Source organism: Pinus tabuliformis, chromosome 5_1, assembly GCF_031772625.1.
Source record: "Pinus tabuliformis cultivar Carrire ecotype Pingquan chromosome 5_1, CPIR1, whole genome shotgun sequence".
NCBI classification, from domain to species: domain Eukaryota; kingdom Viridiplantae; phylum Streptophyta; class Pinopsida; order Pinales; family Pinaceae; genus Pinus; species Pinus tabuliformis.
The window spans coordinates 662,151,419-662,223,507 of record NC_142305.1 but is presented as its reverse complement, the minus strand read 5'-3'; the positions used below and the strand labels follow the sequence as shown (position 1 = coordinate 662,223,507).

Genomic DNA, 72,089 nt, shown 5'->3' with positions numbered 1-72,089 from the left:
CCATAAGTGGAATTAATCACATCAGCATAATTATCGGTTTATGTTTAATGATTGTCATATAAGGCTCACACGTATAGAATATAATAAATATAGATTAAATTCGCCATGCTATTCGGCTTATAAAACTACTACCAAATGGAAATTTTTATTAGAAATAAAGTCATAGGTGATAAGAGGTAGATTGCATATGGAAATATAAGATGATACTCCAATACCACAAGCAGAGCCACTACTGCTAGCAAGCATTCATAGCCTCGACAAGGTTGCTTTTTAAGCCTCCCAAATGAGCGAGAGTCCTTATTACAATTAATTTTTCTCTCTTTTGTCACAAAGAGACTGCTATTCTAGCATGGTGACAAGATAACCATACTGCCACTCACCAGGGTGTAACAAAAATGATCAAGCTGGCTCGTCATGAGACCCCCTATTCTTCTAACAAATTAATTATCGAGAAGGTCATTACCTTGGTTTGGTAGCCAAATTGGAATGTCACCTATTACATCCTTATAATCATGATAGGCTGGCTCGTGATGAGACACCCTATCCTCTTTGGACAATGTTTTAAGCATTTTTCTATTTTATTTTATTTTGGAACCTGTTAGATACCTATACCAATAGGTTTCATATTTCATGATTGGCAAAGAAAGTTCCAAATATGCTCTGCTTTGGTGACGCAAACATCCCATATTTCCAAGAGAAAACAATGTGTGTACATAAGCTTGATGTTGACTCAATTTTGATGGATGGTCCAACAGCCTAAGCTGGATCATGCCATGTTTCAATTTCCTGTTGTAGAATAGAGAAAGAAGTCTGTCCAAATTGTTCAATCTTGGCAGACCACTAGTTAGGTAGAGAATTAAGGTTCCCAACTGCTTAATCTGGGGCCTTGGAAGCAATAAGGGTAGTTCTAGATAGAAAATCAAAAGAAAAAGCAAAAGGAAAAGAAAAGGCCCATGAGGGTCTGCAAGTCTAAGTGCACCCTCCATGAAGAAACAAAAAATGCTAGGCAAGTAGATGGGTAGGTAGGGAAGGTTGCAGAAATGTCATTCCTTTCAACTGAATTTTGCTGGTCTAACATAAAGGAAGCATCAATGGATAAGAGAAGCTCCTCTTCCCTATCATTTGCAGCAACACAATGGAGCATGTATAAATTCCTAATCTTCCCCCTCACATTCATTGCTAACATCCCATTACAAGTTATGTTCATGAAAGAAAGTCAAGGTCTTATGGTGGTTCTTGTTTCTTTAAAAGCCACATTTCTTTTCTAAAATTCTTTTCATTTTGATCTACTTCCTAAACTAAGTTGATTCCATATAAAACTTAGAGTTTCCACTTCTCAATCCACCTCTTCCACTCATGATTAACCCCTAACTTCTTACTATATAACTCCCTATACCCCCTATTCGCCTTATTACTATGTAAATTATGCAAAAAACCTCAAAATACCTATGTATCCCCTTCCCCGAGCATTATAGCTCTAAGTTTGGTTTTAAATGGTTTAAGCACTAAACCTTTGAGCGCGACCCACAGAGCGCCAAAAATTGATCCAGGGATTAATCCAAGATCAGCTTGGATTAATAACCTTAATCCGGGCTTTGTTAATAAACCCGCGCATAACCCATTTTTCCCATAACACAGTCAAACACCCACTTTTCCAATGTTTTGCCGGGCGCGAATTTCACAAATAATAATATTTTATTGGTCCTGCCTGACCGTATCATCTGGCCACCTCTGCCTCCCGCCAGCCATCGGATCTGGGCTTTCCCATCCGATGGCCCTTATCAATTTCGGAGCGGCCCAGGCATACTACAGTTAGCTTCCGAAATTTGTCAGAGGGTGACGTCAGGCCTCTGCCACGCGTTGCCCCCACATTGTATCGGGCCGACCTCTGACAATCCCGCTTCCGTATAAAGAGCGGTGCGATATTATACCGCTTACCATTTCCGGTTTTCCGCTGACCGCTCATGCCAGTGTCATGCCACCTCACCACCGCGTCAGCGCCCCCGCCAGCCATCGCTCTGACGTGTCCTCCAGCTCTACAGTCCCCGTGGACCACACACAGGCCGCCACATCAACCGATGACGTCATGCTGACGTCACCCGACCTTGACCCCACCTGATGATGTCATGCTGACGCCATCCAAAAAAAAAAGCGCCAATATCCCAAAAAGTCCATATTTTTGCCGAAAATCGCGGTTTTTCTCACTTTTTGAAAAACAAAGACTGTTCCGCTCTGCATGCATACTACGACCGTTAGACGCCAACCTGCAGAAACCAATACAAAGACCGTGGGCGCATCCATTACACCTGCATTTGTGACCATAGCTGGCAATTCATAAGGTATTTTTCCAAATCGCTCCCTCCGCGCCTGGTTTTGTCCATAATTCTCTAAAGATAGCTTAAAAGAGTGAAGAACACTGTAACTACCAGCAAACCTCCAGTAACCTGTGTCTATTTTCAATTGTTGGGTCGGAATTCCTTTGCAGAACCCGCATTTAGCCAAATTTTCCCAAATTCACCAACAGTTCACACATTCGTGGACTTAAAACCTGAGCTGCACTAATTCACTGCGAAAACAGTGCTACTGGTCCCTGCATTCGCTCAATTAACTCTCATTGGAGAATTTGAACTATTCTTACCACTGTTTACTCCATTTGTCCTTGGCAATTTGCCTCACTGCTGCCAAAAAATACCCCTCTATATTGTTCTGCCCACTGCAACCAGTTCTAATACAAATCATAGTACTACTTAACCATGGATGCACCAGTAGCACCTGTGGCCCTGAATATTGCTCCATTGAATGCCCCTCAGAGAGAGTTGGAGTGGAAAGCATTAGCAGATCTAGATTATCAAATATCAGAGGAAATGGTAATGCATAGCAAGTACCACATTCACTTGCTAAATGAATTGAAGATTAAGCATGAGAGTGGAATGGATGTATTGGGCATTTGGGACTCTTTCCTCCCTATCTTCAAGCTCCCTCAGGTCAACCAATTTCCTGACCTAATCCACCGATGTGCTGACTGCTATAACCCCACTCAGAGGGCTATGCTTGACCCTTCAGGCTCAGTTGTTTTTTATATCACCCCTGAAGCCATCAGAGAGATGCTACACTTCAATACTGATAAGAAATTAGTTCCTTTATCACTGGTAGATCTGATAAAGCAAGGAGCTAAGTTGAAAGATGCTCAGGTCACCAAGATGAAGCAATTGTACATTGACTCTGACACCGTGCAATACCCTCCCATTTCTCATGTATACCTCAACCAATTGGGCAGAGATCTTGTAGACATGATTAGTCCCATACTGGGCTATAATTCAATAGAATTTGTTGATGAAACTGTGCTGGTGATGATGCTCATGTTTTCCCCTGGCAAGTCCCCAATCTGTTATGACTATGCCACTTACATATCCGATAAAATACATGAGCAATTGATGAACTTGGCAAGGGAAAGGGTGTTCAGATACACCTCCTATATCTACCACTTAATCTTATATTATCAGAATGAGAAATTTCCTTTCGTTGTGAAAAGAGTCGATGCACAAGGCAATCCAAGGTCAGTGGTTTATTGGTCCTCTGCCTTCCACTGCAGATCTTGTTCTCCATATACTTATTGTGAGTTTATAGACCTCTTCATCCACCCAGCCATGTCTCTGCTTCTGAGCTCACCTCCTCCAAGACTAACTTATGAGATGCAGAGGATTCTTCAGTTGTCTAAGGTATACAGCATTGGGAATTGGTATTATTACTAAAACCACACAGTTATCAGAATATATGGGTGTGAGTTGCCCCCATACAGATTACCCAAATATGTGCCTATGAGATTGTTTGCCCTCGAGTACTTCAGGCAATTTGGGAATGCTGATGTACTCCATTTTTCAGGTAAGGGCAAGAAAGCACAGCTCAAAGTCAGAAATCAATTAGGCCACTTCATTTACAATAAAAGGGAGGAAGGTTGGCAAGAGGCAGATAGAATGCTAGAAGCCCTTGGCTTATAGACCAGCTTCCTTTGGAAACCATATGACCCCAATCATTTCATAAGTTTAAGAAGGGTCAGATATAGGCTGGCCAGTTATGACCACATAAGGTTGCCTCACATAGAAAAATATGCAAATCAACTAAAGTGGAGGGAAGGCACCTTAGAGGAGGCTGCCACACAAGAAGAACTAGGTCAAAGAGCAATAAAAAATCTCCAAAAGTTGGCTGACTTAGAGCTTTGTTCACAGGTATTTTCTCTTCCAGGCACTCAAGTGGGAGCAGTTGCCTCATCTTCTACAGCACATCAGCAAACAGCCAAAGCTACTGATCGGGCTTCCAGCAAAGGCAAAGAGAAAGAGATGGAGCCAGAACAGCCACCTCATGAAGAAGTACAGCAGCAAGACCAAATAGCTGAACCCCCAATATACACCGAGCAACAGGCTCAAGAGAATGTGCCTCCTAGGCAAGAAAAGACAGTGGAGGCCTCAGTGCTACAAACTCCACAAAAGGAAGAAAAGGGAAAAAAGAGGGACAAAGAGCAGGAGACTCCCCTCACCACCTCCACAACTCACGGGGAGAAAAGGCACAGAATGAATCCCCTCTCTGAGGAAGAAATGCCTATTGGGCAATCTTTGGGCATGGGCCCACCAAGCATGGAGGCATCTGCAAGTTCCTTTCAGCAAGAACAAGAGAGGACAGTTGGAGGAGAAGTCAGATCCTCAAGCCAGCAAAGGGGAGCTGAAATAGGCATCAAACAACAGTTTATTGATATTAAAAAGAGGAATGAGCCAATAAGGATACAGCTGTACAACCACTTATTGAAGATGGCTCCTACAAACCAGCAGAGATTAATGTCTGCATATGATGTACATGAGGGAAAAATGGTAATGAGTCATTTCATGCCAACCATGTTGCAGCCACAGTCTGCAGCTGATTACATAAGGACCAACCTTGAGGTCCTTGCAAAGGATATCCACCCTATGGATCAAATAGAATTGCACAAGCAAACGGGTGAGATGGTATATGCTACCCTTGCAGACAAAACATTGGTGAATTATAGGCTGGAAAATAGCCTAAACAACATAGCTGCCCAACTTGAGTTGGAGAAAGCATCCTCCTAGGCAAAGGACAACAGAATCAAAGCATTGGAGGATATCATTATAGAGCTTGGGCATGATGCCAAGGACACCAAAGCTATACAAGCGTTGTTGAAATTAAGAGATGCAGATGTGGCACCGTCAAGAAAAATGGTTAAGATCCCTGCAACTCTTCATCCTCAAACAGGAGAAGTGGCCCAGCTAAGGCATGACCAAGATGCAGCAGCTATGCTGGTATCATTATACAAACAACTGATCCAGACACAAGAGAAATTGGGAGAATCAGAGGCTGCACTGCAGGCAGCCCTGCAACAGAAGGAAGGAGGTCAAACATCTCAGCCCCCTCCACAAATAATCAACCTTGAGGAACCTCCTCAAACTATTCCTCCTCCTACAGAACAGACATCTCAGACAGCGGCATCTACATCAGCACCAGCACAAACAACAGAGCAGGCTCCAAGCCTTGATATGAAGAAGCTGAAAAATGAAATTCAGGCCTTAGAAGCCCAAATGGCAGAATTAAATGAAGCCAGGGACAATTTGGCTAAGCTCAATGAAAAATATTTCAAGTCAAAACAAAGCATAGCTGAAAAGGGAAGAGAAGTGAAGGCTCTCAAAGAGAAGATAAAGGAGCTAGAGAAAGAGCTCACCCTTGACAAAGTGGTGGCTCAGCTCAAGACAATTTTATGGGCCAATATTGGCCAATCAATTACAGACCAGTGGCAGTACATTGAGACTATTCATAAGGAAACAGAACTCATAGCCAAAGCACACAAGGAAGTCCAAACATCAAGGGCATCTCTAGTCAATATGCCTGAGATAGCCAACAGAATGATCAATGTGCTCAATAACCGCACAGGTCCTCAGCTGGCAGCAATGGGAATCTCCAATAGAACTGAAACCATCCAGCTGATAAAGATGGTCCTCACATTGAAAAGCCTGGTACAAACATTAGACAGAAGAAGCCAGGACATGCAAACAGAAGTCAACAGGTTCATGGACAAGTTTGCATCACTACAAAGCAGAGGTCTTCCTGGCTTACTGAACAGCGGTGGGAAACTACTTTCACATGAGAACTATGCTAAAAGGGTCAATACATTTGCTACCAATCAGATCACTGAAAGACCAAGCACCTCAGAAGAAACAAGGCCAGCATCTGGGCAAAGTCTCTATAACAGAGTAGAGAATTTATTTTTCATTATGAATGAGATTAGACATATATTTGAAGTGCCTCCAAACTTCTACAAATACACAGAGGCAGATGAAACCTTAGATGCAATCTTAAGGCATCAATTGCCTACACAGGAGTGGTGGACCAGAATGATACAGATGTTGCTGTAAACAGGAAGGTTTTTTTTTCATCAAAAGACATAAGTCACCACCTTCAGAAAAAGTGACGCACACAGTATGATTAGAGAAGAGTGGACTGAGCCAACTCAGCAGAAAGATTCGGCCACTAAAGCAACACTGACAGCTGCAAATGACAGGGCCGAGAAAGCTACAGCATGACAAAGCATAAAGACACATCATTCAGCATTTATGCAGAACGCTCAAACCGACTCAGTGGCCTCCAAAGGTCTAAAGGATTTCTGACAGAATTAAAGAGCATTCATTTTGTATTTACAGCAGTAATAACTTCTTTATCTGCTATATTGTAAAGTTGGTGAGCGTATTCAATTATCATATGACTTAGCGGTTCAGATATTTTTGTAGAACCGATTGTATATATTCCCCCTCGCATAAGCTTGCAGGGGTTGTTGTTACTTATTCAAAAAAGAGAACTCGACTGGATTTTGGGAGAAATAATACAAAGAAGCTTTGGGATCTCAGAGATTGTCTTTTCTGATGTATGCTGTGTTGGAACCGTTGAATGCTGTGGAATTCTAGTGCTATAGCTTGATACAATAACTTTCTCTATCTCTGTCTGTGTTGTATTTTGTGTATTTCATTTCTCATATATGTGGTTTAATCTCAACAAGAAAGAAGAAGAATAACTCAGGATTTGTCCATGGAGACACCCTGAATTCAATCTTTCATTGTTATAAATGTTTTCTTCAGGTTTATCTGTTAAATTGGAATTCTTAAATGCTCCAAATTACTATAAATCTTTAACAGTTTCTGTGCAATAATTCTTAGATGCAACTGAATAGAATCTACTCTTTTCAACTTGCAGTCAGACTGTGTATAAGTTTCCATTTCACTTTGTTTCATTTATAAACCAAAAATTGTGTCATGAATAGTTGTCTAGCTCTGCAGTAAATCTTTCTCCATCGCAGACATCAGGACCTACTCAATTTCTGACTCCATATGCCCAATGGACTAAAAAATCCCTCAAACATTTCATGCCCTTCTCAAAACAACAGTTCACAACCAAAACCTTAAAAACAAAAGCTGAATTCACAACTAGCCTAAAATCTTCACAAACAGAGCTAAAACTTAAAGAGAGAGCCCTCTCTGATTATAGGTAGGCTAGGACCTATAATCCAAAGTTTGATTAGTGGTTACCCTGGCCGTATTCCCTTGGGAGTCAAAGGGAACAACCTGGGTGTTAACATAAATGGCGACTCCACTGGGGACCTAGATGAACTTTGCAACCTCCTATCTGATTCTTAATGTTGTAGATAAAGCCTGAGTGACAGCCAGATAGCCTCAGAAACTGCCTCTGCTTTGCATTTGTAGGAGTATATAAAAGTTGCCTCAGTCAATCTTTATTCAGTATTAATTCTCATATAGTTGTGCTATAGCTGACCAGTCCTTGTCAAAAGATCACTACCTCCTTAGAAATTCTCAAAAAGAAAGTTATAGAAGTTGGCTCCTAAAAGGAAAACTAGGCACACCAGGTCAAATCCTGACCCAAATCCTCCTCCTGTTTTCGAGAACCCCAATTTGATCCATAAAACTCATAAGAGCCAAAAGGAACCAGAGCAATCTCCTGAATCTAGCCCTGAGGCAGTTCAGCACACCTTTATTCCCACCCCTTCTAAGCCAACTTTTCACCTCCATACAACTCATTCCTCCCCTTCTTCATCATCCACTTCACAAAACACATTGTCAACACCTAATACACAGACTGCCATTGTTGTCCCTGTTGTTCCTGTTGTTCCAGTTGTCCCACCAAACATGGCAAATCGTTATGCTCCCCTCCAGCTGCCTAACAATCCTTGGGCCATGCCTCAGGATTACCAAGGCAAAATCACTTATTTTGATGGAACCAGCACATACACTGCCTTACAACATACCAAGAAAATGCAAGATTACTTCGAAAACTATGAGATAGATGATGATGATGTGAGAATGAAAATATTTGTACAAAGTCTGACAGGTGAAGTAAGAACTTGGTTCAGGGCACTGGCTGCAAACTCTATAGATAATTCTACTGCCCTTTACCAGTCCTTTCTAAACCGATGGGAAAAGAAAAAAGACCCTCTACATATTTTATCTGAATATGACACCATAAAGAGAGGTCCACAAGAAACTGTCTCGGACTATTGCACTAGATTCAATTCTATCTACAGTGCTGTTCCTCAAAACCTTAGACCTCCACCTGATTTAGCATTAATAAAGTTCCCTGATGAGTTTGATGCTGATATGGCATATCAATTGAGAGAAAGAGCCCCTGCAACTCTGGCAGACATGCAAGACATAGCAGTGAGTGTAGAGGCAAACTTGATTGCCAAGAGGAATAGGGCTAGAACTGAAAGAAGAACTACCTTTAAAGAAGAACCCTCAGCATTTGAGCAGAAGTTAGATGCTATCATCAAAGGTATGGATAGACTTGGGGACAGAGTGGAAACCATAGAAAGAAAGGCATCATGGGAAGGGAAAACAAGTAATATAAGGAACCAAAACTTTAGAAAAAATCAAAATCCCAATGCTGGAAGAACTGATCCTGACCAACATGTCAGACCCCCTTTCCAAGAGAATTATGCTGAAGCTTCCACATCCAGTGAGCCCAATGAGGATCCTCACATCAACCTAATGGGTTTGGATAGTGGGAATCAAGTCTTTTTAACACAAGAAGATCATAAGGATGATGACATCAAGCAGTTCCAAACCAAATCGGGTGAGTCATTTGATTTCAAACAAGGCTATGATACAGCGGTTTTTTAAGTTCATAAGCAATACAGATTGAGGAGTAGGACAATAAATGTGACACAGCCTGACAAAACAAAGGACACCCCACAGCCTAAGAAAGCTATTGTCATAGAACCAAGTGACAAAACTGGTCCAATTACAAATGAGGTAACAGTTGAGGAAATAACTGAAGCATCTCCCTCAAATCAACAACCAGTGGATACAACACCCATCCAACATAAACCCAGCAATATTTCTCAAAAGATGAGTAAAAAGGACAAACCCCAAGATCAAAATGAGAATCAAGGAGAAAGCTCTAAGGAATCCATAGAAAGGGAAAATGTTGTCAACCAGAACACCAAAACCCAATCTGAAAAACCTTTTGACTTGGAAGCTGAAATTGGAAAACTGAAAATAGCCATTCCTCTCTCAGAGTTGGCCAAACATGACATCTATAAACAACAAATTAAGAGATCCCTTCAGCTTACTCATAACAAAGATGATGTTAATGTGTTGGATGATACTCCAGAACTACTTTTCGGTCCAGAGGTTGATGGAAAGACAGCAGTTACGGGAATCTTACCTTTTTATGTCAGCCTGCATGTTCATGATAGGATATTACACAATGCAATGTTTGACTCAGGTGCTTCCCACAACCTGATGCCCAAATCAGTCATGGAAAGGTTAAATCTAGATATTACAAGACCATATAAGGACCTATTTTCATTTGACTCAAGCCAAGTCAAGTGTTTAGGCCTGATAAAGGATCTTTGTGTCTCACTTGTTCAATACCCCAATAAGACAATCTTGATGGATGTTGTAGTTGCTGATATTCCACCTAAATATGGAATGTTGTTATCAAGATCGTGGGGGGCTAAACTTAAAGGTTCTCTTCAATTAGACATGTCCTATGCCACCATATCTGTCTTTGGGCAACCAAAAAGACTATACAGAGAAACACTGATGAAATACATGGTAAGCAGTGAAGAAAAACCTCAAAACTTCCCCATATATGCTGTCCATTCTGACATTGACTCCTATATTCTCTTCAATGATAATACAGGTTCTACAAATGATGATGAAACTAAGACATTCAAACAAGAGCAGGATATAAATGAACAATTTGCTACTTAGGAAATAATGGTTGAAAGGTCAACAAATGAAAGTGTTCAAGAAGAAAAACCAAGTGTAAGCCAAGATCTCAAGTTGTTGATGCCTAGCCCCATGGTGGTTGACAATTCCTCCCTTAACCAAGAAATCCTATGGTTCATTGAATTTGATGGGTCAGTCAACAAATTAGGGGCAGGAGCAGGAGTTTGGATACATAACAAACAAAACAATCATGCAGAAGGTCGAGCCTATAGACTAAATTTCAGATGCACCAACAATATGGCAGAATATGAAGCTCTTTTGCTAGACCTCAAACTAGTAAAATCCTTACAAGCCACAAAACTTTCAGTCATGGGGGATTCAGACCTAATTATCCAACAAGTGAAGGGAAATTTTGTTACTAATGACAAAAGACTGAGATCTTATAGGTCTGCTGCTGTTGAATTACTAAGTTCCTTCACTGAATTTCAAATTACCAAAATTTCTAGAACCCATAATCTCCATGCTCACAGTTTGGCCACATTTGCAAGCACATGCAAACTACCTTTTCAACCCAAGCACTGCTTTACAGCTGAGATTAAACACAGACCTCTGTCCCAAACAATATCAAGGATTGGCAAGTATTTGAGGATGACACACAAATAAACAACTTCTTGACTTTACAGCAAGAATTTTCAGGACTAAACATTGATACAAAGGTTGTAAGTGAGTCACAAACTATATGTGAACAGAACCAAACAGCAATATCACCCAAAACAGCTAACCAAATGCTACATTCAACCATTTTTAACAAAGACAACATACAAGAAATTCAACAAATCAGTTGTGAAGAAGTGGTTGATGCTGAAGCTGAAGTGATACAATTGAAAGACAATTTTCTTCCAACAGGCCTAACTCCATTGGAGGATATTTTTGACTCAAATGATGTCCCCAGAAAACCAAAAATGTAGCCCCTTAATGCTGCCATTGAAGAATGCAACATTGGAACTGTTGAAAAGCCCAAGATAATAAAATTGTCTGCATCCTTACCTCCTGATCAGAAGCCTAAATACATTGACCTCTTCAAAGAGTTTCAAGATGTCTTTGCATGGAGTTATGAGGATTTAAAATCCTATGACACCTCTGTTATCCAACACACCATCCCTCTCAAACCTAATCAAAAGCCATTCAAGCAAAAATTGAGAAGGATAAATCCTATGCTTCTCCCTTCAATTGAGAAAGAGGTACAAAAAATGTTTAAAGCGGGTATCATAGCACCCATCAGGTTTTCAGACTGGATTTCAAATTTGGTGCCCACAAGAAAGAAAACTGGTGAGATAAGACTTTGTGTTGATCTAAGGAACTTAAACCAAGTATCCCTCAAGGACAATTATCCCTTACCCAAGATGGATCACATTCTCCAAAGAGTGGTAGGGGCTTCAAGGATTTCACTACTTGATGCATTCTCAGGTTTCAACCAGATTTTAGTTCACCCTGATGATCAGGACAAAACAGCATTCATGACCCCATGGGGAACCTTCAAATATGTCAAAATTCCTTTTGGATTGAAAAACGCAGGAGCTACCTTTCAAAGAGCAATGGATATTGCGTTTGCCAAAGAAATTCATGATTTCCTTGTCATCTATTTAGATGACCTCACACCTTTCTCAAAATCTGACCAAGAACATTTGAAACATCTAAGGCAAATATTCATAACTTGTAGGAAATACGGAATTTCCTTAAATCCTAAGAAATCTCTGTTTGGTTTGGAAGAAGGTAAGCTTTTAGGTCACATCATTTCAAAGGATGGGATTAGAATTGACCCAGACAGGATACAAGCTATCTTACAAATGCCCCACCCAAGAAACATCAAAGAATTACAAGCTTTCTTGGGAAAAATTAACTTCTTAAGGAGGTTTATCCCAAACCTAGCAGAGTTGATCAGATTACTAATTAACATGCTTAAGAAGGATTCAAAAGTGAAGTGGACAGGAGAAGAAAATCAAGCTTTTGAAGGCATAAAGTTGGCCCTTACCCAAACACCAGTCTTAACAAATCCTCAATTTGACAGAGAATTTATCATTTTCTCCTTTGCCTCCCAGCATACCATTGCTGCTGTCTTATTACAGAAAGATGACCAAGGAAATGAAAAACCCATTGCTTTCTTTAGTAGAGCTCTTAGAGATGCACCCCTGAAATATCAGATCATGGAGAAGCAAGCTTATGCTTTGGTCAAGGCCATTAAAGACTTTAGGATTTACATCCTATACTCCCATGTTATAGCTTATGTGCCAAGTCCCATTGTGAAAGACATACTCACCCAAGAAAACCTAGAGGGCAGAAGAGGCAAATGGATTGCCAACATCTTGGAATTTGATATTGAAATAAAACCTACAAAACTGATAAAAGGGCAAGGTTTGGCCAAACTAATGACAGAAGCAAACTTTCAAGCCTTAGACATTAACCAACTGGACAATGAACCGGAGCTGGCGACTCCAAAGATCAATGCAGCCTTTGAACAATCCTCTTGGTATTCTGATATATGTTATGTGTTACAAAACCTGTGTGCTCCCCCAGGATTGTCCAGAACTAAATGTAGGTTCTTAAAAATGAAAGCTTCAAGATTTTGTGTCATGGATGGCAATTTGCTTTGGAAAAACCATGAGGGTATATTGTTAAACTTCTTAATTGAGAATGAGACTAACAATGTCATGAAAGAATTCCATGCAGGTGACTGTGGTGGACACCTCTATTGGAAGTCCACTATGGACAAAATACTGAGGGCTGGTTATTATTGGCCCACTGTTTTCTCTGATGTCAAAAAATTTACCACTTCATGTCATAAATGCCAAGTGTTTGAGGGAAAGAGAAAGTTACTGCCACTTCCTTTGAGGCCTATTGCAACAGAAAGACCTTTTCAACAATGGGGCTTGGATTTCATTGGGGAAATTCATCCCTCATCCTCAGGCCAACATAGATGGATCCTCACAGCCACAGACTACTTCACCAAATGGATTGAGGCCATCCCATGTAGACAGGCAAATGATTCAACAATCATTCAGTTTTTGGAGAATAACATATTGTCTAGATTTGGTTGTCCTGATAAGATCATAACAGACAATGCTGCTGCCTTTAGATCCAAGAAGATGGTCAATTTTTGTCACAAATTCCACATTACTTTGGGCCATTCTACTGCATACTACCCTCAAGGAAATGGCCTAGCTGAATCATCAAATAAAATCCTTGTAAACATCATAAAGAAGGTATTGGAAGAAAATAAGAAGAATTGGCATAAAAAGCTGGTCAATGCCTTATGGGCAGATAGACTAACAACTAAGAGATCCATTGGGGTCAGGTCATATGAGTTAGTCTATGGATTAGAAGCCAAATTTCCTTCATCACTAGGGATCCCTGTCATGAAACTTCTTCAAGAAAGCCAGGCTGAACCAAATGATGTGCAAAGAAGGATCAATCAAATAATATGTTTGCAGCAAACTAGAGACCAAGTTTATAGCAGAGTTCAAGTTTTACAAGAAAAGTTAAAGAAAGCTTTTGATAGAAGAACTAAGGCTGAAGATTTCAACGTGGGTGACAAAGTCCTTAAGTGGGATTCAAGAAGGGAAGATAAAGGAAAACATGGAAAATTTGATTCCCTTTGGAGAGGACCATTTGTTATCCAAGCAGTGCAAGGAAACAATACTTACTTTCTTAAAAGTCTTGATGAAACTGATTTGGATGAAGGTCTTGTGAATGGCAGGATGTTGAAGCACTATTTTGACTACTCTCCATGTATATAGCATGGCTGTTGCCCTGTACATAATTTGTTGTATATAATGTTTTCTTTCAGCATGTGAATAGCTCAGTTTGAAAGGTCTTGCAGAATCAGGAAAAGGCTTTAGTTCAGCAAGGTCCACAAGTATGACAGATTCCAATTTTGAGATTTCAAGGAAGAAAAACTCCAAGTTTTGGTAAAGAGAAGTCAAAGGGCCAAGGCATTCTGACCTGCTGTTCTTGGTCTTTCAAGAAGAAAAACCATCCCCATGTGGAGCCACTGTTAGATACCTATACCAATAGGTTTCATATTTCATGATTGGCAAAGAAAGTTCCAAATATGCTCTGCTTTGGTGATGCAAAGATCCCATATTTCCAAGAGAAAACAATGTGTGTACATAAGCTTGATGTTGACTCAATTTTGATGGATGGTCCAACAGCCTAAGCTGGATCATGCCATGTTTCAATTTCTTGATGTAGAATAGAGAAAGAAGTCTGTCCAAACTGTTCAATCTTGGCAGACCACTAGTTAGGTAGAGAATTAAGGTTCCCAACTGCTTAATCTGGGGCCTTGGAAGAAATAAGGGTAGTTCTAGATAGAAAATAAAAAGAAAAAGCCAAAGGAAAAGAAAAGGCCCATGAGGGTCTGCAAGTCTAAGTGCACCCTCCATGAAGAAACAAAAAATGCTAGGCAAGTAGATGGGTAGGTAGGGAAGGTTGCAGAAATGTCATTGCTTTCAACTGAATTTTGTTGGTCTAACATAAAGGAAGCATCAATGGATAAGAGAAGCTCCTCTTCCCTATCATTTGCAGCAACACAATGGAGCATGTCTAACTTCCTAATCTTCCCCCTCACATTCATTGCTAACATCCCATTACAAGTTATGTTCATGAAAGAAAGTCAAGGTCTTATGGTGGTTCTTGTTTCTTTAAAAGCCACATTTCTTGTCTAAAATTCTTTTCATTTTGATCTACTTCCTAAACTAAGTTGATTCCATATAAAACTTAGAGTTTCCACTTCTCAATCCACCTCTTCCACTCATGATTAACCCCTAACTTCTTACTATATAACTCCCTATACCCCCTATTCCCCTTATTACTATTCAAATTATGCAAAAAACCCCAAAATACCTATGTATCCCCTTCCCCGAGAATTATAGCTCTAAGTTTGGTTTTAAATGGTTTAAGCACTAAAACTTTGAGCGCGACCCACAGAGCGCCAAAAATTAATCCAGGGATTAATCCAAGATCAGCTTGGATTAATAACCTTAATCCGGGCTTTGTTAATAAACCCGCGCATAACCCACTTTTTCAATGTTTTGCCGGGCGCGAATTTCACAAATAATAATATTTTATTGGTCCCGCCTGACCGTATCGTCCGGCCACCTCTGCCTCCCGCCAGCCGTCGGATCTGGGCTTTCCCATCTGACGGCCCTTATCAATTTCGGAGCGGCCCCGACGTACTACAGTTAGCTTCCGAAATTTGTCAGAGGGTGACGTCAGGCCTCTGCCACGCGTCGCCCCCAAATTGTATCGGGCCGCCCTCTTACAATCCCGCTTCCATATAAAGAGCGGTGTGATATTATACCGCTTACCGTTTCCGGTTTTCCGCTGACCGGTCATGCCAGCGTCACGCCACCTCACCACCGCGTCAGCGCCCCCGCCCGCCATCGCTCTGACATGTCCTCCACCTCTGCAGTCCCCGTGGACCACTCACAGGCCGCCACGTCAGTCGATGACATCATGCTGACGTCACCTGACCGTGACCCCACCTGATGACGTCATGCTGATGTCATCCAAAAAATAAAGCGCCAATATCCCAAAAAGTCCATATTTTTGCAGAAAATCGCAGTTTTTCTCACTTTTTGTAAAACAAAGACTGTTCCGCTCTACATGCATACTACGACCGTTAGCCGCCAACCTGCAGAAACCAATACAAAGACCGTGGGTGCATCCATTACACCTGCATTTGTGACCATAGCCGGCAATTCATAAGGTATTTTTCCAAATCGCTCCCTCCGCGCCTGGTTTTGTCCATAATTCTCTAAAGATAGCTTAAAAGAGTGAAGAACACTGTAACTACCAGCAAACCTCCAGTAACCTGTGTCTATTTTCAATTGTTGGGTCGGAATTCCTTTGCAGAACCCGCATTTAGCCAAATTTTCCCAAATTCACCAACAGTTCGCGCATTCGTGGACTTAAAACCTGAGCCGCACTAATTCACCGCGAAAACAGTGCTACTGGTCCCTGCATTCACTCAGTTAACTCTCATTGGAGAATTTGAACTATTCTTACCACTGTTTACTCCATTTGTCCTTCGCAATTTTCCTCACTGCTGCCAAAAAATACCCCTCTATATTGTTCTGCCCACTACAACCAGTTCTAATACAAATCATAGTACTACTTAACCATGGATGCACCAGTAGCACCTATGGCCCTGAATATTTCTCCATTGAATGCCCCACAGAGAGAGTTGGAGTGGAAAGCATTAGCAGATCTAGATTATCAAATATCAGAGGAAATGCTAATGCATAGCAAGTACCACATTCACTTGCTAAATGAATTGAAGATTAAGCATGAGAGTGGAATGGATGTATTGGGCATTTGGGACTCTTTCCTCCCTATCCTCAAGCTCCCTCAGGTCAACCAGTTTCCTGACCTAATCCACCGATGTGCTGACTGCTATGACCCCACTCAGAGGGTTGTGCTTGACCCTTCAGGCTCAGTTGTTTTTCATATCACCCCTGAAGCCATCAGAGAGATGCTACACTTCAATACTGATAAGAAATTAGTTCCTTTATCACTGGTAGATCTGATAAAGCAAGGAGCTAAGCTGACAGATGCTCAGGTCACCAAGATGAATCAATTGTACATTGACTCTGACACCGTGCAATACCCTCCCATTTCTCATGTATACCTCAACCAATTGGGCAGAGATCTTGTAGACATGATTAGTCCCATACTGGGCTATAATTCAATAGAATTTGTTGATGAAACTGTGCTGGTGATGATGCTCATGTTTTCCCCTGGCAAGTCCCCAATCTGTTATGACTATGCCACTTACATATCCGATAAAATACATGAGCAATTGATGAACTTGGCAAGGGAAAGGGTGTTCAGATACACCTCCTATATCTACCACTTAATCTTATATTATCAGCATGAGAAATTTCCTTTCGTTGTGAAAGGAGTCGATGCACAAGGCAATCCAAGGTCAGTGGTTTATTGGTCCTCTGCCTTCCACTGCAGATCTTGTTCTCCATATACTTATTGTGAGTTTATAGACCTCTTCATCCACCCAGCCATGTCTCTGCTTCTGAGCTCACCTCCTCCAAGACTAACTGATGAGATGCAGAGGATTCTTCAGTTGTCTAAGGTATACAACATTGGGGATTGATATTATTACCAAAACCACACAGTTATCAGAATATATGGGTGTGAGTTGCCCCCATACAGATTACCCAAATATGTGCCTATGAGATTGTTTGCCCTCGAGTACTTCAGGCAATTTGGGAATGCTGATGTACTCCATTTTTCAGGTAAGGGCAAGAAAGCACAGCTCAAAGTCAGAAATCAATTAGGCCACTTCATTTACAATAAAAGGGAGGAAGGTTGGCAAGAGGCAGATAGAATGCTAGAAGCCCTTGGCTTACAGACCAGCTTCCTTTGGAAACCATATGACCCCAATCATTTCATAAGTTTAAGAAGGGTCAGATATAGGCTGGCCAGTTATGACCACATAAGGTTGCCTCACATAGAAAAATATGCAAATCAACTAAAGTGGAGGGAAGGCACCTTAGAGGAGGCTGCCACACAAGAAGAACTAGGTCAAAGAGCAATAAAAAATCTCCAAAAGTTGGCTGACTTAGAGCTTTGTTCACAGGTATTTTCTCTTCCAGGCACTCAAGTGGGAGCAGCTGCCTCATCTTCTACAACACATCAGCAAACAGCCAAAGCTACTGATCAGGCTTCCAGCAAAGGCAAAGAGAAAGAGATGGATCCAGAACAACCACCTCATGGAGAAGTACAGCAGCAAGAACAAACAGCTGAACCCCCAATATCCACCGAGCAACAGGCTCAAGAGAATGTGCCTCCTAGGCAAGAAAAGACAGTGGAGGCTGTTGTTGGGAAAAGTATCCAATACGGAATGACCCTATCCCACTCTAAGCGTGATAGTACCTCAGCAACAACCGAAGCAAAGCTATCTAAGATTTCTTCGTTATGAAAGTAAAATAGGGGAGAAAGAGATCCACTAACCGATGTCTTTCGCTAATGGTTGATCCAATCTTCTCTCCTTGCTGCTTGCTCCCAGCTCCTTGCTCTTTCACTGGCCTAGCTACACCAAGATCCTGCAAAATGGCAAGAGAGGGAAACTACAAGAAGCATACATTCATAATTGATTCAAGGATTAGAATAAATCAAATACACAAGTATAACAATACATCATTGAGACACATGCATATAGAAGAACCTCAAATGCTTTATTAATGGAAGAAGTAAAGTTCAGGAAGTGATACAACCATAAGAGGCCCAATCCAGCATCACCTTCCCAGCAGAAAGAAATCTCCTCTTCACCTCCTTCAAAGCAAATCACCCAATAGTTCTAAACTCAAACCAATAGCACTTCCTTACATTCACAAGATTCCAGCCTCCCTAGACCTCATGAGAGAGCTCTATATATAGGATTTTTGGAGAAAGGATGAGTCAGCTTGAGGCTGGCATGAAGCTGACTAGTGTCCTCTCTCACTTCAGTTATTCTTTAGTTCTTGAGTCCACTTGGAGATCTAGACCCTCTTACTCATCACCAGTCGAATTCCTTGATCCAAGTGTCATTTTGGAAGCTTCCTGGGCATTGACACCTTGAGGAATGACTGTGCCACATGTCCAAACTCGCCCAGCGCAGGTAGCGTTCTTTGCAGTTGACATTCAGTGCAGGTAGACAGTGGAGCAGTTGACATTCAGCGCAGATGCTCAGTGGAGCAGTTGACATGATCCAGAATTTCCTTGTTTTTGAGTGTTTTCAGGTGGAGAACTTTTATTCAGTGCTGTGGTTTGCTGACCTTGTTCCTCTAGGGGTAGGAACAAAATGTTTAGGGACTTTGGATCCCTTAGATTATGGACATTTCATGCTTCATGCTGTAAGGCACAAAAAATGTCTATAACAGAGGCCTCAGTGCTACAAACTCCACAAAAGGAAGAAAAGGGAAAAAAGAGGGACAGAGAGCAGGAGACTCCCCTCACCACCTCCACAACTCACGGGGAGAAAAGGCACAGAATGAATCCCCTCTCTAAGGAAGAAATGCCTATTGGGCAATCTTTGGGCATGGGCCCGCCAAGCATGGAGGCATCTGCAAGTTCCTTTCAGCAGGAACAAGAGAGGACAGTTGGAGGAGAAGTCAGCTCCTCAAGCCAGCAAAGGGGAGCTGAAATAGGCATCAAACAACAGTTTATTGATATTAAAAAGAGGAATGAGCCAATAAGGATACAACTGTACAACCACTTATTGAAGATGGCTCCTACAAACCAGCAGAGATTAATGTCCGCATATGATGTACATGAGGGCAAAATGGTAATGAGTCATTTCATGCCAACCATGTTGCAGCCACAGTCTGCAGCTGATTACATAAGGACCAACCTTGAGGTCCTTGCAAAGGACATCCACCCTATGGATCAAATAGAATTGCACAAGAAAACGGGTGAGATGGTATATGCTACCCTTGCAGACAAAACATTGGTGAATTATAGGCTGGAAAATAGCGTAAACAACACAGCTGCCCAACTTGAGTTGGAGAAAGCATCCTCCCAGGCAAAGGACAATAGAATCAAAGCATTGGAGGATATCATTATAGAGCTTGGGCATGATCCCAAGGACACCAAAGCTATACAAGCGGTGTTGAAATTAAGAGATGCAGATATGGCACCGTTAAGAAAAATGGTTAAGATCCCAGCAACTCTTCATCCTCAAATAGGAGAAGTGGCCCAGCTAAGGCATGACCAAGATGCAGCAGCTATGCTGGTATCATTATACAAACAGCTGATCCAGACACAAGAGAAATTGGGAGAATCAGAGGCTGCACTGCAGGCATCCCTGCAACAGAAGGAAGGAGGTCAAACATCTTAGCCCCCTCCACAAATAATCAACCTTGAGGAACCTCCTCAAACTATTCCTCCTCCTACAGAACAGACAGCTCAGACAGCGCCATCGACATCAGCACCAGCACAAACAATAGAGCAGGCTCCAAGCCTTGATATGCAGAAGCTGAAAAATGAAATTCAGGCCTTAGAAGCCCAAATGGCAGAATTAAATGAAGCCAGGGACAATTTGGCTAAGCTCAATGAAAAATATGACAAGTCAAAACAAATCATAGTTGAAAAGGGAAGAGAAGTGAAGGATCTTAAAGAGAAGATAAAGGAGCTGGAGAGAGAGCTCACCCTTAAAAAAGTGGTGGCTCAGCTCAAGACAGTTTTATGGGCCAACATTGGCCAATCAATTACAGACCAGTGGCAGTACATTAAGACTATTCATGAACAAACAGAACTCATAGCCAAAGCACACAAGGAAGTCCAAAGATCAAGGGCATCTCTAGGCAATATGCCTGAGATAGCCAACATAATGATCAATGTGCTCAATAACCGCACAGGTACTCAGCTGGCAGCAATGGGAATCTCCAATAGAACTGAAACCATCCAGCTGATAAAGAGGGTCCTCACATTGAAAAGCTTGGTACAAACATTAGACAGAAGAAGCCAGGACATGCAAACAGAAGTCAACAGGTTCATGGACAAGTTTGCAGCACTACAAAGGAGAGGTCTTCCTGGCTTACTGAACAGCGCAGGGAAACTACTTTCACATGAGAACTATGCGAAAAGGGTCAATACATTTGCTACCAATCAGATCACTAAAAGACAAAGCACCTCAGAAGAAACAGGGCCAGCATCTGGGCAAAGTCTTTATAACAGAGTAGAGAATTTATTTTTCATTATGAATGAGATTAGACATTTATTTGAAGTGCCTCCAAACTTCTACAAATACACAGAGGCAGATGAAACCTTAGATGCAATCTTAAGGCATCAATTGCCTACACAGGAGTGGTGGACCAGAATGATACAGATGTTGCTGTAAACAGGAAGATTTTTTTTCATCAAAAGACATAAGTCATCACCTTCAGAAAAAGTGACGCACACAGTATGATTAGAGAAGAGTGGACTGAGCCAACTCAGCAGAAAGATTCGGCCACTAAAGCAACACTGACAGCTACAAATAATAGGGCCGAGAAAGCTACAGCATGACAAAGCATAAAGACACATCATTCAACATTTATGCAGAACGCTCAAACCGACTCAGTGGCCTCCAAAAGTCAAAAGGATTTCTGACAGAATTAAAGAGCATTCATTTTGTATTTACAGCAGTAATAACTTCTTTATCTGCTATGTTGTAAAGTTGGTGAGCGTATTTAATTATCAGATGACTCAGCGGTTCAGATATTTTTGTAGAACCAATTGTATATATTCCCCCTCGCATAAGCTTGTAGGGGTTGTTGTTACTTATTCAAAAAATAGAACTCGGCTGGATTTTGGGAGAAATAATACAAAGAAGGTTTGGAATCTGAGAGATTGTCTTTTCTGATGTATGCTGTGTTGGAACCATTGAATGCTGTGGAATTCTAGTGCTATAGCTTGATACAATAAGTTTCTCTATCTCTGTCTGTGTTGTATTTTGTGTATTTCATTTCTCATATATGTGGTTTAATCTCAACAAGAAAGAAGAAGAATAACTCAGGATTTGTCCATGGAGACACCCTGAATTCAATCTTTCATTGTTATAAATGTTTTCTTCAGGTTTATCTGTTAAATTAGAATTCTTAAATGCTCCAAATTACTATAAATCTTTAACAGTTTCTGTGCAGTAATTCTTAGATGCTACTGAATAGAATCTGCTCTTTTCAACTTGCAGTCAGACTGTGTATAAGTTTCCATTTCACTCTGTTTCATTTATAAACCAAAAATTGTGTCATGAATAGCTGTCTAGCTCTGCAGTAAATCTTTCTCCATCACAGACATCAGGACCTACTCAATTTCTGACTCCATATGCCCAATGGACTAAAAAATCCCTCAAACATTTCATGCCCTTCTCAAAACAACAGTTCACAACCAAAACCTTAAAAACAAAAGCTGAATTCACAATTAGCCTGAAATCTTCACAAATAGAGCTAAAACTTAAAGAGAGAGCCCTCTCTGATTATAGGTAGGCTAGGACCTATAATCCAAAGTTTGGTTAGTGGTTACCCCGGCCGTATTCCCTTGGGAGTCAAAGGGAACAACCTGGGTGTTAACAGAACCTTTCTTGTAGAAAAAGGGAGATGCATTTGCTCCTTAAGAGTTAGGGATGGTGTAAGAAGTAAGAATATGCCAATGGAAGTGTTATAATCTTATCCCCTTAACATGATATTGATGAGTTTTATCCATTCAGAAGTATAAACATAAGCCAACATGTATTAAGAATAATGAATCATTTCATGATGTGTCTAAAAGAAAAGATGTTCTGACAGCCATTGTAATGATACACCATACTAGCTTATGGATAAAGGTAACCAACAAAAGGATTTTAGAAGTCATAATGATATTGTTAGTACAATTTTTCTTTAGAAGAGGCACAAATCAAAGCAAATCATGCTTATTTGCAATACAAAAGAAGAAGAAAATGGCATAATGATCAAGAGAAAAATGAGAAGAATTCACAATTTAGCTCTTAAAAGGTGCGGTTCAATCGATTGAAAGACAATCATTCAATCGTTTTATTGGCAAAATAAAAATAGAAAATAAAAAGTGTTGTTCAATTGATTGAACAGAAATCGTTCAATAATTTTCACAGCGAAATCAATCAAAGAAAAAAAAAATTGTTCAATCAATTGAATGGTAGTCATTTAGTTGTTTGAACGACGAAATGAAAATAAAAATAAAATGTGTTATTCAATCAATTTAATGGCATGCATTCAATGGTTTGAATAACAAAAATAAACAAGAAAAATTGCATTGTTCAATCAATTGAAAGACAATCATTCAATAGTTTGAATAGTGAAAAAAATAAGAAAATTATGTTGTTCACTCAATTGAACGACAATCATTCAATAGTTTGAACAATGAAAACAAATAAGAAGATTCACTATTCACTCAATTCAACGAAAATCGTTCAATAGTTTGTACAACAAAAACAAATAAGAAAAATTGCATTGTTCAATCAATTGAACAACAATCATTCAATAGTTTCAACAACAAAAACAAATAAGCAAAAAATTGCATTATTCAATCAATTGAATGGAAATCATTCAATAGTTTGAACAGTGAATACAAAATAAGAAAAAATTGTGGCTGGATAAGCCAGATCAACTGGATCAACGACTGCTATCTTACTATGGACCAACAGAATCCTATATACGACCACTTCATCGCCAGAATCAACTGGATCAACGGCGTTCCGGTTGTGGCTTTTGGTTGCCTACGCCTTTGCTTTGTAGCCTTCACATCTGCTTCAACCTATGCCTGTGTATCCACTATCGAGTGTGCTAACGCACCCTGGTGTTTTTTTGTATTTGAGTAGGGAGAGTGTAGTTAACTAAGCTCAGTTGGTTTCTAGTAGTCCGGGGTGAACGAAAACCTTTCAATAGTTTGAATAGAAAAAACAAATGAAAGAAAGATGTGTTGTTCAATCAATTGAATGACAAACGTTCACTTGTTTGAATAGCGAATAACAAAAAGGAACATGTGATGTTCAATCAATTGAACATAAAACATTCAATTGTTTTGAACAATGTAAAACAACAAAGGAAAATGTGTTGTTCAATCAATAGAACAACAAATGTTCACTTGTTTGAATACAGAATTACAAAAAGAAAAATGTGTTGTTCAATCAATTGAACAGAAAATGTTCAATTGTTTGAACAACGAAAAACAATAAAGAAAAATGTGTTGTTCAATCAATTGAATGACAAACATTCAATTGTTTGTACAGCGAAAAACAAAAAACAAAAATGTGTTGTTCAATCAATTGAACGAAAAACGTTCTATTGTCTGAACAACAAAAAAAAATAAGAAAAAAATGAATCTTAAAAAAAATATATATATTTACCTGCTGATGCCTACAATGATATGTACATTATTTACAAATTTTCAAGCAATTTCAAATTTTTAAAGAAACATCTGTTGGGTTATCATTCCCTGCAGCTAGAATTTGCATGGAAGGTTCCTCGCATACCTGGTCATAGAAAGACTCCTTGGTAAGCGGTTGGTGATAGAGGCACACTCGATGCCCGTTTACCATAAAGGAATAGTTGGATCTGTCTATGGTTGTCAATGTAAGAGTACCATTGTTATGTATTTCTTGAATCTCATAAGGGCCGAGCCATCTTCTTTAAAACTTCCCCAAGAAGTCCTGGAATCTGGAATCCTACAAAAGTGCCCAATCCCATTTTTGAAATGTTTTCTTCTTGATAAGGTTGTGTTATGAAACCAACTCAAGAAAAGATAGAAAAGATAGATCAACGCCTTAGAATTCAGCCTCTTCGAGGGGGCAACCTCCTTTACATTACATAAATGAACAATTCTTGGATGATACAAATGACAAAACCTCCTTTCTATATATAGGAGTCTAAGGAGTCACAATATAATCCAGCCGACCTAAAATAATAATATAAAGCCACACAAATAACAATAGGGGATTCTATGGGGCACAGAAATAACAATATGGGGGTAATAGGGGCACAACAATATAAATAAGGGGTATAACTACAATAGTAATGGGGTAATCACTAGTATTATAGGGACCCAACATGCCCCTCTCCTTCAAAAAAGTGTTGTCCTCAACGCTTGAGTAGTTCTGGATACTTCTGCATAAAATTCTCATCCTCCCATGTGGAATCTTCAGCGGATAAGTTCTTCCACTTGATAAGATACTCTGAAATTGATCGATTTCGTAGCTGTCGAGTTCTTGTTTCTGTGACTGCTTCCGGTTCCAATATAATTTTTCCTTCCTCATCAAGTTCTGGCAATATTGTTTGAATTGGGAGCTTGTCACCTATAACCTTCTTTAAACATGAAACATGGAAAACTGGGTGCAATCGAGAAGCTGCAGGAAGCTCCAATTTGTATGCCATAGTACCAATCTTTTGCAACACCTTGTACGGACCATAATACTTTGGTGATAATTTATTATCCTTCTTAGCTTGCTTTAGGGACATTTGCTTATATGGTTGTAGCCGTAGGAATACCCAATCACCTACATCAAAACTTCTTTCACTGCGATGTTGATCTGCCTGTTGTTTCATTCTATTTTGTGCCAACACGAGGTTATCCTTTAAGAGTTGGAGGACTTGTTGTTGATGTTCGATGTGATGTTCCACTGCCTGAACCTTAGAATTTTCTCTTAAATATGATGTGATGGATGGTGGTTGATACCCATAAAGTGCCATAAATGGGGTCATTTTTGTTGCTGTATGGAAGGAAGTGTTATACCACCATTCAGCCAGAGGCAACCATTTGACCCATTGTGTCTGTTTATCAGATACAAAGCAACGAAGATATCCTTCCAAACATTTGTTTACTATCTCAGTTTGCCCATCAGATTGAGGATGATAAGATGAGCTATGAGCTAACTGAGTACCAAGACAAGAAAATAATTCTGTCCAAAAATTTCCAGTGAAAATGGGATCTCTGTCACTTACAATAATCTTTGGGTTTCCATGTAGCTTTTGAACTGTTTCCATAAATGCAGTAGAAACTGTACTGGCTTTAAATGGATGTGATAATGCACAAAAGTGTGCATACTTGGTAAGTCTGTCAACTACCACCATGATGACACTCTTTCCCTCAGACTTGGGTAAACCTGTGATAAAATCCATTGAAACCTCCTCCCAACGTTGGCTTGGAATGGATAAAGGTTGTAATAGACCCGGTGTCTTAATTGTTTCAACTTTATTTTGCTGGCAAACCAAACATTCCGCCACAAACTTTTGAATATCTGATTTAAGGCCATCCCAAAAAAATTCCTTCTTAACCCTGTGGTAAGTTTTTAAAAATCCTGAGTGCCCTCCTAAGGGAGAAGTGTGCAATTCCATAAGAATCTTTTGTTTTAGCTGGGAATTCTTACAGAGGTATAAGCGATCTTTGTACCATAACGAATCATTTTTCCAGCTAAATGTATCAGAAGTACTGGAATCTTGTTGTAGCTTTCGAATAAGTGCCCACACTTCTTCGTCATTCTTCCATTCCTCCCTTGCTTCGTTTATCCAATCTGGTTGGATAATAGAAATGGCACACAACAATGCTTCCACATCCTCATCCTTTCTTGAGAGTGCATCTGCCACCACATTTTGCTTCCCTTTTTTGTAGATGATTTCAAAGTCATAACCCAACATCTTTGTGACCCACTTTTGTTGCTCTTCAGAGGATAATCTTTGTTCTAAAAAGTATTTAAGGCTATCATGATCCGTTTTTACCTTGAAGTGTCTTCCCATTAGGTAGGGTCGCCATTTCTTAAGTGCATGGAGTATTGCCAACATTTCCTTCTCATAAATAGCTTTGCTTAAAAACTTTCCCTTGATTGGACGACTTTCAAAAGCAATGGGTCTTTCATCTTGCATTAGAACAGCACCAATTCCATTTCCTGAAGCATCACATTCCACAATAAAGGTTTTTGTGAAGTCCGGTGTAGCTAAGACCGGTGCTTGGCACATTGCCTCTTTAAGATGTTCAAAGGCCTTTGTTGCTTCCGGAGTCCATGAAAATGAATCTTTCTTCAATAATGTTGTTAGAGGTGCTGCTATTCTCCCATAATTCTTAACAAACTTGCGATAATACCCTGTCAACCCAAGAAATCCTCGCAGATGCTTTATGGATGTGGGGATTTTCCATTCCTTAATGGCTTTAATTTTGCTAGGGTCTACCTTAACTCCTTCATGAGATACAATATGACCCAAATATTCCACCTCCTGGACTCCAAAGAAACATTTGGATCTTTTTGCATATAATTGTTTCTCCTCCAATAGTTGTAGCACCCTGTCAACATGTTCAACATGATCCTTCCAAGACTTGCTGTAGATTAGTATATCATCAAAAAATACTAACACAAATTTTCTAAGGAATGGTTTGAAAATTGAATTCATCAAACCTTGAAATGTTGAAGGTGCATTGGTAAGGCCAAAAGGCATGACCAAAAATTCATAATGACCCTCATGAGTTCTAAATGCCGTTTTTGGAATGTCTTCAATCTTCATTCTGATTTGATGATATCCCGAACGAAGATCCAACTTGGTGAAGTAAATTGATCCATGCAATTCATCCAGTAATTCATCAATAACAGGAATGGGGAACTTATCTTTAATAGTGAGCTTGTTGAGCTCCCTATAATCTGGACACATGCGCCATGATCCATCCTTCTTGTGCACCAATACTACTGGAGCTGAGAAAGAACTTTGACTCGGTTGAATTATACCAGCCTCTAGCATTTCTGCAACCATACGTTCAATTTCACTTTTTTGGACATAGGGATATCTGTACGGCCTGATGTTTGGAGGAACACTTCCTGGAATCAGATGAATAGCATGATCATGATCACGCATAGGTGGGAGACCCTTGGGAGTCTCAAATACCTTGGAATGATTGTCCAAGACTTTTTGGAGATCTGGAGAAATAGATGATTCCAATGTGGAAACATCTAGCGAACATAATTGTGCAATTACACCTCTTTGCTCCTTTTTTAGAAGCTTTGTCATACCATTAGAGCTGATTATCTTTCCTGGTTTCCCTGCAATACCCCTTAATTCAACTTCCTTTCCTTCCGAAGAAAATTTGATGAAAAGTTCTTGAAAATTAAAAGCTATTGTACCCAAGGATTGTAGCCATTGGACTCCTAGTACAACATCAGCACCTCCCATTGGAATGGAAAGCATTGGGCTAGTCAATACATATTCTCCCATGGATAGCTTGATATTATGGCACTTTCCAGAGCAATTTATTGTTCCTCCATTTGCAATCATCACTTGACACTCTGGTGCTGGATATAGGAAGCAATTCAATTCTTTTGCTACCCTACAATGAATAAAATTGTGGGTGCTTCCTGAATCAATCAACACTATTACCTTTTTCTTCTTGATTTGTCCTTCTATCTTGATGGTTTGAGGAGTGGTAATTCCCGCCAATGCATTACAAGATATGGTCGGATTTATTTGTTCTTCATCTAGGCTTTGTTCCTGGAATATATCCTCTTCTTTTGACCTTTCTTGCTCCTTTTCTTCTTCCTCTTCACAATCTATGTAGAATAATTTCTTCTCAGCACACTTATGACCTTTTGTGTATTTGCTATCACAATTGTAACAAAGCCCTTTTGCTCTTTTTTCTTCCAATTGTTGTGGTGTCAACCTTGTAGGTTGTGGAAGACTATGGGCAACAACACTTCCATCTTTATAGTTGTGAGTGGTATGCTTCCTAGTTGCCATAATTTTGCTTTCCATTTTTCTTGCTAACCTGAATGCCTTCTCTAATGAATCAGGTTCCCAAAGGCGCACATCATGTTGGATATTATCCTTTAAAGACCCTATGAACACATCAATCCTATGCTCCTCTGGAATATCTTTTACCCTTATGTTCAATTTTTGGAACTCCTCAATGTGCTCCATTATTGAACCCTTTTGTTTGAGACTTATCAATTGGCTAAAAAAAGTGTTGCTTTTTGTATCCTCATAATGTGCTATCAATTCTTCCGTAAAAATTGCCCAAGTGATAAATTGTTTACGAGAACAAAGCCATTGATACCATACAAACTGATTTGGTTCCAAATATAAAGTTGCCATACGTACCTTTTGTGTGTTTTGCACATTATTGAGATCGAAGAATTGCTCCATCTGTAATATCCATGTGGCGGGATCCTTGCCATCAAACTTCCTCATATCGATTTTTGGAACATGGTGAGTCTTCGATCCAACATTAGAGTCTATGGAATCATGATTAACATTTCTTTTGTTCTCATCATGAGTTTCCTTTACTACCTTTTCACCATTAGTGACCCTTTCTTGTAGCAAGTTCTTCAATTCTTCCATGTCTGTCTTCAAATCTATCTTCAAATTTACCATCGAATCCTCCACCTTAGTTTCCATGCCCTTTATCTTAGATTCCACGCCATTTATCTTAGATTCCACGCCACTTATCTTAGCTTCTGTTAGCTTTTGTGAGCGTGACATTTGTTGCACTTGTTCTTGTAATTTTGATATATCATGTAGCATTTCTTCCTCTTCTTCATGAGTCATGCTAGAGCTTTCAGGTTCCTTACTAGGTGTTTGCATTTTCTTTCCTCGGGGCATCAGTTACCGATAATAATGCTTTACTATGCCCTTTGAATTCCGTTAAACCAAGCTTACATAAAAATTTAAAAAAAAAAAACTACACACCTTTTTTCACTTTATAGAAGCCTTATATTGAATCTGATGTATCTCTGTAATTTCGGATCATCCAGTTCTGAAATTACTACCTATAGTAGCCTTCTGCGTCCTCTTTGTAATGCCACAAGTCTGAGCGAAATTGGATTCTCCAAGTAAGAGTTATGTGAAATCTCCCACAGTGACTTTCTTTTAGACTGGTTCAGTAGAGCGAACTTGTACGACGTGCCACGAGTCACTGTTTTAACCTTTGAATCTGAAACACACATACAAGAAACTACAGTCCGTCCTCTTTCTGTACCTTTTTACGAAATTTCAATCTGATCCTCAGAGAGAGAGTTATGACGATTTTCCCCGGGTCACCTGTTTTGAATGTAATTCAGGAGTCTGCAGAAAGGCCAACTTCCTCAGATCATATCTCCAAAAATGTCGTGCGAAAAGCTCTGAAATTCGGACCCAAGGTGCAGCGCCAATTCTTCTCAAATGGGTTTTTCTTGCGACTTCTGAAACGTCACAGAAAAAAAGTTATAGCGAAAATTCCACGATGACCTGTTTGGAGCAGCGAAACCCTAGAATCCAAAGCTCTGATACCAAATGTTATGAAACCAACTCAAGAAAAGATAGAAAAGATAGATCAACGGCTTAGAATTCAGCCTCTTCGAGGGGGCAACCTCCTTTACATTACATAAATGAACAATTCTTGGATGATACAAATGACAAAACCTCATTTCTATATATAGGAGTCTAAGGAGTCACAATATAATCTAGCCGACCTAACAATAATAATATAAAGCCACACAAATAACAATAGGGGGCTTCTATGGGGCACAGAAATAACAATATGGGGGGTAATAGGGGCACAAAAATATAAATAAGGGGTATAACTACAATATTAATGGGGTAATCACTAGTATTATAGGGACCCAACAGGTTGTCATGTCATTTTGCCCTTTGCTGTTGTATTATTGTAGTTCATTACAAAGTAAGCAATTGAGCCTCATATAGTTCATTAATCTGTTGAAGGCACTTGGTTTGGGCTTCTGTTAAATCCAGACCCACTTCATCGGTCGTCCTTAGAGTCTTTATTTCGAATTCAATTGGAAAAATTGGTTCTTTACCAAACACAAGCTGGTTGGGAGAGTATCTACTAGTATTCCTCCAAGTCATATGATAGTCCCAGAAGGCCTCTGGCAGTCTAGAAACCCAATCTCTCCAGTGTGTTGAGACTGTCTTGGTCAAAATTGCTTCTATAACCTTGTTGATGCTTTCGACCTACCCGTTCGCTTGTCATTGATATGTAGAAGTGATCCTGTGCGTGATATGATGGTTTCTGAGAGTGGTAGTAATTTTGTGCCCTGTGAATTTCTTTCCTCCATCTATGATCACCTCTCGCAGTAATCCGTACCACACAAATAGCCAAAAAATGAAGTTAATCACTGCTTCCTCTGTGGCTCTTGGTAAATCTACTGTTTCCACCCATTTTGTCACATAATCTGTGGCTACCAATATGTAGGTCTTCTGATTGGATGGCAGATGGAATGGACCTATGAAGTCTAATGCCCAACGCTTGAAGGGTTCTATGACAAATTGTGGCTGCAAAGGCATTTCATCAGATTGGCTAGGTTGGCCCATCCTTTGGCAACTATCGTAGGCCTGGGAATATTTTTTAGCATCCTGAAAAATAGCGAGCCAATAATAGCACATTTTTAATACCTTACGTCCTATCCTTCGGTCTGAGAAATGTCCCCCACAAGGTTCGTCATAGAAACCCTTAAGAATTTCATGGATTTCATCCTCGTGGATACATCTACATATACACATGTCAACCCCTGTATGAAAAAGATATCAGCCTATCCCAGAGAACTGGGCGCTGCACTGAACAATCAGTTTTATTATCTTGTCGTTAAATGTTTAGGTAGCTTCCCTATTTCTAGATAACTTTCCACATCTGTGTACCATGGCGTCTTAACTACCATGACAAACAGGTGTTCATCCAGGAATTGGTCATCTACGGCCAGTGGACCATTAACCTTCGGGATTCGAGATAGAAAATCAAAAACTGGATTTTGCTTTCCTTGACAATATTTGGTAGTAATGTCAAACTCCTGCAAAAGAAATAGCGGTCGTGTTACTTGACCATTTGTGATTGGTTTATTAGCTAGATACCTAATGGAAGAGTGATTAGTGTACACAAAGACTTGGTAGCTAGTTATATAGTGTCTAAATTTGTTTATTGCATAAATAACAACTAAGAATTCTTTTTCTGTCACTATGTAATTGAATTCTACAGGAGTGAGATTTTTTCTAATATAATATATAGCATAAGGTTTCTTATCCTCCTCCTAGCTGAGGATAGTGCCTATAGCTACATCTGATGCGTCTGTGGAGATGTGGAAAGGCAGCTCCTAGTTTGGTCCACGTAATACTAGTACTATTGAGACTATTTTCTTTAAACCTGCAAAAGCTATGTCACACTTTTCAAACCAACTGAAATCAACATTTCCAGTTAGGTTTCAATGTGTGATAATTTCTTGATAAACTTGTGATAATAACATGCATACCCTAGAAAAATACGTAGCTTTGTTTGGGTGCAGGGGATAGGCAGTAAAAGAATTACCTGTATTTTTGCTGGATCTACCTGTATTCCTACTACAGAGATGTAATGTCCTAGGATCATGCCCTTGGTCATCATTGTGTGACACTTGATATTTATTAAACATAACCTGGTAGTGATGCATCATTCTAAGACCTTTCCTAGCATTTGCAATGCTTGATCAAAGTCATCCCTATATGGAGTAAACTCATCCATATATACCTCCAGTCCTTCATTTATTAGATTAGCAAAGATGCTTAATATAGCTCTATGAAATGTGGTTGGGGCATTGTACAAGACAAATGGTAATACCCTATATGCGAATGTGCCTAGGGACATGTGAAGGTTGTTTTGTCCTGGTCTTCAGGGGCAATCTGAATTTGATTGTAACCACTAAAGCCATCTAAAAAGGAGAAGAATTACTTCCCTGCCAATGTATCTAGGACCCGATCAATGAATGGGAGGGGGGAGTGATCTTTTTGTGTTGCCTTGTTTAGCTCTTGATAGTCTACAAAAAAATGCCACTTCTCATTTTTCTTAGGGATGACAAGTAATGGAGAGACTCATTTACTATCCAAGATAGGATAAATAAAATTTACATCCAGTAGCTTCTGCAATTCCTCTTTCATGATATCCTTGAGTTGTGGGTTCAACCTCCATTGAGGCTGCCATATGGGTCACACATCCTTCTCTGTATAAATGTGGTGTGTACATAGCTATGGGTCTATCCCTTTCATATCAAGATAATCCCAGGTAAAAGCCCCTTTATTTTTTTGCAATACCTAGATAAGCTTTTTCTACTATTCATTATCGAGATCAACATTGATATTTAGAACTTTCCCTGGTTTGATCTCAACTGCTTTGCTGTTATGAAAAACAATCATCTGAATATGTTGGTCGTCTGTATCCTTTAGGGGACCTTCCATGACTTTGTTATCAAGGATTGGTTTCAACATCTAACATTGTACATTACCCACATTAGCTATATGATTTATAAAATTGTTGCTAATGTCATCTTCAGTATGATCTTTAAATTCCAATGCTTCTGCTACTGTGAATGGTGAACGGATGCTCTCTTCTAGGTATGCTAGTGGTTGCTTACATACTTTTACAATGGGAAAACTTGGCCTGGTAGGAGGATATAACACCAAACCTTTTACAACATCTCGCTTTGTAATAGTCATGCTGCCTTCTCGATAGCCAATATATGCATCAGCTGTTACTAGCCAAGGTCAATCCAGAATCAAATGATGCCCATCCAACCTACTCCTTGGCTTTATAACTAGGAAATCTATTGGATATTCCCAGGAGTCAGCATAAAATATGATATCTTGTAAGGTCCCCTCTAGTCTTACCATCAATTGGTTAGCAAGTTTTAATAAAGTTGTGGTTGATTCTAAGGTTGTAATACCAAGTGCTTGACAAGTTTTTGTTGTTAATATGTTAATGGCAGCTCCTAAGTCAACTAGCGTATTTGGAAAAGAGAGGCCATATATCTGAACTGTTACTATGGGGTTTCCAAGATCTTTGTACTTTATTGGAGTTTCCTCTCCCAAGAGTAGATCGGATAAGGTCCCTTATGGGTAGTGGGTGAGGTTTTTACCTTCCTCACAGGATTCCTTACACACAATTCTTTGATTGTTTTGGCATGGATGGGAATGTATTGAATAGCCCGGAGGGAGGAATCTTAATACACAAATTTTTTAGTTCCCCTAAAAGATTGAAATCAGGGTAGGTGATTGGTTTAGGTATCGTTAGCCTTTCAGGGAATGGAGGAGAAGTGACTATAATTTTTTCAGGGTCATCATGCTGATGTGATTCTTCCCCTTTCTTTGATTCAATATTATTTACAAGTGGTGGAACATGTATAGGTGATGGAATATGTACTGGTGGAGTTAAATTTATAATTGAAGGTTAGTCCCTGTTTTCCTCAGGGGTAATGACACGTCCTGACCTCAATCTGAGCTCATTACATTCTTTCTGGTCAATCTTGGTTTTCAATAATTTGTACCAACTAGACTAGTTTATTATTAAGATTTGAGTTTGGCTGAGCTGGTAACTATGGTCTTAGAAGAGGTTGAGAATTACGTTGTAATGTATAAGGAGCTGATAATGAAGGTTGAGGCTGAGGGCCTATCTCCATAGGTACATTAGATATCCCCAGAGGTCTCTGCCAGTTTGTAGACAAATTTAGATTTTTAGAGGTGGAGGAAGGCCACTGAGTTTGATAAGGATAGCCTTGCCAAATAGGAGTAAAATTAGAATTCGGCCAGCCATATCTTCCAAAATATTGTGTTGGCCAAGATGTCATAGTGAATGGTGGGCTTTGCTAATTTGGGTAGGGTGATTGGCCTTGCCAGGTTACCCCAAGGTTCTGCTTTTGATTAAACTACGAGGAAGGAAAGAATTGGGGTGTATCTTGTGACATACCTGTAGGTTTAGCTTGCCATTGTCGACATTTTTTCATCAGATATACCGGTTCTGTTTCTTCCTCTACTTCTTTTAATACTTCTTTCAGCCTAGGTAATGATGGACATTGTTCAGTGTCGTGATCTTTATCATAGATGGCACACGTCTGAACCATGTCTAATGGGCATTCTCGTTGGCTATGCTTCTTTTGACAACGTGGGCAGAATATGGCCAAATTTTGTTCTACTAAAGCTTGTTTTTGTTTAGCCTGTAGGACTTCCAGTTGTGTTGTAAGAGTGCCCAGGATGTCCATCTTAAAATATTATAGGAGGTTTCCAATCTCCATCTGTTTTACACCTCCACTGTGTGGTCTTCTTCCTCTGCTCATTGGATCTTGGCTAACTGATCTTGTGCATGTGCTTCCCCACAAACACCTAATACACAAATGAATAATTTCATCATAATATTCCTGAGAAATATCTCCTTTTCCCATTAAGTATAGAGTTTCTACCCATTCCTCTTTCATTCCATTAATCAAGATATCTCTTAGGACTTCTTTTGGTAGGGCAATGTGTGGAGACCTCTGCAAATTATCATTAAATTGTTCTACATATTCTTCTAGTGTTTCATTACCTTTTGCAGTCATCTTAAAAATCTCCTCTTTCAGTTCCCTAGTTTTACAAAAGTCCTGGTATGTTTTAAGGAAGGAGGTTTTCATTTCATCCTAAGAATTGATGGTTCGCTCACCTAGACCCATAAACCATCTCAAAGCTACCCCTTTCAGAGTGGAAGGGAACAATTTCAGCTTTTGGGGGTTGGTGGTATAGTCATACCCTCTATAGAGGACATCAAACTCAAACAGGAAAGCATCAATATCCTCTGTGATCATCCCAAGGAAGGCTGGGATGCTCTATAGAGGAATAGCCTTCATAGGGGCATTGGCCACCTAGTCGACTATGGGGTACTCTACTATCAAGGTTTGACCTTGGGGTGGATGACCTACCATTTGATCATAGATATGCCAATAATCTTCGAGGATTTCAATGGGTGCTTCTGGAGTAAGCAAAGAGTTAGCAACCCGAGTTGGCTTTACGACAGTTCCTAGTCCTGGAATCTCAGGAGATCCTTGTTCACATAGTTATGGTTCTACGTTAGTAGTCCCACTAGTTTCTCCTTTTCCTTCTCTTAAGTTACAATATTTTCCCTCTTATTGAGGATCAAAGTGTAAGCTTATTGTAGCTTGAAAACTCTACTCTGATCCTCCTAAATGGATTTGAATCTCAACATGAGATGAAGATGGTGAGCCTTCTACTTGAGGGATAGTAGTAGAACGTTTTCCAGGTATAGCCTGGAATCCTACTGATGCTCGAGACTTTGCCCTTCTTATGATTTTTTCCATAAAGGTCATTCTCCCAAGGTTCACCAATCCTTTGGGTTTTTTTGGTTTTGGTGGAGGATTTTGCTCTTTTCCTATCTTTTTGTTTCTATTCATTTGTAAAAATAAATTCCTATTTAACCTCTAACGTTTTGTTTTAAAGCAGGCAGATAAGCAAGCACTTTACTTGCTAGGTACATAGATTCTTACCTCCCATTTTTAAAACCCAGTTCTCCTACAACAAAGAAATAAAAACAATCACTTGAAACACTCTCCCCGACAATGACACCAAAATGTTGGCTCACTAAGATGTCTTTTTATAGGATATCTTAATCCCTACATTAGTTGTTAACCCGAGGTAAGTCTTTTTATATCAAAAGTTCCAACACACTATGTGCAGTGAATATAGAGGTTATCTAATGACGAAGCGTTACAATCACTAAAGGCTAATTCTTTAATTCAATTCACACAATTCCGAAAAGAACTATCTATGGAAGAAATAATCTCAACACACTATGCAATTCTACGTGACTTGTTCCGAAATCAATTGAAAGTGAATGCAAATAAGAATTACACTTAGAATAATTCAAATAAGCTTAATTAAAGAAACTATGGCTATTGAACAACACTATTAATCTATAACAACCCAAATCAATTTGCATTACTCAATTGAACAACAACAGTAACTGAACAACAATCAACAATTGGTAATTGAACAAAAAATAACAATAAAAGATTCCTAAATGGAAAAAATTCTATATTGCAATCTATAGATGTTAAACAATCTTGTCTTTCAAGATCTATGATAACATCTATTCAAATGAACAACAATATTCTATCAACACGCATTCACTTATTCTAATCAGATTTCTACTTAAGTATATCTCACGACTTCACTCTGAATCTAATTGAACAACAATATAAATCAATATCAAAAATCTTCACGATAAATGAAATAAATGAACATTAAATCAATTGCAAAGACTGAATATAGAACTATAACAAGGGAGCAATGGAACTTCTTGTGATTGGGCCCAGAGTCGCTAGAAGCCTCTACATAATAAAAACTCAGAATACGAAGATGTATCAAACACAACCTTCTTTCATTAATTTTGAGTAACAATTGACAGAGTCACTGATATAACAACATATATGTTTCAAAAAGAATAATTAGAAATTAAAAGTCTGAGCCGTATCTAATTGCCTTTCATCCCTATATATAACATAAAAGAGAAACTTGGATAAAAGCGAATCCTTAGGATCAAGGGATAGTGAGGATTTCACACTATAAAATATGATCATGTGATAAAACAGGAATGTTCGAACTGATCTTCTGCTTGCTTATCTGCCCAAGACACCGTGGCTTTCTGTTTTTATGGCTTCGTGTTGTTCTCCAAACTGAACAACTTTTTCCCAATCCGCATCTCTGCATACAAATATATGAAAGAATCAGTTTTTCGTACTAGATTTGCCTATTCTATCACCAAATAGTTTCATCAAACTTTAGCCAATATTTCCCTCATTTTAATCTATAAACAGAGATAATGATATAAGGATGAATGATAAATAAAGCAGTCTATGAAGAGAAATCATACCCTTTTTCTGTCCCAACAGACAATTCAGCCCAACTCTCAAAACTCTTTACCAACATCTAGATAATAATTCATACGTGAAGTCTAGATAATAATTCATATGTGAAAACAAGCAAGTGCAGGTCGTGTTGTGGGATGGTCTATTTTTTCCTTTCATTTCTATGTGAATCTCTCACTATAATACATTTTAACTTTAATATAATTTAATTGATTTTAAATTTATAAATAAAGATATAATCTTTTAAATAATTGAGTGAATTGTAGAAATCCAACTATAGCAATATTTTGCACTCACAATTTTTATTAGTGAAACAAAATAATTTATTTTTCAATTTCGAAGATATTTTTATTAGAATATTAAATCATAGGTATTAAAACAAAATATTATTAATGGCCATTGAATTTATTAAAATAAATAAATGCAAAATTAAATAATTAACATGTTACAACAGGTTAGTAGTTATAAACTCAATAAATAAGATGATAAGATAGATTTGTCCCTTTATCTATTTAGATATAAGCATTATTGTTGTATTTTTAAGGATCATCACAACATTCTCGTCTAGAAGTGACTCAACTGTATCTGTAGGAAAACTATGACACTTTATATGGTCACCAAAATTATAAAAATTTATAAAGATCTAATTTACTTAAGGGAAAGATATGTCCTTATTTTTCAAAATAAAGATAATATATGTAATGGTTGTGCACTATACAAACAACACAAGGATGGGTTTCCTATAAGAATATATGAAAGAAAAAGAAATATTATTGAATTAACGCATACTTGTCTATGTGGTCCAATAAATGAAACCACTTTGGAAAGCCTTTTATTTTCTTATCTTAATTTATGATAGAAGAAGATTTGAGTGGATTTATCTCACAATAAAGAAAATTGGTGAGTTTTAATAATTTAGAGAGTATAAAAACATGGTTTAATCGAAGTTAATAAAATACATCAAGATCCTTAAGTGAGTTCAACGAGGAGAATATACATGGGTCAATATTTTGTCACACTTTGAAAAAGATTTTTGCAATATTAAAATAAACCATGGTCAACCATGTTCAATATTTGTTGCATTGTGATAAATATTGTCTCAATAGTAAAATAAACCATTCTCAACCATGCTAAATCATGGTCAACCATGATCCAACATCGCATTGTGAAAAACATTGTCGGAATATGAAAAACAATCATGGTGAATCATGGTCATTCATGGGAAACTATTGCCAATCATGGTCAATATTAAAATCAACCATAATTGATCATGGTAAACCATGTTTGTCTTAGGGTTTATATGTCTTGGATTTACAATATTAATCCCTTGGGTTTATTAGTGTCTTGGGTTTATAATATCAACCCCTTGGGTTTATTAATATAAGGGTTAAACATTATTGATAGGATTTATAATATTAATCCTACGGCTTAATATAAACCCCTTGGATTTATAATCCATTGGATTCATAATATAAATTCTAATCATGGCTAATCATGGTTAACCATGGTCCAATGTCACATTGTGACAAGTATTGTCTCAATATGAAAATCAACCATGCTTAACAATGTTCATTTTAGGGTTTTTAATGTTTACCTTAAGGTTTATATACCTTGGGTCTATAATATTAAACAGTTAGGTTTAATTTATTCCCTTGGGTTTATTTATCTAATGGTTCATATTTGCATGGTAAAATATTATTCATAGGGTTTATCATATTAATCCTAGGGATAAATATAAATCCATTAGGTTTATAATCATGGTCAACCATGGTCGAATGTCACATTGTGACAAATATTGTCTTAATATGAAAATCAAACATGGTCAACCATGCTCCAATGTCACATTATGACATAGATTGTCTTAATACAAAAATCATCCATGGTTAAAAATGTGTTGTGCTGTACAACAACCCCTCATTTGGTAAAATACTTTAGATAATAAATGGGGATCCTTTAGAAAATAATTTGGTTTAAATTCATTAAAGTCCAAATAAAAAAATTCATTTACCTTGCTACAAAGTAAAATCGCATTTTGCATTTCGCAAAGTCTCGAGCTCAACACTTAACGCTACTAAATGAATATCGTCGATTTGTGATATACGAAGAATCTAGGAATATTCCTTTCCGGACAAATCATGTCATACATTTCTCAGCGCAAAAAAAGAAACAAAACATGTTAAACCTTCCTTTAATTATTGTGATATAACTATGGACCTGACAAATGACTTAACTATAATATCAAAACATGTTGGCATCCGTCAGATCACAATATCGTAAATCACAAAACTCGAAATCAAATTATTATGTGACATTGTGAATAGCTGATTTGCGAGAGAATACAGACCCACCAACATTTCATTAAATCACATTTCATGTTTTAAGGATGGTATGATAACAAGTTTTAAAGATATTATCTGAAAATATCGTTTGTAATAGACTACATTAATGTGAGTTAATCTGAATCTTACGCAAATATCGTTACAGGTTATGGATATTTATGACCCCACAGCTCAAAAAATGGATGTATTCTCACCACCAAGGGTGAATTTAAGTGTTTCAGTTTCATTAATTTGAAAAAGGTTTTCATATATACCTGTCATTATATTTCTATTTTTCATCCTCTGCACTATCATTCTCATCTAATTTGTTGTGAAAGGACTATAATAGAGACTCGATTACTTGGCTTGATGGTCAATATGAATAATAGAAAGGTTACATAGTCCACAACTAAATATGTACTGGAATCGTCACCTCTATTTTCCGATACAACATGTTCACCAGAGTGTGGCACTAGCTCCTGGGAGAATGTTTATAATATATTTGAGAAGGAAATACAGAAGGAAGCAATGATAGATGATATTCAATCCTCAGATGCTTCTTATCCAGAGGCCGCATGCTCTGTTTTGCATAATGTAGCAGTCATGCCAAAATTATTAGCCTACACTGATATGGTGAAATCTGTCATTGAAAATGTGAAGATTGAAGACAGAGAATTTGTAACCTCAAGACAAGTGGTCATCATCTTTTTTAAACCAAGGGATATCAGGAGGATGTATCATTTACCACAACCACACAAGGTTTATTATAAAGCATTTGTTGAGAAATTTTTTGTTGAAAATGAAGAACCATATGAGGTTATAAAGAAATGGAGGTCAAATCCTAGCAAGCACAAGATGGATAGAACTGGTATGTATTTGGTATCCTCTCTTGCCACTCCTTATTTATACAATGTTGCAATGCTATCTAGATTATTTGGATATGTATACGGTACCAAGTTTTCAATTTAATGGTTGTCTCTCATTGATGTTGCATCTAATTCTATAATAATGGATTGGGCCACAATATTGTCAAATAAATTATCCTAGCACATCATAGAATATAGGAAGAACCATTTTGTCAATACAAGAACCATTCCTCTATTTTATATGTGTGCCGACATCATGGACATTGTGTGTTTTATTTGTCCCTTTCCAATTATGGAATGGAAGTGGACACCTTAGGATCCCACACAAATTCATGTATATCATCAAGCCATTTGGAAATCTTTTTTCAATGAACATTTCTAATGAGCTTCCTTTTTTTCCAGGTTTTTACGATTTTTATCAAATAATTCTATACTTATGACTAGTGTTTTTAATCATTATTGTCTTATGAAGCAGATAGTTAGAGGCATTCAAAGGTAATAGCTATTAAATTATGAATTCTTCTTGTTGATTAATTTGAAGAATGTTTTGTGTCAATGTCAATAGTAATATGCCTTCTTGGTGGCAGATGAATAAGTCATGTACTAGAATTTTCCATACCAACAGTGCATGAATGCTTCCTAAAACACAATTTGAGTACAAATTCATCTCATCGAAAGAAACAACATCTTGAATTTAGTGACAAAGATTGAGAACTACATTTTGCAACTTTTTTTGAGTCTCAAGATGAGATTGTGTGCAGAGATTTCTAAACAACACCCACACAATGTCATGTTTATGGTAACGACCATCATTGGTGAATTTTTATAATCGTTGTCAGGGAATCCTGGAAAGAAATTGTACCTAATATTGTTGTATCAATGTGCCATGATCCTATTATAACAATTAGCAAGAAACTACGGTTTACTATCCCATGGCCCATGATTGCATATCCTTTCTACCATGGGGTAGAAGTCCTGGAAAGAAAGGTTCTCAGTTTCATCCAGACAATGATCTATTTTGAGAAGAAATATGTCATTACATCAACAACATGCTAGAGTGCAATGTTGGCTTTACTAGTTGGATTTACAGTTTTTATGGGTCCTACATGGATAATAAAGTTCTATGTTATTCCCTACTAGATTTTTGTAATGTGGTTAGATATTGTGACATATCTTCATCACCATGGTTATGATGAGAAACTTGCATGGTATAGAGACAAGGAATGAAGTTATCTCTGAGGAGGGCTTACTACCATTGATCAAGATTATGGCTTGATTAACAATATCCATCATGATATTGGAATTCATGTTCTACATCAGTTGTTTCCACAAATACCTCACTACCACCTAGTGCAAGCGACTAAATAAGGAAAGCCTATTCATGGAAATTACTATCAAGATACAAAGTAGTGATTTCCTCTACCATTCCACTTACTGGACCCTCTGAGGAAGAGCATGTCACAAGGTCATTATGATAATGATGAGGGAGATATTGTGTTCTGTCAAGCAGATCCTAACATGACAAAATCGAGAAGATGAAATCAATCTGAAAATGGTTGGAGTTTTTTTTTTACATATGGTTCAAGTATTTTTTTAACATAAGGCATCTTAAATCAACTATTTCTTCAAGATTGTTTATTCACTTGTAAAACATTGAAAGTTGTTGTATGATTTAGCCTGGATACTGCTTGGGGTATGCACTTTTTTCAAGACTCAATCTTTCACATAGTTAAGCTAACAAAATTGAAGTTGTGGCTGGAATAGATGGAAATGATGATAACAGTGCGTTAGATGATGCAATCCCTGTAGGTGATTAGGCATCTCATGGAAAAAAAAATTATACCATGTACTATGTTACTTCCATAGCAGTTGATGACAAATCCTTGTTTCAGGCTGTTGCTCATGGTGCTTTCTTGAGAAGTCGAAAACCACCTCCAAATGAGAGCTTGCAAAGAGCGCTAGTAGATGAATCACGTAGTAGAGTGGCAGATGAATTATTAAAGAGCTGTGAAGAGACATAATGGTTCATAGAAGGAAACTTTGATATTGGAGTGCTTAATTGGATCTTAACACATATTTTAGAACCTTCCATGCCCATATCAATGCTTTTGCTTCAAGTGGTTGATATGGATGATGATGGACTGGAGCTCACTAGTTGTGTGTTGCTTCTGCCAATAATGTGATAGTCAAATTACTTCCATAAGCCGAGATTTCACCAACTCAGACTCAAAAGGGAGATTGTTATACACAAAACTTGCACAGGGTGTGGGATTGTAGAAGAATGCTAGGCAATGGATTCCTGTACACTACATTATTTGTAGATATTGGATTTCAATTGTACCATGAGAGGAGTATGAGCCTAGTGGACTAATCCCTAGAGGGTAACACTGGAGCTGAGCATTTAATTGTTTCGCATTTCTGTAATTTGATTTCAGCAGTAATATTATTGTGCATTCAGTTTACATTTACAATCTATTTCGAATTTCTGAGATGGTACGTTGATTTAATTTTTACAGTGAAATCGAGCTGGCTGTTCTGGCCCATCGGCCAGTTTGTGACCTAGAATACTTAGGATTTATTTATGCTATTGCATTTTGTTTCCCGCTAGTGTGATTTACTTCCCTGCATTTTATTACATGCATGTGTAATTCATTTGACTGCGTTTCATTTCCTGAATTTTGTGGTGTTCTTTAAACTCTATTCTTCTATTTCATGGTTTCCTTTATGTTTTATATTTAATTTCATAGGTTTGATTAGTAAATTTAATGATATCATTAATTTATTTATGTTCCAGTAACTGCACTAAAAATAGAGTGGAGATAAAAGGTGCTTCTTTTCTCATTTTCAATATTGCCCTGTTCAATTAAATTTATAATGAAACATATTTTGAGTTGTAGGGATTCAAGAATGGGATAATAATGGTATGATATCAAAAAGGTTTTCCTTTAATTCATTATTCATATTATTGGGCACTTATAAATTGATTTTGGAATTGGAATACAACAACATTTATTTAAATACCAATATTAGTTGGTATACATTTTTAACATAAGTAAAGTTTCCAACAACTTGAATATATCCTCGCTCAATAATTTAAATTCTGTATTGAATATTTCCATACCCTTATGATTCGTCTTCAACATCCTTCGAAAGAAGCATTTTAAGTACATATTTTTAAAATAGTTTGAAATTGAAATTGTCTCATGCTTTCATATTTGCAGTGTAGTTGTAGTCTTTTAAGAAGCTCTGCATTTTTTATTTATTGCAGTGTGTTTACTTTGGAATGCATTTTCTTGAATGATTTACTTTTTGATTTTTTTTTATCTTACAAATCCCTGAGGTCATATTTTGGCATATATCATGCTACGTATCTAAATATTATGACCTTGAATTGGCAATTTAAATGTGGGTGTAAACCTAGCATTGATTCGGGGAGGAGTTGTAAGATAAGGCCTCATTATTTGTTATGTTTTTTCTTTGCAATTGAAATTTTAGATTAATAAGGTTCTCCTTGCTTACTGAAGCATACTGGATGATATTTCCAGAAAGCACAGAAGCCAGGTTTTCTTTATTGCAAATGAGTGACTTTCTTTACTACAAAGTGTGTTTGTTTTCTTTACTACAATTGAGATTAATTGATTTATTTTTTTCCCACTTTTACCATCATAGGGCAACCAGAGGGTAGAGACAACAATAAGACATGAGTGAAGGGCCACGCATCCGATTTTTTTTGGGGTCACTCCAAAGTTTGGTTGTGCGAGTAAATGGAGATTTCAAGTTTTGTGCTAACAAGACTTTCCATCTAGCAAGAAAATTTTAGGAAGTGTGATGTTATTCCAAGAATTATCTCAAATTCTAGTGGAAGTTGGGGTCTGTGCTTCAAAAAAATATCACATTTCGAATCAATCAGAGAAAGGTTTATTCCTCTGGAAGAGAAGATTCATGAAGATTCGGAAGATCTTCCTAAGGAGACCGAGAAGCTTGGATCATGCATGATGAGGAGAAGCCATTAGAAGAAAAACATCTATTTGGTCTGACATGCGGTTTAGAGGATAAACAAAGAAATGTGGAGGATTTGCACGATGCACTGGATGTCTCCCATGAATCAAGTAACCAAGAATATATGCGTCCCATAAAATCATGGTTCCCAATGGCTGTCAGTATCCACTTCTCATTTATCATTCAACAAATTGTAGCATCACATCAGTTAGTGCAGTTGGTACCCCATGTTATGGAATTTTCTCGTATATACTTTTCAAATTTGAACATGAGTAGAATTATCCTCTTGTTGTGCACATGGATGTATTGGAAGTACTCCTATACTTAAAAGGGAGTCTTCTGCTTCTTAGGGTAAAGTAGGGTAGAAGAATAAATTATTAAAGTTGTTATAATAATTCTATTAGGGTTTGGACTTTCAAATAATTGCCACTGAAACTACTTTTGATCCATATTAGTTGTTAACACACACATATGTGACAAATATTGTTGAGTATGATTCACTCTAATACCTCACGATTCTGCAAAAGTAACCATGATTAATCACGCTAATGAGTTGTCATCTAAGACATATATTTTTCAATTTCCATTACAAGGTACTATTGGAGAGCCCCCTATGGTGGACCACTCTTGTAAAAGATCATAATGAGCTATTCATGAGAACACTAGCATTATTAACTCAAAAAAAAATTCACTCATTATCTGGGATATGCTTAATAAGTCTTTATGGTAGAGGAACTATCCAGTAATGATTAGTCATTAAAAACTTTTCATGCCATCCTGTACTCTTAAGTAGTATATCTATCTCCCCACTTATTAAGTAACCTTTAGTGTTAGTCATAATTAGAGTTTACAAAATATTTAGGGGAGGATAGGAGGTCTCATGATGAGTCGAACTACCACGATCATGAGACTTAACATGCATGAAATTGTTGCTGCTCGTCACCAAGTCAGAGTAATGGCTTTCAGCCAAAAATTTGGAAGACAGGAGGTATTGTCATGAGTTGTCTTGTTCATCCATGATATTTATTGTGAGTGGAACTTCCATCAGTTGCATACCAAGCCAGGACAATGGCCTTCATCTAAAAGTCAAATAAGCTAACTTTCAATCTATATCTACTAAGTGGGACATAGGAATTTCGCTGAGTTAAACGACATCCCTACCGAGGTTATAGACACCCATGGGCAGCAAGGCCATGCCTATGGTATTAAATTTATTCTCATATTAAGATTTACTCGGTTATCCTTCTCCTTCCCTGAAACTCGTCATTTTAATTCTTGGACAATGGTTTTAAGATGATTTGAACATGATGCTTTGACTTCTATTTTTCAAAAATCGGGAATCTTTAATGATGTGGTACCCTTAGTGAAGGTAATTCTTTGTACTAATTAATGAGAAATTCATTTTTTCATCTAAATGAAAATGAAATTTAGAATGTTCAATAAAGACGTTTTTGATTGGTCCAAGAAAGTGTCACAATGCTCAAATTTTAGTTCCCTTTGCTGGTATCATAACTCACTTTAATTTTCATTGTAATTAGAGTAAGGAATTACTCAGTGATGTCTACTCACATGGTGTTGATTGACAACCATGTGTATTGATTGTGTTTGACTCTAAGTATGTTCTACATAGTCTAGGTACAAGATTGCTATAGTAGGTGCGGAATCTTGTGGTAGTCTTCTTAAAATTGCACCTTTTTAGCAAAAACTTGATTTTTACTATAAGAATTTGGGCAAAAACAAAACAATGAGTTCATTTGGAATAGGACAATAGGTATGTGAAACACTCTTTTCTCCATAATTTCTACTTTCTATACTTGATATTGATACATTCCCACAACCGATACTTTCATTAGATATGTAACATGGTTTTAGCTAGCACTGTAATAGTTATGTTGCAAGCTAATGAATGGTTTAAATCACCAGGCATCTTCATCTTTACTTGCTGAAATTTTTGCTAACACTCTTATTGAGAAGAAGAGTTTGATATTTAAACGTTTCCCCTTCCTTATTTCATGATTTTATAATTTAATGGTTTGTCTTGCACGAGGACATGCAAGAACATCAAGGTGGGGGGACGTTGAGCTGCCTTTTTGTCCAGTTTTTTACGATTTCTATAAAAATAATTCTATGCTTATGACTAGTTTTTTTAATCATTATTATCTTATTAAGATGATAGTTAGAGGCACGCAGAGGCAATATCTATTAAATTATGAATTCTTCTTGTTGATTAATTTGAAAAATGTTTTGGATAAAATTCAATAATAATATTCCTTCTTAGTGGCAGATGAATAAGTCATGTACTAGTAGTTTCCATACCAGCAGTGTGGGAATGATTCATAAAACATATTTGAGTATGAATTCATCTCATAAACAGAAGTAGAATCTTGAATTCATTGACAAAGATTGAGAACTACATTTTGCACCTTTTGTCGAGTCTCAAGATGATATTGTGTGCAGAGATGGCTGAACAACACCCACACAATGTGATTTTTATGGTAATGGCCATCATTAGTGAATTGCTATAATCATTGCAAAGGAATCCTGGAAAGAAATTGTACCTACTATTGTTATATCAAATCCTGATCCTAATGTAACAATTTCCAAGAAACTATGGTCTACTATCCCATGGCCCATGTTTTCATACCCTTTCTACCTGTGGCATAGAAGTCCTGCAAAGAAAGGTTCTCACTTTTATCTGGATAGTGATCTATTTTGAGAAGAAATATGTCATTACATCAACAACGTGGTAGAGTGAAATGGTGGCTTTACTAGTGAGACTTACAGCTTTTATGGGTCATACATGGATAATAAAGTTTTATGTTATTCCCTACTCAATTTTTGTAATGTGGTTAGATCATGGAAAATTTTAGGGGCTAATGTTCGAAGGTGGGCTAATTTTCCATGATTTTTCTAAAAGAAAGGTTTGCTAATTTCTATTTTTTCCAAAAATGATTCGCCCAAATTTTACAATATAAAATTATTTTACCTTAAAAATCACCAACATTATATAGAAAATATTAATAAAATAATTATAAATTTGAATAAATTTACAAATATATCAATAAACATTTTATAATATGCATACTAGGGACTAGTGAGATTAGCCAATATTTTTAAACTCCAAGATAATTTTCCATCCTTCAAATTTTCCCTGGGTTATATATTGTGACATATCTTCATCACCATGGTTATGATCAGAAGCTTCCATTGTATAGAGGCAAGGAATGAAGTAATCTCCAAGGAGGGCTTACTACCATTGATCAAGATTATGGCTTGATTAACAATATCCATCATGATATTGGAACTCATGTTGTGCATCAATTTTTTCCACAAATACCTCACTACCACCTTGTGGAAGTGACTGAAGTAGTAAAGCCTGTGCTTGGAAATTACTATCGAGAGTTGAAGCAGTCTTGTCCTCTACCATTACACTTTCTAGACCCTCTAATGAAGAGCATGTCATACGATCATTATGTTAATGATCAAGGAGAGATTGTGTTCTATCAAGAAGATACTAACATGAGAAAATTGAGAAGATGAAATAAATTTGATAATGGTTGGAGTATTTGTTTTACATATGGTTCAAGTATTTTTTTAACAAAAGGTATCTTCTAGCAGCTATTTCTTTGACATTGTTTCTCTTCTTGTAAAACGTTGAATGTTGTTGCATGATTCGGCCGGACCGTTGTTTGGTGTATGCACTTAATTTTCAAGCCTCAATCCTACAGACAATGAAGCAGACAAAGTTGAAGTTTTGGCTGGAATAGATTGAAATGATGATAATAGTGTGTTAGATTATGTAATACCTGGAGTTGATCAGAAATCTCATGGAGATAAATTTTATGCCAATTACTCTGTTAGTGCCATACCAAGGGATGACAAATTATTGTTTCGAGCTTTTGCTCATGGTTCTTTCTTGAGAAGTGGAAAACCATCTCCAAATGAGAACCTGCAAAGAGAGATAGTAGATGAATCATGTAGTAGAGTAGAAGATGAATTATTAAAGAGTCGTGAAGAGACGGAATGGTTCATAGAAGGCGAATTCCATATTGGAGCGCTCAAATAGATCTTAGCATAGACTCTCGAACCTTCTGTGCCCATATCTACGCTTCTCCTTCAAGTGATTGATCTCGATGATGATGGACTAGAGCTCGCTCGCTGTGTGTTGTTTCTGTCAGCAATGTGTTGGTAAAATTACTTGCAGAAGTTGGGATTGTACCAACTCAAACTCGAAATTGGAAGAAAATATTCTTGTTATGATTTTAATTAATTTATATTAACCAAAAATCCTAAATTTGCATGTTCTATAAAAATCAATTCGTTTAATTAGAAAAACAATGCTGCTATATACATGATATTGTTGTACATAAAAATCGCACAGGGTGTGGGATGAAGAACGCTAGGCTATGGAAACCTGTACATTGCATTATTTGCAGAGACTGTATTTTAATTGCACCATGAGAGGAGTCTGAGCCTAGTGGAATGATCCCTGGAGGGGACCACTAGAGCCCAAACTTTAATTATTTTACATTTCTGTAATTTGAAGTCAGTAGTAATATGATTCAACATTCAATTTACATTTACGGGCTATTTTGAATTTCTGATATGGTGTGTTGATTTCATTTTTACACTGAGATCGAGCTGGTTGTTCCGGCCTATTAGGCAGTTGGTTACCTAGACTACTTATGATTTACTTAATCTATTACATTTTATTTCGTGCTAGTGTGATTTACTTCATTTCGTTTTACTACATACTTGTGTAATTCATTTGCCTGCGTTTCATTTCCTAAATTAGTAAATTTAACGATATCTTTAATTTATCTATGTTTCAGTAACTAGACTAAAAATAAAGTAGAGATAACAAGTGCTTCTTTTCTCATTTTCATTATTACCATGTTAAATTTATTTTATAATGAAACATATTTTGAGTTTTAGGGATTCAATATGGGGATAATAATGGTATGTGATGAACAAGGTTTTCATTTAATTCATTATTCATATTATTTGGCACTTATGAATTGATTTTGGAATTGTAAGACAACGACATTTATTTAAATACAAAGATAAGTTTGAATACATTTTTAACACAAGTAAAGTGTCTAGCAGCTGGAAGATATCCTGACTCAATAATTTAAATTCTGGATTGAATATTTCCATACCCTTATGATTCCTTTCCAACATCATTCGAAAGAATCATTTTAAGTACATATTTTAAAATAGTTTGAAATTGAATTTGTTTCATGCTTTCATATTTGCAGCTTAGCTATAATATTTTAAGAAGCTTTGCAGTCTTTATTTGTTGCATTGCGTTTACTTTGAATTTTATTTTCTTGAATGATTTACTTTTTTAATTGTGTTTATCTTAAAAATCCCTGAGGTCATATTCTGGCATATAATGTGCTACGTCTCTAAGCCTTATGGCCCCGAATTGATAGTTTAAATGTGGGTATAAATCTAACATTTATACCTCCAAACAGTTTCTATTAGATTTATAAGGTGGTTATGCTCCCTATTCATCAGGATTTCTTTGAAAAGAAAGCCCCAACATGTGGTGAGATGGTTTGGAGAGTAATTATTCACATATATTAGAGTTTTTGGAAGCACCGCTCCACCACATGTACTTCCGTGGTATGTCCCTAATAAATTATTAGCCAGAAAAGTTGCATACTAGACAGTTAGCAAAGGTTACCAGATCTATCAAAGAGTCTAAAAAATCTCTTTGGCCCACTTTTCTACTTCGATGTGGTGTTTATTGTTTAAAAGACTCCAGAAATGCAAAGGTTTAAGTCAAACACATTTATAGTTTAAATGTTGTTGATTTTCGTGAAAGGCAGTATGACTCTAATAAGGTCATGTATGATTTTACCTTTTTCTTTAAAGTCAAGGCGTTTATCGATGAGGATGATTATTTTGACGATATTATTGAAGCATCTAAAATACTTTCACAAGTAAAGAGCTTATTTGCTCGTAGACTGAATCCAACTGAATTAGAAGAATTAAAGGAGTACAAAAATCAAATGTTAATGCAAGTACCTTTAAATCTACTTCAAATAATCCCATAGGAATCTCAAGAAGGAAGGGTTTCTACTAATGTATCAGTGGAGGATGTAAAGAAAGCATCCAAAGATGTTGAATCACAAAAGGAGTCTACTATAGAGAAGAACATAGAAGAACCTTCCAAAAAGGAATACCGAGAAGGGAATTGATAAAGAGAAAATGCATAAAGAATGGGGACATTTTGAACAGATAATAAATGAACCACAGGGGTGTACGAATCGAACACAGACTTTTCTCGAGACACCAAAATCTCCCAAGAAATCTTCCGAAAAGCCTCTCACTAGTTCAAAAGATATCGAATTTATTCTTTCTTTTCCCTCTTCAGATATTATTTTGAAAAAAGAATAAATTCCTCCTTTAGTTATTTTCTATAGTCCCAAAATTGGGCAGTCATGAAGAGAGATAGGGAGAAGAGAAATATTGATCATGATGTTATTATCTTGCCATGAAATGATCCAATGGATGTTGCGTGGAAAGATACACCTATAGATCCATCTGAAAAATTGACTAAGTTATCTCAGTTTGCAGGACCTTATGCTTCCACAACGATTGACAAAGAAGAAGAAGTGAGAACTTTGATGAAAGAAAAGGAGGAAAGAATAAGGAAGCTAGGGGATCAACTCATAATAGATAAGGGGAATGCACATGAACAGGTTAAGTCACAACTTGAACAAATGCAGCAGAGTTTTGAGAGCATAAAACTTCAAAGCCAAGTAGAATTAAATGTAAAAGACGTTGAAATAGCGCGACTGCGATTTACTATAGATCAAATGAAGGAATAACCAAAATTTGATGAATTCATCAAAGAACCTTCATAAAACAATTCATTTCTTTCAAAGAAAAAATCAATCTTTTGTAAGCAATTAGTAGAGATTAGCCCATTATTCCAAGAAGCTGATGCATTAGTGAATCAATTAATAGATGCTAAAATTAAATTTCAGGAAACACATGAAAATATTTCAAACTTGATCACATGGCATGAAAATTTAAAGAGAAAAATAGTAGAAATTGCAAGGATCAAAGAATATCACAAGGACATTCTCTCTACTGATTGGGAAATCCAGATAAAACAGGATGAAAGAGAAGTTTCTAGCGGAAGTGAAACATCAAACAATAGCGTAAAAACTATTAATGGTAATCTTTGGTATGCAGGGTTTATTCAAAAATGTTCACCAAGTAATCTTCTTGAGATCAAGGATTTGTGATCAAGTTGGCACGAATGTCTTGTAGCAAAAGAACAACATATCAGAAAACTCTCACATTTGAATTGCAAAGCTTATTTGTCATATCTGGTAAAACACATAGTCAATTTATGGCCCTTTGATGCTTAACTAATTCTGTCATCCATATGATGCCATCATTATTAAATACAGTTTATGCAAGAGAAGTGAAGATAAGCATTATGGATCCTCCAGGAGTTCAGAAAATGATAGATATCTACGAGAGGAGGAAACAAATCAAAAGCCAACACCAATCAAGATCAGAATTTTGAATTTTAATTCAATTTTATTTTTGCATTTTTGGCACTGATTCTAAGGAGATTCATTTCACTCCTCAAAATTTGCTGCTTAGCTATTTTTTTAATATTTTTTGTTATTTAAACCCCTTTCTTGTATTTAGAAAGGGGCATGACAATTTTGATAAAGACTCTTTAAATACATACACTTCTATACTTTTAAAGGCTTTCTTAAATTTTGAAGATCTAGTCCATGAAGTTCATTTAAGAAAGTTTTCTAAGAATTGCACTTATGTTTTTCTGTGATCGATCTTGAAGAAAACACATGGATGGCAACTTTATTGTCTGTGGATCAATCATCTTGCATCGGGTAATTTTATCATTATGTAGTGATTATTTTATGAACTGCTAAGTTGTTTCTTCTATATGTACATTGTTTGTCAATTGTGTTTTAATACAGACTGTTATTAGTTCACTTTTGAAATATAACTGAGTCATCATTCTCTTTATTTTTTATAAACTATTAAGTATTTGATGCGATATGTTTCACAGTCAACCATTATGATTAACTATTTAATCGAAATAGTTGTTTTTATGAAATTTTTGGACTTATTGTATGAATAATATTCATTATCATTCGAGATAGTCATTTATTTAGATCACACAAATATTGATTTAAGCCCAGATAATAGTAATATATATAGATAGTTTGATTTTTTCATTTAAATCACCCTCATCTACCAAATCAACTTTGATAATCAAACGCATACCCCATCCTACCATCTTTCATATTTGGAACCTAGTCCAATAATTTCAGTCATAGCCACTAACCCAAAGAGAGAAGGGATGGTATTCATGTCCCCGACTAGGTGGTAATCCCCCATGTTTTCGCAGAGAATTTCGAAGCTTCAACATTTGTGAGCTAGAAGGAGGTTAAGGGCTATGAATGGAAATTAAATCTAAATAGGAAAGTTTCTCTAAGAGTGAAACTCCCCCATCATCACCTCCAACTTCCCATTCACATTCTAGATCTCCAAATCCTAGACGTGAAGTTGTGAGAAACTCTCTAAAATCCACTAGTGTTTCCCTAAAGAAATCAAATAAACCTTCTTCTACAGAAACTCCTAATGTACAATCTTTAATTCAGAAATTAGAAGGGATTTCTCTACCTCAATAAGTATCTAAATTATCTGAAGCCCACATTTCTTCATATTTTCCTTCCTCTCAAAGATTAACCAGATCGCAATGTGAAAAATTTGGAATACCTCCATTTGAATTTTGTCTACCTCCTTGTAGGAAAGTTAAGAAATCCGAGTCTAAAACTTATAGTGAGATTCTCTCACCATCACCATGAACTCCTTAATATATTCAATCATCTTCATCGCAAAATCACTCTATGCAATCATCCACTTCACTATCTCAAATAGTCATTTACACTGGTACAAGAGAACAATCTTCCTCCACCCAATCACCTTCTACTACTGGTGCATATTCCTCTAAACAGATACCCATAATGGATCAAATACCATGGAAAAATCTAGGTGACTCTTAAATGGAATGACCATTACATCCATTACCTGTCCATCTAAAAAAATGGTTGCCAAAATTGAATCCCGATGATGGTATTCCTGCCGAGGAGCATATAAACAAATTCATGTTATCTATAAATTTAAATGGAGTTGTAGAAGAACATGTTGTTGTACAATTATTTCCTTATAATTTCGAAGGATCAATAGGGTCTTGGTACTTTTCATTGCCATCTGGTTCCATTTATAATTGGAGCATGTTCCAAGAACATTTCCTAACCAAATTTGGAGATGATCACTCAACAACTACTCTTCTTAATGATCTCTCCAACTTAAAAGCTGAACCAAAAGAACCCATTAAGGATTTCAATTCACGTTTTAATAAATTGTTAAATAAAATCCCATCTACATCCAAACCAAGTGCCGAAGTACAAATTGAATGGTAAATTTCTTCTCTCCCTTCAAATAGATAAATTTTTGTTGATAGAGATGCTAAGCCAAACTTGGCTGAAAATATGAAAGAAGCTATAGTTGTAGAGAAATCAATTTTAGCCTTAGAAAAGAAAAACGCATTAGAAGAAAGAAAATCCAAAAATGTCACCTTCAAATATGAATCTAAGAATAAAACACCTAAATACCTTTTTTATCTTGATGCTATGCAAAAAGTACTTAAAACCATGTCGAATGAAATGGTTGAGATAAATAAACAAGTAGTAGAAACTTCGTCTAGAAATCCATTTAGACCTTTTATAAGAAATCCAATATCTGATCCTAAACCTCCAAATACCATATCAAATGTTGAATCAACTTTGGAAGAAGAATAAGTATCAACAACTCATGAACAAATTGATGATGAAGAGCTGGTTGAAGTACACGGAATGTGGGATTTCATTCTCCCTTTGTTAGACAATGAGGAAGAATTAGCTTTACCTGTTACCAGTAGAAGCAAGAGAACTATTGATTCATTACAGTTAGGTAAAAAACAGAAACCATAAACTCCCACTATTAAAGAAAAATAAATCAGTAAAAAGATCATCTCCCAAGTCTACTCAAACATCCCACCTCAATCTAATCCTTCACCTTCAGCCAAATCCTTGTTAATTTCTGATCATATGGAATAAAGTATAGTTGAAGACATGAAGAAGACCAAAGCTAATTATATGCTATATGATATTAGCAAGCTAGAACATCAGTAGAAGCTATTACTCAAGGAATTAAATATAGTTCCCACTTCTCCTCTTCGTGGTGCTGTAATTTCTCAAGTTTCTCAAGGAATGGGTAAGCCTCCCAGTACTCCATCTGATAAAATCAAATGAAATGATGCTGTTTAAATTGGCAGTAGATCTAATTCTCATGCTCCTCCTTTTGTTTTCACTTTTGAAATCTTTAATAATAATTTTCAAAATTGTTTACTTGATTCAGGGGATTCATCCAACATTATGCCAAAAATAATCTACGCGAAATTAAATATTTTACCCCAAGAAATGTATTGTTCCCATTCTAGAGCTAAATAGGACACAAGTCGAAGTCATAGGAGAAGTTAATTTGGTCACCATTAGAATCTCTTCAAATTTGAGAGTATATCAAGTAATTTACATATTAGTCACTGATATTCCTGAATTTTATGGCTTGATCCTCAACAGATATTGGTCCAAAAAGCTTGATGGTTATTTCACAACATACCAGTCTCATACGTGGCTTCCTCACAATGGCAAACCAAATCAAATAAGGGTCGATCGTGAGAAGCATTTAAAGTACACTGTGACTAAACTAGAAGGATAAAATGATATTTTTGCATACAATAATAATATCATTGGAAATTATTCTATTGAATCATTTTTGGGCAATTTTAATGCACAAACTTCTCCTTTTCTCGAGAATTATGCTACCTCACAGATTGAAAATTATTCACAAACAAATTATTCCAAATGTACCAATTTTATAGATAAATGAGTAGTTAATTATATGTTTTGGAAATCATTTTCTAATGGATTTAAATCTAATGATGGGGTAGGGGTAGGTTGCGTATTAGTTATCCCTGAAGGAGAGAAAACTATGTTGGCATGCAGACTTGAATTTGAATGCACGAATAACATTGCTATGTATGAGACATTAATTCAAGGATTGTACAAAGCCATAGGCCTTGATATCAAATATCTTCAATTCTTTGGAGACTCTAAAATCGTGATCACATAGGTAAGGAACACTATTCACCGCCTTTCTTGACATTTAAAGCATTATCAATCATTACTCCAGGACCTTACCTCACATTTCCTAGCATTTAATATCTATCCAGTACCAATACTTCATAATGCAAGTGTTGATCTCTTAGCTAACATTTCTTCCAAACTCATACAATCAGAAGATTATAGTCCTCACTGATTTTCTATAGATTTCATTTTTGGACCTTCTATTCCCAACAATGTCACGAATTGGTGAGTTTTTAATGATGATCGGGATATCATAAACTTCTTAACATCTTTGGCATCATACAATGACCAAATAATAGATGAAGACTGACATGATAGTTAGGTTAAACAAAAGATGAATGAAAATCACATACCCAAATACGTAGTTAAGCTGGAGGATTTGTATGATCTTAAATACAGATTCAAGAAACTAAGTAATTCAAAAATTCAAATTTCGACAATTTTTTATGAAACCAAATCACAAAAAGATAACAAAGATATATCAACGATCTAGAAATAAGCTGCTTCAAGGGGGAACCTCCTTTACATTACACAAATGAATAATTCTTGGATGATACAAATGACAAGATCTCCTCTCTATATATAGGAGTCTAAGGGGTCATAATATAATCAGAGCCGACATAACTATAATAATATAAGGGCACAATAATAACATTAGTGGGCTTCTATGGGGCACAATAATAACAATATGGGAACTACGTGGGCACAAGAATATAATAAGGGGATTGCACTAATAATAATAAGGGGTTACACTAGTAGTATAGGGACCTAACATGCCCCTCTCCTTCAAAAAGTGTTATCCTCAATGCTTGAGTAGTTCTGTATGCTTATGTATAAAATTCTCCTCCTCCGATGTTGAATCTTCAGTAGGTAAGTTCTTTCACTTGATGAGATACTCTGAAATCGATCGATTTCGTAGTTATCAGGTTCTTGTCTCCATGACTGCTTTAGGTTCAAATATGATTTTTCCTTCCTCGTCATGTTTTGACAATATCATTTGAACTAGGAGCTTCTCACCTATAACCTTATTTAAGCATGAAACATGCAAAATGGGATGCCCTTGGGAAGATGCAGTAAGCTCCAATTTGTATGCCATAGTACCAGTCTTTTGTAACACCTTGTACGGACCATAATACTTTGGCCATAATCTATTATCCCTCTTAGCTTGCTTGAGGGGCATTTGTTTGTATGGTTGTAGTCGTAGAAATATCCAGTCACCTACATCAAAACTTCTTTCGTTGTGGTTTTGATCCGCATGTTGTTTCATTCTATTCTCTGCCAAAGTGATATTATCCTTTAAGAGTTTGAGAACTTGACGTCGATGCTCGATGTGATCCTCCACTACTTCAACCTTAGAATTTTCTTTTAAAGGTGATGTGATAGATCGTGGACGATATTGATAAAGTGCCATAAATGGGTTCATTTTTTCTGCAGTATGGAAGGACGTTTTATACCACCATTCAGCTAGAGGAAACCACTTGATCCATTGTGTCTGTTTATCAGATACAAAGAAATGAACATATCCTTCCATACAGTTTTCACTATCACATTTTTCCCATTAGATTCAAGATGATAAGATGAGATATGACCTAACTCACTACCCAAATATTCCACCTCTTGTACTCCAAAGAAACAATTGGAGCTTTCTTCATATAATTGTTTCTCCTCCAATAGTTTGAGCACCTTGTCAACATGTTGAACATGATCCTTGAAATACTTGATGTAGATTAGTATATTATCAAAAAATACTAACACAAATTTTCTAAGTGTTTGAAAATGAAATTCATCAAACCTAGAAATGTAGAAGGTGCATTGGTAAGGCCAAAAGGAATGACCAAAAATTCATAATGATCGTCATGAGTTCTAAATGTTTTTGGAATGTATTCAATCTTCATTCTGATTTGATGATATCCTCAATGAAGATCAAACTTGGTGAAGTAAATTGCTCCATGTAATTCATCAAATAATTCATCAATGACACAAATGAGAAAGTTATCTTTAATAGTAAACTTTTTGAGCTCCATATAATCCAGACACATGCACCATGATCCATCCTTATTGTATACCAATACCACTGGACCAGAGAAAGAACTTTGACTATGTTGAATTATACCAAGCTCTAGCATTTCTGCAACCATATGTTCAATTTCACTCTTTTGGGCATATGGATATCTGTAAGGCCTAATTCTTGGAGAAACACTTCCTAGAATGAAATGAATAGCATGATCATGATAAAAAAGATGGGAGGCCTTTGGGAGTCTCAAATACCTTGGAATAATTGTCTACAACTTTTTGGAGATCTCGAGAAATAGATGATTTCGATGTGGGTACCTCTAGTGAACATAATTGTGCAATTTATTCCTGTTGTTCTTTCTGTTAGAGCCTAGATTTGCCTCAGGCTAGAAAGACAAGGTTCTGGGTCCACATCAAACCATGCTCAGCCTCATAGCTAGCCCTACGAGGATAGGAGAGGGCTCTCTCCAGATCAGTCTCGGAAAAAGGTAATCGATGAGGCTCAAGACGACTAAATTTGCAACTGATCTTAGGCTAGGTATTAAGTGCAAGGATTTGATTTGGTTTTTGGTAATTTTTGTTGAAAAAATGGGAAAGGCAAATTGGGCTCGGGGATGAGGCACAGTTTCTGTAGAGTTCCGATTGGGGAAAGGAAGGCAATCGCTTTGATGCTTTAAAGTGAGTGAATGGATAGATCAGACCGGTGAGGAGCTAAGGAGAGCAAGAGAGTCTCAAGAATTCTCCTTAAACAGATGAAAACATGAAAATTTAAACAAAGTCAAAGGCAGAGCATAACAGTTATGGATTCTACCGTAATCACTCATTTGTTCAAATTCAGAAGAAGAAGCAGGAAAATGATACACATAACACTAATGAACTTACAATTACTCAGAGAAGCACACCATCAAACACAAAGCCACATGGATCCCAAACAGTGCTACAAAACCCTGGTCTTTCCTTTGCCAAAAATGCAGAAATGAACGTACAATAGAGTGCCAAACTTTTCCCAAGAGTAAAACCATGAAAATGGCTTAAGAATTACATGATATAGACTAGCCCAACCCATTCCCTTGCCTCTAGGGGTCGAGCTCATCATTCTAGGAGTTGTTTCAACCAATTCTAAACAAGGAACTGAAAACTAGGTAGTCAAACAACTTACCCCCATATGCAGGAAACTGATTCATTCACTCACATTTCACCTTTTTGTGAATGAATCTTCTAGAACAAGTAAAAATGTGCCAAAATTACATCATGTTTATCCAATTACATCAAGATAGATAAAAAATTACATGACAAAGAAAAACTAGTCAAACTAACCGAATTTCTGAGCTGGAAGGTGAAAAATTGGGCAAAAAACCTCTATGCGCCACACCAATTTCTCTATGCGTCTCGCCACTTTGAGGCTGAGTTTGAGGCACTTCTTGAAGTCCAAATTGAGCCCAATTGTGCTTGTTGGAAATCTCTATCTGCCTACTTTCCAACCAAAGTAGAATTTCTGAATTGGGTGCTCATTTGCCCCTCCAAAACTTCAATATCCTAAGACTGCTTCATGTGTGTCAAAATAGGGGCATAGAGGTCATTTTTTAGTGTTTTTGACCTCCTGAGGACTCAAAACTTACCCAAATTTCTTGGCCATGCACCAGCAGTCATGATTTTTCATGAAAAATCCAAAAATATATTTTTTTTTGCATTTGGAGCCTCCTATCATAAGCGCGAGCCACGCGGCGTGGCACACAGGGAGAAAATCCCTGTCTTTTATACAAAAATTTGCAAAAATACCAAAAATGCCCCAAATTTCTTGAAATTTGGGCTAGAGCTTATTTATTAAGTTTTATGCTGGGATAAGGAGGCTTTGGCCAATATCTGAAGATGATCGAGCTCCCTTTGCCTCTTTTGCTTCTTTATTGCCTTTCTCAATTTTGCCTTTAAATTCTTGATTCGGGCCTTGCAGACCTTGTTTCGTGCCATGTAGTGGAAAGCCATGTGTCTCAGCAATGCATGGTCTTTGTCGACCTTGTCCAATAGCCTCTCTAAGTGCATGTTCACTCTCTCGAGATTGGGCTCCCGATCCTCATTAATCTCTTGCTCCAATGACGTGAGCTCAATTCTTCTCCTTTGTGCAGCATGGCGATTCTCGAAAATGTTTTGTAGCTCCATGATTGCCTGCTGATCTTCAAGATGTTTGCTCCTCCACTCCAAGTATTTCATGGTCCACTTAGCTCCCTCCAAGTCAAGGGATAAGGCTTGGATCTGTGTTTGTTGTTCCTGGATGATCTCTCTAAGTTGCGCACTTTGCGGACCCGTATCTGTATCATCATCATGAAGGAGAATGAAGTCAGTCTCTCATTCACCTGATGGCCCCTCATCCTACATTGGCCTCTTGCCTTTGTCCTGTACCTGTGGTGCTGATGTCGGAAACAATGCCCCTTCCACCCCGAGTGGAGATAACACTCGTTTTGTTGCTGCAAATAAATGTCTGGTGCCTCTCTGATATGTGATGAATAATGACACACTAGCAGTCTCATGGCGCTCATACTGATGAGAAGGTCCACCTTCATGCTTAACCTCTGATAATCCCTATGAAGCTCTAAATAAGTCACGAGAGATGAGATCATCCCAAGTGATTCTCTGCAATCCAAGCTGATCAACCACCAAAATCTTAATAAGAGCATAATGATAGACACTGTTAAGTTGCTCCTGAGGGGTTTTATGCTGCATAAAGGTGGTCATCCTCTCTATGTTCCAGCAAATGAAATACGGAATGTTCATCATCCGTACCCTGGTGAAATGCATGAGCAACCTGATGTGATAAACATATAAATGAGAGAACCGTCCCTCACAGCTGAAATATTTCATGATCAATTTCATTAGTGGAGCATATTCATCTTTCAGATATCGGAACGAGAACACTCCCTTGAGCTGCCTCAAGAAACTGGTTTTAGTGTATGGCTCATAATGTTGCTGGTCAATCTTCTATTTCTTGTGCCATGGTTCACTAATGTTCGGTATACCAGTTACTAATGACACAGATTCTGGTGTAAGCATGAAGGTGACACCAGCTAAGGTAGCTTGATCTCCATGTAAGTGCAGCACAAAAAGACGAGCCAGCTCATGATGAAATTGAACACTAGTCACCTTTTGACAAAACTCATAGCATGACTGATGCTGAAAACAAAACATGGCAAGAGGGCAGGCCTGCAATTCTTTATGGGTGGTTGGTTCTTCTCTAACATTTCTGCCACCTTTATAAGGCCTCCAGGGTGCCTGTTCTTCCAAGGGTGAGTCACTTTGGGTTTCCACTTCATAGTTCGATGAATGCTCAGATGCCATTACTACTGTACGAAAACTATTTTGACTGCTCCTTTGTGTGCAAAGTCTGCGAGAAAAGTCTGCCACCAAAGGGAAAAAACAAATGCAACAAGGACTGTTAGGAAGGGGAAATAATAGTGAGGAATGGGAATTATTGGGAGAAATTTAATAGGGAAATATGGGAGAGGGTTTGAGGGATTTATGTCTGGGAATAGGGTTTAGGGTTTGGAATTGTTGTATAGGGTTTGAGGTGTGAGGTTGGAGGATTTGGGACAGAGCATGTAGGAGAAGGGAATAATGAACTTAGGTGATAGGGAATTAGGGATTGGTGAAGACAAGGGAACAATGGGAAGGAGAAATAATTTTGGTGGCAAAACAGTGAGTTCTGAAACCCTGACAGCAAGTTTTCTTATGTTTATAGAAGGAGGGTTTGATATATGTGTTCATCCATTGTCATCCATAAACTACCATCACTAATCACAACATTGGATGAAATATCAAAATAGCAACACTACTTGGCAAATCCACGCAAGTTATGAGCAAATTGGTGAAATTTCAGGCAAATTCGGGCTGTGGACTGTATGCGCCGCGCCAAGAACCCAGTGTGCCACATGCTCCCAGTGCGCCATGCCCATTTAGAATAACACTGGGCAATTTATCCCAGTGTGTCGCATGCTTCCAGTGTGTCGCACCACCTATTTTGTGCGCCGCACGGTTAGTTGCAAGCAATTTCACCCCAAAACATGCACTTTCTCACCCAATTCACTTTGAAATGCTTCTCTTTGACCTTGGCATGTAGAATGACATTGATCTTCATGGAAAAACCTTTATAAAGACATTGATTTGATTTTTGGTTCTTCAAAACCCATTTTTGTAATGTTTTGAAATTGGCACTTTTTCACAATTAACACAACTCTGTCTTTTTGTTTCCTCCTTGATATTTTGGCTGAATGATGAAACTCTGTCTATTTTTGTAGGGATGATTGGCATGTGATTTTGGCAAAGGATGACCAGGGCTGCACCTGAAGACCCTCATGACTGAAAAACTTTAGAAATTACATATTTATTACACACCATAAATTTGATGATTTCTTCTTCAAAACAGAGTTTTGAAGAAGAATCATGATCAAAGATATTGACGATGAAATTTTGCTGTGAAAACTGATTTTGAACCTCCCTCATGTGCCTGTGGAAATTATTAGACCTTTTGAAGATGAAACTCTAGACCTAATGACTGACATGACTCTTGGGTGACCAAAAGACTATCCATAATGATTGTAAAATTGATTTTGATGAACTTTGATAATCAAACACGAACCTATAGGTACATGACATGAGGGAGTATGGAGACAAGACCCTTCCGTTAGAAAATCGATGCTCCTAATGGAATGCAGATGATCGAGCTGAATGAGATACCTAAAATGAAATGCAACAAAAGAGGTTTTGATCTCTGACGGAAGGTTGAACAGACCGACTCTAACACTTTCTTTAGAAGCTTTTTCATCTTGTTAGAGCTCATCATCTTTTCTAGTTTCCCTACAATACCCCTTAATTCAATCTCCTTTCCTTCCCAAAAATAATTCAAGAAAATTTCTTGAAAATTAAAAGCTATCGTACCCAAAGATTGTAGCCATTGAATTCCTGGTACAACATCCTCACCACCCATTGGAATGGAAAGCATTGGACTATTCAAGACATATTCTCCAATGGATAGCTTGATATTATGGAACTTTCCAGACAAATTTATGGTTCCTACATTTGCAAACATTGTCTGACACTCTGGTGCTCGATATGTTGGCATTATGATGCATGTGTTGTACTTGATGGCAACCCACTTGTAGCAGAACATCTCACTTATACATAACTAGATGAATCTACAAAAGATAGATCAGATGTGACAGAACACATGGGATGTAATACATCCCAAAGGAATCAGTTCAGATATAATGAACAATGACAACTCATTAAGATGATAGTTCTCAGTATTATAAGTTAGCTTTGCCATCAAATTCAAAGGGGGAGATTGTTGGCATTATGATACAAGTGTTGTCCCAAAGGAATCAGTTCAGATGTAATGAACAATGACAACTCATTAAGATGAGAGTTCTCATTATGACAAGTTAGCTTTGCCATCAAGTTCAAAGGGGGAGATTGTTGGCATTATGATACAAGTGTTGTCCTTGATGGAAACTCACACAGATGACAGATCATAGTGCAGCAGGTCAATAGCAAAGAATTGATGATCATACTACAAAGAATGAAGAAAGAAAAGTATATACGCATGTTCACTATACACCTAGTCGTGTACACACACAGGTTCACTATATACCAAGTCGCGTATATATGCAGGTTCGCTATATACCAAGTAGTGTATACACCTAGCTACACTATATAAAAAGGCGTGTATACACACGGGATTTCTGATCAAAAGTCGCGTGTACGTATGCACACACTTTCATGCACGGAAAAGCGCGTACATGTGGGAAAGCTTATTTTTGGGTCTGTGGTATTTAGACCTATGGTTTTGGACCTTGGTATTGCGTCCGAAGTGTTGAACCCAGGTATTGGGTCCCTAGTATTGGTTATAAATGGTTTTGGACCATGGTATTGAGTAAGGCCTAAGACTATAAAAGGAGAAGAAGATCATTAGGCAAAAGCAATTCAGAAAGTCTTGAATATCTGATGAAGTGTGAAATCTAGTATGCAGGTTATGGGTTCATGATGCTTTGCTTGATCTGAGCTAAGGAGGAATCTCACCGGTTGATGGAGAACAAGATCTAAGGATAGATCGGGATTAAATGGTTTGGAATGAATCATCTCTATATGGTTTTATTATGCTTATTCTAGATCTGTATACTGATGCATGTAATGTTTTGATCTGGGTATAACTTAAGTTTGAAATAGCTGCAACTCATGAATGAGTATTTACAAATGTATACGCTGGTTGAGTTTGATAAAAGTGCGTACATACGTAGGTTATATACATGTAAGTAGCGTATACCATATACACTATGATGAAGTTACAGGCGGTTCTGGTAGTTGATGCAAAGTCTGAGTTCTGGTGACTGTTTACTGGTGTCAATAATTCTGCATATTCAGATTGGTTGATTATGTTTAGCTTCAATATTGATGGATGACATCTATAATGGATCAGGATCATAATGACTTATCTTTATGTGACCTGATGGACTAGATCTGGTTGCTAACATGCGTATTATCCTTGTATATGTAATGATTTGGTTATGTCTGAAGTCAGGAAGTGAAGCAAAGACATAAGTAAGTAATTAATGACATATACGGTAGTTCACTTTGGTGAAGCTGCGTATACATGCTGGTTAGGCTCTTCCAAGTAGCGTCTGAACTTTGATGCATGATTTTTGATGATACAATTAGATCTGAACATTGTTGCAGAGTTCTGTGTTCTACTCTGTGTTCTGGTGATTGCAGTTTGTTGAAAGGGTGTCAGTGATTAAGTATTGGGTGATTCAGAGATTGATGATGCTATTGTTGATTGATTATGTGTTTCAATGATATTGATGGGTCCATTATGAAAGTTGGATGAAACGTGGCCTTCAGATTATGGTGTTGTGCTTCAGGAGTATCTAGTCTGAAAATTTATGAAACGTGGTACCTAGACGAAGAAAGAAAAGGTTGTATCCTTCTGTAGGTCAGCACCTACGTACTAGTACATCGGCCAGTACAAGAGATAAGGGGGTGGTACCTCCCTTCCAGTAGCAGCTGGAAAATGAGTGAAGGTTGGAGCATTAAGTAGGTGGGCACCTATGTACTAGTAAAAGGATCGGCTAGTACAAGAGCTAAGGGGGTTGTAGCTCCCTTTGAGGAGAAGTCGGAGAATGAGAGAAGGCTGTAGCCTTCTACAGGTAGAAGCCTGTGTACTGGTATAAGACTGCACCAGTACAAAAATATTGTAAAAAGAAGTTTCTTATTAAAAAGAAGATAGAGACGACTTGCAGCAGGTGGTTTTCACCCACATTGGGTTTCCACCTTACATCATGGTGTTCATGTGTGCTTCTTGTGTGTGATGATCTGTTCTATTTTACTACACCTATTTACTGTTCATATGGCTAATAAAGTTCTGATGCACTAACTAAAGATCAACAATTTAATGGATTAACTGAATCATAAGTTTACTGGATATACGCTAGTTGCATTAGACACAGTTGTGTATACACACAGGTTCCCTTAACTGAAGTAGCGTATATGAATCTAATTATGGAAGTGAAAAAGTGTTTTCTTTGATAATATTGATTCACCCCCCCTCTCAATATTATTTCCAACACGATATAGGAAGCAATTCAATTCCATGGCTATCTTATGATGAATAAAACTATGGGCACTACCCAAATCAATCAACACTCTTACTTTTTTCTTCTTGATATGCCCTTCTATATTCAGAGTTTGAGGAGTGGTAATTCTTGTCAATGCATTAAAATATATGGTTAGATTCATTTCTTCTTTCTCTCAGATTGGTTCCTGGTGTATATCCTCTTCTTTTGACATTTCTTGTTCCTTTTCTTGCTCCTCTTTCCCATATATATAAATTAACTTCTTCTCAGCACACTTATGACCTTTAGCATATTTTCTATCACAATTGTAACAAATCCATTTTGCTATTTTTTCTTCCAATTGTTGTGGTCTCAACCTTGTAAGTGGTGAAAGGCTAGGAGAAACAACACTTCCATCTTTATAGTTATGAATGATAGGCTTGCTTGTTGCGATAATTTTTCTTTCAATTTTTCTTGCTAAACTGTACGCCTTTTCCAATGAATAAGATTCCCAAAGGTGAACCTCATGTTGAATGTTATCCTTTAAAGTCCCTATGAAGACATCAATACTCTACTTCTTTGGAATATCATTTAACCTTATATTCAGTTTTTGGAAGTCCTCGATGTGCTCTTCCATTGAACCCTTTTCTTTGAGATTTATCAATTCGCTAAAGAAGGTGTTGCTTTGTGTATACTCCATTTCCTCCATGAAAATTTACCATGTGACAAGTGGTTTACGAGAACAAAGCCCTTTATACCATAAAAATTGATTTGGTTATAAATATAAATATGCAATATGTACCTTTTCTAATAGTTGCACATCATGTAGATCAAAATATTTCTTCGTCTGTAGTATCCATGTTATGGGATCCTTTCTATCAAAATTCCTCATATGGATCTTTGGAATATGGTGGGTCTTCAATCCATTGTTATATTCTATGAAATGATGATTAACATTTACTTTTTCCTTTTCACTAGTTTCCCCTACTACCTTTTCGTCATTAGGAGGCCTTTCTTGTAGCAGCTTTGTCCCACCTTCCTTCAAACCTTCCATGTATTTCTTCAAATCTTCCATGCCTTTCTTATAATATTCATTAATACCATTGATATTAGCTTGCATGGAACCTATAAAAAAATTTATCCTAGCTTTAATCACATTCTTCAAATCCTCTATCCAATTTTGCTTACTAGGTTTTTCTATTTTCTTGATTTGAGTCATTCTTTTTCATCCTTTTAATAGCTCGATCTTGAATCTATTCTATCTCTTAAATTTCAGATCTCCAAGGTTTAAAATTGTGATCTGCAGTATCCCTCTACTTCCTCTTTCAAATGCCACCAGTCTGATCAAAATTGGATTCTCCAAGAGAGCGTTATTCCCAATCTCCCACGATGACTTGATTATATACATTTTCTGTAGAGGGAACTTGTATCAAGTGCCACGTGTCACTGTTTTGACCTTTAGACATGAACACCATAAAAACAAATGTACAGTTTTTCCTCTTTCTGTAGATGCTTACAAAATTTCAATCTGATGCTCAAGGAGAAAGTTATGATGATTTTCCCCAGGTCACCTGTTTGGGATGTAATTTGGGAGCTTGCAAAAACCCTAAATCTCTTGGACTGTATCTCTGAAAATATATTGAAAAAAGAAATGAAATTTGGGCCCACATTTCAACACTCTTTTCTCTCAACTGTGTTTGAATTTCCGAGTCTGAACCTTCGTAGAAAAAACATTATAGCGAAAATTCCATGATGGCTTGTTTGAGATGGAATTATGGAGCTTGCAAAAACCCTAACTTCCGCATATCATATATCCAAACATATAGCAAGAAAATATTTGAAATTTGGAACTGAGGTTCAGAATGATTTTTGCTTAAAGAGGTTTTTTTTTTTTTTAGATTTCTCCACTTCATAGAAAAAACTTATATCGAAATTTGACGATGACCTTGTTTAGAGCAACGAAACCCTAGAATTCAAAGCTCTCATACCAAATGTTATGAAACCATCTCACAAAAAGATAGAAGAGATAGATAAATGACTTAGAAATAAGTCTCTTTGAGGGGGAACCTCATTTACATTACAAAAATGAATAATTCTTGGATGATACAAACGCAAGACATATTTTCTATATATAGGAGTCTAAGGGGTCATAATGTAATCAGAGCCAACATAACAATAATAATGTAAGGGCACAACGATAACAATAGTGGGCTTCTATGGGGTACATAATAACAATATGGGGACAACATGGGAACAACAATATAATAAGGGGGTTGCACTAATAAAAGTAAGGGGTTACACTAGTAGTATAGGGACCTAACACATTGAGATTTGAATTAGTAAATCTTGGAACTGATCTAAAACCACAGAATATTAATCTAGGTCTTGGTCTTGCACCTAATGAAAGATTAGCCTTCATTCATTTGTTGAGAAGATATAAAAACATTTTTTCTTGGGACTATGATGATCTTAAAGCATATTATATTTCTATCATACAACACACTAATCCCGCGATATCTGATGAAAAGCCCGTACAGTAGAAGTTGAGAAAGATTCATCCAAATTTGGAGAATCAAATCAAATATGAGTTAAACCAACTTCTTAAAGACAACATCACTTTTCCTATTAGACATTCAAGATGGGTTTCTAACCTAGTACGAGTCAGGAAAATAAATGGTGATATTTGCATTTGCATAGACTTTCGCAATCTCAACAAAGCTTTTCAGAGGACAACTTTCCACTACCTCCTATTGAATATGTATTGCTGTCACTTGCAAGTTCAGAATTAATCTCCTTTCTGGGTCGATTTTCAAGTTACAATCAAATTCTGGTACATCTAGATGATCAACTAAAAACCACATTCATAACCAAATGGGGAACATATGCCTATCAAAATATGTCGTTTGGATCAATCAATGTTGGTGCAACTTTCCAGAGAGCCATGGATATAGACTTGAAAGGTTTGGTAAATACAAATATGGTTATTTACATAGAAGATATAAGAGTATATTCAAAGAAATGCAGTAATCATTTAAAAGACATAAAACAGGTATTTGAACATTGTAAAAAATACATAATTTCTCTAAACCCAAAGAAGTCTTAATTTTCTTTAAGCGAAGGTAAAATTCTTTGATTTATAGTATCCAAAGATGGAATTCCCATATATCCTAATAGGATAAGTGAAATTTCTTAAATATTTTTTCCTCACAACAAAAAATCCATGCAGTCCTTCCTAGGTGAGATAAATTTTGTTAAAAGATTTGTATGTGACTTTTCACAAATTGTTTTTCCCTTGCAATCCATGATCAAGAAAAATTTGGTTTTAAATGCAGACATAGTGAGTGAGAAGATTTCGATATTATCAAAAAGGAAACTATAAATGCTCCCTCTTTGTCAAACCCAAACTTTTCTAATCATTTATTTTATATACTTTTGACTCTGAAACGTCATATGCATCCATTTTGAGACAAATCAATGATGAGAAAATTGAATCGCCGATCTCTTTCTTTAGCTCCAATTTGCAAGGCGCTAAATTCAATTACTCAGGTGTTGAAAAATACACTTTTTTTGTTTTCAAATACATAAATCATTTCATACCTTTTCTTCTTAAAACACGCACTAAAGTAATACTCCATTCTCATCTATTAGAAATTTACTAGTGAAAAACGAATTAGGAGAGAAAAGGTAAAATTGGGTAAAAACACTGCAAGAATATGACATTGAAATTAAACCAGCTAAAATTGTCAAAGGACAAGGTTTTTGTAGGATGTTAACAGGAGCTTCCAACTTATCAGGAAATGAGGATTCAAGTAATACTGTGCAAATATATTTTGATTTAATTTTCTATTTGAAGAATGGATTTGCTCCTCTTGAACTTAATTATGAAAGGAAAAGACCTTTAAGGCTAAAATATAATCAATATCAAATTATTGATAATTTCTTATTTCGAAAAAATTATGATTCCATTTCATTAAGATGCCTCAAAAAATCTGAAGCAAAAAAGGTTTCGTAGGAACTCCATGATGGCCCAGCTGGTGGACATTTTAGAGGAGATACAACAACGCACAAAATTCATCATGTTGATTATCATTTGCCAAAACTGTGCAAGGACACTCATGAGTATGTGCGAAAATGCAAAGTATGTCAAACACCTGTTGGAAGACAAAGGAAACCAGCATTTCCTTTACAACCAGACAACATTGAACAACCTTTTGAATAGTGGGGATTGGATGCTATAGGTGAGATTGTTCCTAACCCTTCAAAAAAACACAAATACATTCTTATTGCTACAAATTATTTTACCTACTAGGTGGAAGCAATTCCAATAAGAGTAGTCAATTCTGATGCTTATTGAATTTATTCATCAATTTATCATAACCAGATTTGGCTTACCCAATGCACTCATGTTCAACAACGCATCTTATTTTTCTCGAAATAGCATGACTAAATTCGCACTAAAAATATGTTATATATTGAACTACTCTCCAAATTACCATCCTCAAGAAACGAGTTAGCAGAATCAACTAACAAAAATCTCATTAGAATCTTTAAACAGACTATCAAACAAATCCAAAAGAATTGGCATAAATCTTTAACATTTTCTCTATGGGAAGATAGAATCACTGAGAAGGCCTAAATAAGTACGTCTCCATTCAATTTGGTTTATGGGAAAGAAGCTGTCATTCCATCAAATCTAGTTACTCCCTCTCTGGCCCTAGTGCAATTTATTAAAGAAACTCCTTCTTATTCATTACAATTAAGACAAGATCAAATTCTAAAATTAGAAGAGGAAAGAAAGAAAGCAAATATCACACATGTCCCTCATCAGCAATTAGTTAAATTTTCTTTTGATGCAAGTTCAATTTCCACGAAGTCATTTCAAATTGGAGATCTCGTCTTGAAATGGGATAGAGCACATGAGAAAATGGTAAAAACAAAAAATTACAAAGACTGTGGTTAGGACCATTTTAGATTGTTGAACAAGTAGGCCCATCGACCTTCATATTATAAGATTTATCAGGAAGAAGGATTTCTCTTCTTGTTAATGGGCTTATCTTGAAGAAATTGTTTTCTTAGGGTATAACCTCTCCTAATTGTAACATTATCGCATTATCTTCTTTCATTTTTATGCTTTCTAGGAAAATAATGTTAAATATCATTTACTTCTGGCTTCACAATAAATATTTTAGAAATATTTTGTTTTTTTTCTTTTAGGAGTGAAGATATGAATCTTAGAGATTTCCTTTTCCACCAAAATTATTTATTCCTTGAGAAACTTCCAACTTTATAAAAAAAAATTGTTCTATTATTAGTCAATGAAAGCATCTTTATCAAAGCAAAGACTATTTGTAAATAAGCATATTCAACTCTATAATTGTCATCCAAAACCCTTAGGGAGTTAATGGTTCTCCCCTTCGTGTAAACTTTTCTCTTTTTAGAGTGTAATTATAAAATATACTAAAACTTAAAAGATAAGAGATCTAATTAAGAGCATGCTTACCATGTTCATAGGGAAATAATAGACTGACATTTCTAATACTGCATACCGAAATAGGTTAATGGCTTGATATTGTTTTAACATTAAGACAAGGGGTCTCATCACAAGCTAGATTCTTCAGTTGAATTACAACCAATGAATGGAATTGTCATTATTTTTCCACCAAACCAAGAAAATGACTTTCGAACTTAATTAAAAAAGAATTGCAAAAAAAAAAAATTGTTTAAAAAGGAAAAGAGAATGTGTATCATTTTGAATTGATCTCTAAAAGTTGCACTCTTATCTAGATCTGACGCTGAATCATTGCTAGTTAAAAGGTAACCATGTCGAGTCTATGAATGACCACTGGCAGCATAGGCTCTACCTGTGACAAATGAGTACAAAAGCCCCCTATTTTATTTTTAAACTAAGTAAAGACTGATATAGAACAATGAATTTTCATCTTTAAGAGGGTATCAAATGAATTATAATTAGGTGAGTATGTTTTTATTATGTAGAGAAATGTTACTTATCTAAAATTTCATGCAATTCCTATTTCGTGAACTATCTTTACTTTGAAAGTTTTAGAAACTTCAAAATTATCAGAGATAACTGGTTCTTCCAGTGAATCGCCAATTGTTGTACTCTACAACAACCCCCTATTTGGTAAAATCCTTTAGATAATAAATGGGGACCCTTTAGAAAATAATTTGGTTTAGATTCATTAAAATCAAAACAAAAAAATTCATTTACATTGCTACAAAGTAAAATCACATTTCATATTTTGCAAAGTCTCGTGTGCAACACTTAGCGTTATTATATGAAAATTGTTGATTTGTGATATGCGTAGAATCTAGGAATATTCCTTTTTGCTCAAATCATGCCATACTTTTCGCATTGCAAAAAAGGAAAAAAAACATATTTAAAATTCCTTTAAGTATTGGAATATAATGATGCACCCAACAAATGAATGAATTGTAATATCAAAACATGTTAGCATTCGTCATATTGCAATCTCACAAATCACAAAATCACAAAACTAGAAATCAAATTATTATGTGACATTACAAATAACAGATTTGCAAGAGAATCCAAACCCACCAACACGTCATTAGATCACATTTCACATTCTAAGGATGGTACGATAACAAGTTTTAAGCATCTTCTCCAAA

General features: G+C 36.9%; 2 pseudogenes; both read left to right on the top strand.

The window, feature by feature from the left end:
- Positions 1 to 41,464: 41,464 nt before the first annotated feature.
- LOC149166730 (omega-3 fatty acid desaturase, chloroplastic pseudogene) lies at positions 41,465 to 42,124 on the top strand (annotated as a pseudogene).
- Positions 42,125 to 45,539: 3,415 nt separating this feature from the next.
- On the top strand, positions 45,540 to 48,124 carry LOC149166729 (temperature-sensitive sn-2 acyl-lipid omega-3 desaturase (ferredoxin), chloroplastic pseudogene; annotated as a pseudogene).
- The last annotated feature ends 23,965 nt before the right edge of the window (positions 48,125 to 72,089 follow it).